At 56.6% G+C, this 70,040-nt stretch overlaps 1 protein-coding gene across 1 annotated transcript; it reads left to right on the forward strand.

The window, feature by feature from the left end:
* Window positions 1-682: 682 nt before the first annotated feature.
* Window positions 683-54,537, forward strand: UMODL1 (uromodulin like 1; the record flags this gene model as incomplete). Its single annotated transcript, XM_081301993.1, has 22 exons — window positions 683-758; window positions 3,400-3,642; window positions 10,173-10,334; window positions 11,701-11,831; window positions 12,692-12,878; window positions 14,448-14,588; window positions 20,894-21,148; window positions 23,919-24,031; window positions 25,420-25,639; window positions 29,188-29,325; window positions 30,498-31,064; window positions 32,417-32,674; window positions 34,490-34,602; window positions 36,926-37,139; window positions 39,249-39,386; window positions 40,302-40,621; window positions 44,365-44,510; window positions 44,987-45,223; window positions 45,416-45,575; window positions 47,170-47,254; window positions 52,200-52,400; window positions 53,273-54,537. The coding sequence occupies 21 exons, from the start codon at window positions 683-685 to the stop codon at window positions 52,379-52,381; spliced, it is 4,086 nt and encodes a 1,361-aa protein (XP_081158119.1). The 3' UTR covers window positions 52,382-52,400; window positions 53,273-54,537.
* Window positions 54,538-70,040: the final 15,503 nt, after the last annotated feature.

The raw sequence follows: 70,040 nt of genomic DNA on the forward strand, positions 1-70,040 counted from the left end.
TGGTAAAACATCTTCATGGTGGGCATTTCCCGATTCTTTAATATTCCATCCTCTGCAATAATTCATTTCCCCCCCACTTGTGGCTGTTCCACGGGTGATTTTCCATTCCAATCACGGGTAGTGAGCGTCTCTGTGAGCACAGCCCAGCGATCCCCAGGAGAAGGGGCTGGTGGGGCTGGTGAAGTCCCACTCATGACTTCTGAGCTGTATTGTGGAGCTGTGTGAAGGGTGCCTTTCTGAGTCTGATGTACCACTTTGATTTGACGCTGTTTTCTCCTGCCAGTTTGCAGTGATAGGGTAAGAGAATACTTTGCACTTGGTGGGGGGACACAGATTTGGGTTTGCAATGCATTTTCTGGGTAACAATGAGATGGAACTCAGCGATGAGACTGGAGATGTTGGCCGCTCACCTTTCCTAAAAGATGCCATCTGCTTGGAGCAAGAATAGTCTGTGACATGCAGGAGCCCCCAGGGAAACAGCGGTAGCAGGCGGGCATTGATGAGCAGGCATAAGGGACTGCTCCCAGCAGATGCTCCCTCTGAAGCCATTGCCATCACCAGCAGCACAGGGGACAGAAGGCCTTTTCTTGGGGCCCAGGCGACGCAGGCCCTTAGTGCCCCTCCAAAGACTCAGACTGCTGCGTTGGAAGCCCTGGGTCCTGCGTGGCCCCTGCCCCCAAGGATGCCCATGACCCTGGGGCTGGCCCTGCTGGCTTTGGCCAGTGCGGTGGGTCTGAGCCAGGCCAGCAGCTTTACAGGTGAGGCATCTGGGCTCAGCGTGGGTGATTCTTGAGGAAGGGGCTCCTTGGGAGAGGGTCTCATAAGGATGGCACCTATGGGGACACCGTGTCTTCTATGAGGGGTGGACCTGCTCCTGGATGGCCAAGCTGCATAAGTAGGGGAGCACCCTGCAAGCTTCCAGAAAGAGGACTCCTTCAGTGCCAGTGTGCCTCTGGGGGTCCCGGGGATCCCTGGGGTTAAAATGTGGATTCAGAGCTGGCAGGGGGCAGGGTGGGGCCGGAAACTGCATTTATGTGGGTGATGAAGGTGTGGTAGATCCTGGGACCCAGTTGGGGACAGCAAGCTCTTAGAGATTATCCTGGACCTCGGGGTATTGAAGTCCTTGGTCATAGGTCAGGACCCAGGAACCAGAGATGTTAGGGCTCGCCCTTCGCCACCCAGCTCCTAAGTGCAGAATTACTGCCATGGAGTGAGGGGTGGGTGAAGGCACTGGCAGGAGCCTCAGGAGACACAGGGTTTGTAGAGCTGCAGGGCTGGGGTGTAGCTCAGGGCAGAGTTCACAATTAGCACACTGGGTTCCATGCCCAGTACCGCAAACAAACAGAAACTCGAGGATTTCTGAAACCACAGATTGCAAGATATTGAGATTCCAAGCTTTAAAATTATTTCCTCTTAAAACTCTCTCGCTCAGTTGGGAGTCTAAAGAGACCCATGCTGTCTCCAAATCAACTACAGCTTCCCTGCAGACAGGAGCGGGCACGTGTGTGTGTGTGTGTGTGTGTGTGTGTGTGTGTGCACGCGCGCGTGCATGGTGAGAGTGAGAGCCTGTGAACGTGTGCGAGTGTGTGCACATGTATGGGCTTGTGTAAGCATGTGCATGTGCACACACATGTGCCGGCTGGAGGGCCCTCCTGGCCATTAGCTGGGACCCATAAAGAGCAGGTGGAACCAGGGGGCTCCCTAAACACCACATACTGTGGCCTCGGTGGACATCTCCCCTTAGTTGAAGGTGAAACCCTCTATAGCCACCTGATGCTGGGCACCTGGGGCTTCGTCCTGCTCAGCATGGCCACCAATTTGAGCCCGGGTTCGTTCTGCCACTCTCTCACCCTCTCCTAGTCATATCTGAGCTTTTGGCCAACCCCCGCCCCACGACCCCAACTTCTCCTGTCCCATCCCATGTCACCAAGGCTCTGTGCTCTCCAGAGCAGACTGGACCTACATTTAGCAGAGGAGCAACCAGGTTGCCCCCGACCCACAGAGTCCCCTGAGGAGGGCGACTGGGATGCAGCATCCCCCAGGAAGGTGGCAGCTTGTCCTCTGTGACTGGAGAGGCTTGTTCTCCGCCCTGGGGCTCCACCCAGAATAAGGCTGCACCCCTTCCATCAGCCAGTCCACGGCTGGCTCTGTCCAGTTTCTTACTGGTTCTCACTATCTGCATGTTTGTGAGTCACCCAAAAGTCCAGGGCAGGTGTCTTCAGAGGTGCCATCCTGGGGTGGGGACAAAGGCAGTTGCTCTTCTTAGGATTATTTCTGCCCCTGTCTATGAGTTCCTCCCAGCAACCCACCACGTTGCTCTTGGAGGGAAATAAGTGGTGGCATTGGCCCTACCTGCAGGCTGTAGTCTAGTGGGGCGGAGAGCTTTAGGCTGAGCATCCGAAGATGTGGCCCCGGCCAGCTACTCCTTCAGCCCATACCTGAGTCCAGCACACAGAGCCCCTGCTGTGTGCTATGGGAATTGAGGGGAGCCCCATCTCCAGTTAGGGTCACCTCTTGAGCTTTTGGGAGTTAGCACCTGAACATATTTTGGAGGAACACAATCCTCCCCAAGCAGCTTCAGTGACATGAGGTGACAGAGGCTCCCTGGGAAGAGAGGAAGCCCCAGGAGCCACCTGAGGGGAGACAATGACAAAGGGGCAGAGGGCTGGCAGATGTCACCTGTGCCTAAGTCTCAAGAACAGAGTACTCATATTGACAAAGGATCAACGGGCGTCACGTAGGAGCCAGGCTCCAGGGCAGAGATGCTCAGGGCCTGACGGGGTCAGCGGGAGGCTCCATCTAGAACAGGGTGACGTGCCCTCCGTCCTCCATGACAATAGTGACAGTTGCAGTGAGCTTCATCATCTGTGCACCTTTCACATGTGGCTACATATTTGTTATTTATCTTATTGGATTTTATTGCACAAAAGTTGTCACTGTCTTCTGCCTGGCCCGAGCAGTCCCCTGGTAGGAGGGAGTCACTGCCTATCCGTGTCCCACATGCCCAGCCTGAGGCTCACGAGTCAGGTGTGCACGAGATTCTACACTGCAGAACCAGAAACATGCAGTAGACAACGGGACGGGACCTCCTGGTTCTGCTCCTTCAGCATCTTCACTGTCGGAGCCCTGGCTGCGGGAGGTGGGAGTGGCCCGGGTGGCGGCTCACTCTAAGGAGGGATTTTTAGCCTGCAGACAGGTGTTGATGCACCATTCCTTTCAGTTTGGTGCAAACCCCATGACTCTCGGTGCACAGAGGCCAAGGCTGTGGTTGGGCAGGTGGCGGGACATGAGCGGCCCTAGTGTGGCGATCCTATCCGCTGGCTGTGGCAGAGGTGGCCATCCATGTAACCCACGTTGATCTGACACTTTGGTCCCACCTCTTTGCCCACTCCCTCATAGAAAAAGGCCTGTCCTTGCTGAGCTACCAGCTGTGCAGCTACCTGGAGACCCGAAGCGTCCCGAGAGTGGAGGCTGTCCAGACTTCCCACGTTGTCCACACATCCTGCGGGGGCTGGATCCCATGGAGGTGGTGCCCCAAGACTGTTTACAGGACACAGTACCTGACGGTGGAGGTCCCCGAGTCCAGGAACGTGACCGACTGCTGCAAGGGCTACGAGCAGCTCGGCCTCTACTGCGTCCTGTGTGAGTCCAGGGTGCAGGGTGGTGGCAGGGGCAGAGAGGGAGTCTCTGGGACTGTCATGTGCCTGCTGTCAGCACTGAACTGTTTAGGTCTTGTGCATTAGGGTCATCTGAAGGGGGTCACAGGCCCCACCCCCAGAGCTCCAAGTCTGTGGGTCATGATGAAAGGCAAGAGTTGGCCTTCCCGGCCTGTTCCCAGGTGGTATAGAGGCTCACCCAGGGCCCAGGAGCTGTAGACCTGCCCGAGCTCGGAGGCTGTGCAGGCTCCTCCCCAGCCGCACAGTCTTCTCCTTTTGAAGGTCATGGTTAGGTGATGTGAGTTCCAGCTCATGTCCTAGCCTGAACCCTATGGTGGGCCGGAGGGCCAGGCCTCCCCCATCACTGCCCAGAGGCCACGTCCTCCTGCCTCCACCCTGCAGTGTGAAGCTGCTGCTGTGAGCAGAGGTGGCTGTTGCCAAGGCGACCAGTGTGGCTGCCAGGGCCACAGTGGGGCCAGGCAGGGTCAGATGACCTCTTCCGGGAGGGAGTGTGAGAGGCAGGGTGCGTGGGTGGTGCTGCTTGCTCTGAGTCAGGATCAGATCAGAGTGAGCCTCCGTACAGTCAGAAGGTCCTCTCCCGCCCTGGGGAGGGCAAGTGGGAAGGGGTGCCGGCTAGGTGTCAGCAGGGCCACCCAGGACATGAGGGCAGCAGCCCAGGGCAGAAAGCACTAGCTGTGGGGGCCCCAAGAAGGGCCCCAAGGGACCAATTCCTGTGGCCCAGGCCAGTATGCCAGCAGGCTGGGAGCCCCCCAGTTCCCCAGTGCAACATCATCAAGGATGGGTGGGGGACACTTCCCCATTGTCCTGTTCAGAGGGCCAGGTGTAGAGAGGGCTGAAGGTTCTGGACTGATGCCTGTTAAACAGGAGCCTGACGAGCGCCACCGCCATCAGCCTCCTCTGCAGAAGAAAGAGGGCCAGCTGACTCAGGGCCAGCACCGGGCAGCGACAGGCTGTCCCTGTCCATTCACTAAGTGATGGGGTCTAAGGAGTCCCTTTGTGCCCAGACCCCAGCCCCATTTCCATGTTCCTGTCTCCAGGGCTCGTGGGCAACTGTGGCCAGCCAGTCCCACCACAGTTGCTCCTGCACCACCTCCCGGGGCTGGGGTCACCTTGCGTTCCCAGCCTGTTGCTGCGAAGGCCTTGTGGCTCAGAGCGTCATGGCATGGAGCTCGTGATCTGGCCATTGAAGGCTGGCACAGGCCTGCCCCGTCCCATCTCAGTGTGACAGCTACACTTCTTCTGACTTGTTATTGCTATCAGGACTAGTGAGGTGACACAGCTGGAGGGAGGGAGGCCGATCCTCAGCCCCTTCCCACCTCCAGCCCTGCCTAGGGCACCTGCGGCTCTGCTCTGCTCCACACGCTAATCCCCATGGAAGAGAAGACTGGCAGCTGGTGGCCCTCCCCACCACCTGCCCCCACCTTCCCTCAGCAAACCAGCATCTAGAAGGGCCTCTTGTGGGGCCTTGGCCCCTTTTAAGAGCATCAGGACCTTTAATTAGGGACTCACCAGGGTGAGGAAGGGTACAGTGTTCTAGTTAGAGAGTCTCAGGTGAGCACAGTGCTGCTCTGGGGAGCTGCAGGTGACCCTGTGGCAGGTGCAGGCAGGGTGAGGCAGGTAAGGGATGGCTGGGGGAGAGGGAGAGACGTGCTGTGAGGCAGGACAATTCATGGTCCCCTTGATTCCTGGAAGTGCTACTCTAGTAGTAGGGGACCCGGAGAGGCAGACAGGACCCTGGAAAGAAAGGAGAGGAAATGGGCATTGGTCAGTGGTGTTGGAGGGTCAGGCCAGATAGGAGATCCTTGCTCCTGTCACTCAGGAATAGCTCTGCCTGGTGTGAACCCAGCCAGAGAGAGGCCAGGGACCTGACCAGGACTGGCAGCTAGTGGGCAGGCTGGGGATGGGGCCCCAAGTCTCTGACCTCACACCATCGTTTTCTGGTTCACCAAGCTGCACTTGCTGTTGGGGAGCATTTGAGGTCAGTGGCCATGTGATGGTGGGAGGGGAACATTTCAGGGCACCAAGGACACTGGGCTCTCCCTCGGGAAGGTCCTGGCTGGTGCCAGGGCTTGTCATATAGCATAACCCATGGGGCCGCCGTGGCTCCCTCTCTCTGTGAGGGACCATCGTAAGCACTGATCTCTACCCAGCTCTTGTTCAAAGGCAGGCCCTGGCGGCCTGAGGCTGCCGGTGGGCACCACATCTACACCATGGATGTGGATGGGCAGCCCAGCCTTGCCCAGCGTTCTGGGTCACTCCATGACTGTTTTGTGAATGCCCATTTGTAGCCACCCATGGTGGGTTGGCCGTGTAGAGCTCGAGCAGCCCAGCCAAGACCCGCAGCTCGGGTTTGCACAGGATGAAGCTGGTGCAGAGCTGGACCCCACGGGTGGACGGTGGGAGGGACAAAGAAGCCCAAAGACATTTTTTCCTCTGGCAAAGCCTCTTGCCCTGGTGCCTTTGCATCAGTACCTTGTCCCCAGGCGGCAGCAAAACGCCACTTTCCCTTTTCTTCTCTTCCCTGGAAGCCGGCATCCAAAAAGTCATCAGCACATGGGACGCGACCTCCCTGAGTGCCTCTTCCACCTGTGGGCCCAGCACTGCTGGGAAATGATAAGTCACACTTTTTGATTTAAACTTTAAAAAAATGGAATAACAAAAATGAATGCACGGCCATTGGCCATTCATCAAAAATGAATGCACAAATAATTTGGAAGCACAGTCAGAAATTACCCCAAAGCCCGCCACCCGAGAATAACCCCAGTTAGATTTCTTCTGGTCTATATCCAGGGAGGGCGTCTTATGGAGGATGGTGGCCCCAGACAGGGATTTCTGAAGAACACCCTCACCCCTGGCCAGGCCGCCCAGGCGTCTTCATGTCAATAAGTATTATCTACTGCCTGACTCAATGGCTCCCGCACACCACCTCCATGGACGTAGCAGTGCTTCTTATGCACTGCTTAACATTTAGTTGTTCCCAATGTTTTTATTATCATAAGTAATGCTGAAAATCATAAGGGACACACACTGTTCCCCACAGAAGGATCACTATCAGGGTATCTCCTGAGAAGTGGGACCAAGCGTCTTGCCAAAGCTCACCATGTCTAGGGACTCCTGGCTTCTGCACGGCTCACTGTATGGGTTCAACACCTGGGCAAGCTCCCCTCCTGGGGCAAGCCAGGGCCCCATTGGGTCAGGAGGCCCCGTAACTCCCATCCCTCCCTGATGATGGCCAGGGCCCTGGAGGAACAAGGCAGGAAAGGATGCTACCACAGGGCAGTGGGCTCCGCAGCCCCTGGGATGTGGCTGCCTGGATGGAAATCGCAGCATCATCTCGCTGAGTCAGGACTACCTGGGCTGCCGGGTGCCCGGTTTCATGGTTTGCCTTGAGTTAGGGAAGGAGAAGGAGATTCTTGACTTCTGACCAAGTTGGAGTCATTGGTGTTTCTCTGATGGCACTGGGTGAGCCACCAGTGGAGGCAGGGAGGGGATTCCCAGTAGTCAAACGGAGGCGCAGAGCCTGGACTGAAATACCGCTGTCTTGATCAGGTGGCCGAGGCTGGAAGCCAGTTTTGGGGGGTGGGCTGTATTTTCTTTAAATTTAAATAAACATGTTAGCTTGGGACAGTTTAAGGTTGATGGAAGTGGGGCAAAGAAGGCACATAGTTCCCTGCCACGCCTCTGAGCTTCCTCGTGTCACTGGGATGGTTTATCCCAGTCGAGGGTCCGGGCATGGGACTCCATGTTTGCCTGGATTGGTCGCCCACCTTGCCTCGCCTCTCTTCTGTCCCAGGAGCCCACCTCACACTCAGCCCTGGCGTCTTTTGTCCTTGAGGCCCTTGCCACTCACCGCAGGGATGAAGCAGGGAGCCGGCTCTCCCTCCTTGGCCTGTGCAGACAGCCATTTCTTTTTTCCTTTTTTTTTAATATTTATTTTTCAGTTTTCGGTGGACACAACATCTTTATTTATTTATTTTTTATGTGGTGCTGAGGATCGAATCCAGTGCCTCGCGCATGCCAGGTGAGCGCGCTACCACTTGAGGCACAACCCCAGCCCCCAGACATTCATTTCTTATGCCCCAGAGCCATGGCTGGCCTGGCCCTCTCTCTGGGACCTGGAGACATTAGTGCAGTCACCTGGATGCCGAGGACACCAAGGTACAGCCAAGGACGACTCAGAAAGCAGGGAGTTACTTCAGCCATTTGAATCCCACAGCAAGAAGCGGCTACAGCAGCTTCCTGGGTACAGAGAGCCAGGTGACCCCCATACATTAAGAGCTTCAGCTGCCCTGCTCTGCCTTGGCAGACACAGCCACCCTCAGAGAGGTGTTCCCAACAGAAGAGAGGAACAGGGTCTTCTGTTCTGTAGAACATCTGTGGGGCCCCAGGAGAATGGGCCTGGGCCACAGCCCCTCGAGGCCTCCCTTAGGCTTGGCCCATCGCCTGCCTCCCACCTTCAGGGGGACAGCCGCAGAGCCTGGTTACCAGTGGGACTCGCAGAGCTTCGCAGCCCTGGAGGGGCTCATGACAGTCCTGTGGGCCACTGGAGAAGACACGCACCTTCTGGTGCCTCCAGGCTTGAGCCGTGTGGGCTGGGGCAGCACTGCAGGGGGCATGGCCCCTGCCCCGGCTGCTGGGTGGGAGGCCGAGCCCCCAGCCTCCTGGCACTGACACTGCCTCTCTCCTGCCTTCTGCTGCCCTCCCGCTGCCCTTTTCCTCCTCGGGCTCCCATCTCAGTTTTACTCCTCCTGGATATGAGACGGTGCCCCCCAGCCTGGCCCACCTTCCGGGCTGGCTGGGGAGGTCTGTCCCGCTGCATGTCCAGCTCTCCTGGACCTCAGTGCGTGCTCCACTGTCTCCCTGCAGCGTCTCCTGGAGCTCAGCCCCTGGGCTCCAGATTCTCCTCTCCTCCCTCTCCTGCTTTCCTGTGGCTGGAACGCCATCTCCCTGGACTCCTGGCCCTTGCTAGGACCCTGAGAAGCCCACCATGGCCGCCCCACCCCATTACTGAGCTCCTGGTCACTAGGATCACCAGTCCTTGCAGGTGGCTCCCTCTGTCCCTGGCCTCACATCACCTGTGTCCCCACAGCAGCTCCCTCCGTCCTGACGATCCCACGTCTGCCAGGAGTGACTCCCAGGCCATGTTCACAGCACACACTGTGCCAACAGGCCCTGGGCTCTGCAGCCACCAGCCTCAGCTGACCCTCACGTTGATGGGGTGGGGTGTGCACTGCTAGGTGCGTCTCCACACAGGTGTCCAGTAACTTGTCAGACTTCACCTGGACAAGGCTGGACTCTGAGGTCCTGGCCACTCTTCCTGCAGCATCCCCAGCTGAGGACCAGAGACAGGTGGGTGCCCAGGTCCACAGCCTTGGAGGCTCCCTGAAGCTCCTCTTTCTCTTGCACCCCACCTTCTGCCCTGTCTGTTGGCACATCCTGGAGATGCTTGTAGCTGATAACTCCAATCTGACTCCTCACCTTCTCTGCCACCTGGCCTCCACATCCCTCCTGAATCATCATGACAGGCTTCCTCCCTTCTGAGGATGCTCCCAAGCAGGCAGAAGGGCCACCACAATGTGGACCAGACCAGCACGTGCCCTGTGCCCCCGGGAAGCAGGAGGACAAAGGGAAGGTGCAGCACACAGGGGCTATTTCACGGTATTGGCCATAAGCGGAGAAGTTGGCTGTTGGATCTCCAGGCACCTCAGGTTTTCGCTAAAGCCAGGCAGCTCCAGCCTCCAGGGCAAACTGAGGGTCACAGGAGATAGGGTACAGAGCAGGCCAGAGTAATTAGAGGGACTGGGGGTACCAATAGTGTCCCCATCATCACTAGATGGCTCAAATCTCCAGGACCCCCACTCATGCACAGGGTCTCTGCCCCCGCTGAGCCTCCTGCCCAGCCACAGACAGACCCTCTGAGGGTCCAACACTCCCTCGCCTCCTGGTGACGGGGCTGGAGTCACTCTACCGGGCTCCATTGGCTTGCCAGACGGAGGCATTGCATCTCCCTCCAGAGCCTTCCCTGACAAACCCCCCCCCCCCCGCCTACCTTATCCCAGGCTCTGCTCCTATGTGACCTTCTGTAGGTTCACTGCAGATTCCGTCCCCCTGGAACACAGTCTCAAGGGTAGATTGTCTGGGGCCACAGCTAGGCCAGGCACTGAGCACCATGCCTGGCCACAGTAAGTGCTCGGTAGATGTTCAGTGGCTGAATGAGCGAGCGAGTGGAGCAATCGGGAGAGGAAGCCATATGGGGTCCTGGAAGAGGGTGTAGAGCCACCGTCCCTGGACCTCCACCAAATCTGCCCTGGCAGCCCTATGGCCAGGCAACGGTAGAACCAACAGGGCTAGAGGTGGTCCCAGGCTCACAGCCTGGAACCTCTGGGAACTATAGGAGGGGCTCAGCTCTGCATGCAGCACCCACAGCTCACCAAGGGCTTTCTTTTTTTTGAGATTCCAGATCCATTAATTGTCTCCGTTCTCCTTTCCCCTTAGCCCTGAATCGGTCTGGGGAGTTTGCATCAAGACCTGGTGTCTGCCCAACAGCAGGGCCACAACTACCCACCTCACAGTGCAGCTCGGACACTGAGTGCCCTGGGCTTCAGAAGTGCTGTCCCTGGTCAGGGGGTCACCACTGTGTGGCTCCCACACCTCACGGTAGGGCTGCTAGGAGGAGGGTCTCACGAGGAGGGGTGGTGGGTAGGCACCTAGCAGCAGCAGCCCCAGTGCAGGCAGGGTGGGCTCCTCCCCAGATCTGTTTGCTGGAGCGCTGGGCAGAGCTGGGCTCTCGGTGCCCTGGAGTGGCGAGGCACTCCTGTCGGGCAGAGACCCAGGTCTCCTGGCAGCTGCAGGTGGGCTCCTGCATGGGAAGCTAGGGCTGGATGCTCAGCAGATGTTTCAGCAACCCAACACCAAGAGCAGGTGCTGACTGGCCACGTCTGCTGGTCTGGAAAGTTCTGTCCTAACCACAGGTTATACCTAGAAGCATGGGTGGGCCAGTGTTCAGAGTTAGGGAAACATGTGAAATAAATGTATATAAGAATCACATAGGATATATAGTCATATGAGTAAGTATATAGCCATAAAGGAATAGTATAAACAGTATCAAGTATTATTAAATACTTTGTGTTCACTATACCATTCAACGATATATTGTGGTATTTATAGTATGGTTTACATACAGTATTATATAGTATATTATGTAATATATAATTATGTATTATGCTGGTTGATATTAATAGTATAAATAGAATCCACAAAATCATGGCCCAGTGTATAATAACCCAATACATCAGTGCAACATTATACTAGCGAGGATGGCAGCATACACTTGCATCCTGCGTCTCTTTTCAAATTCCAGTGCTTTGGCTCCCAGGCCTTCTGACCTGTCAGCCCCTCACAGGTTGGGGCCAGTGGTCTTCATGGCCAACGGGAGGGAGAGGAACTGTGGGCAGGTGATTTAGGGAGGGAGGGGCGGGCAAAGGTTGGCCTCCTGCCTTCTGGCCTTCCGTCTTCACCCTGCCTGTTTAGTCAGCTATTGTGATGCTATGAGTTAAAGACTTGACCAGAATAGCTGCAAAGAAGGAAAAGTTTATTTAGGGGCTCACGGTTTCAGAGGTCTCAGTCCATAGAAGGCCAGCTCCATTCCTTCGGCTTGAGGTGAGCCAGGACACCATGGCAGAAGAGTGGGGCAGAGGGAAGCAACTCACATGATGATCAGAAACAGAGAGAAAGTCTCCACTGGTCAGATACAGACTATATACCCCAAAGACACGCCCCCAATGCCCACCCCCTCCAGCCACACCCACCTGCCTCCAGCCACCGCTCAGATTCCCATCAGGAATCTATTCACTGATTAGTTTAAGGCTCTTGCAACCTAATCATTTCCCCTCTGAACCCTCTTGTATTGTCTTATGTGTGAGCTTTTGGGGGACACCTCACATACAAACCCCAACACCACCCCACAGTGGCCTCTGGTGTCCAGCCCTGCCCTGGTCCTAACTCACTGGCATTCACCCTCCAGATGCAGGTGCAGCTCCAGAGAGGAGCCGGGTGAGCTGGTACAACGTGACCATGCTGGTGAAGGTGGACTTTGAGGACCTGCAGCATGTGGACCCCGGGCTGCAGAACCACACGCGCCTTCTGTGCTCCTTGGTGGGTGGTAGGTGGAGAGGAGCTGAGGGCGGGACAGGGAGGGGGACGTCTCATGAGTGGTTCCCAAATGACTGGCTCTGAACCAGACTGGAATTCTCAGTTTAAAGATACCAGCTTCAAGCTGGGCATCGTGGTGCATGCCTGTAACCCCAATGGCTCGGGAGGCTGAGGCAGGAGGATCACAAGATGAAAGCCAGCCTCAGCAACTTAGTGAGGCCCTAAGTAACTACGTGAGACCTAAATAAAAATAAAATAAAGGGCTGGGGATGTGGCTCAATGGTTAAGTACTCCTGGGTTCAATCCCTGGTACCCAAAACAACAACAACAACAACAACAACAACAAATTACCAGCTTCGGAGAGATACAACCCACCTGCCATCAAAGGTCTATCGAGAAGCAAAAGGCGTCCCACCTTTCTAGGGGCTGGAAGCCCAAAATCAGAGTGTTGGGGATCCGGTTCCCTCTGGGCACTGCAAGGGCTCCAGGCCCCTCCTGGGCTGTGTGGCGTCCTCTCTGTGTTCCTCGGCACCGCCTTCCCTCTGTGTCTGGCTCTGGGCTCAAGTTTCCACTGTTGATGAGGCCACCAGGATTACGGGATGGGGCCTGCCCTGATGAGCTCACCTTCACAAGTGACATCTTCAGCAAAACCATCTCCAGATAAGGGCAAAGTCAGGGGCCAGGGGTGCAAGTTGGAGGGCACCATTCAGCCCACCACCACTGCTGTTGCGAAGGCCGTGAGTCCTGCCGCAGCGCTCTCTGTGGAGCAGAACGGGGGATGTGTGTGCCTGTGGTTCCAGCTCCTCCCACCTCGGGCTCCTTGTCGGGCTGAAGAGGATGTCTCTCTGATGCTCTGATTCCAGGTCACCAGTGCCTTGCAGCTGCTGGACCCCACTGTGCACTACCTGAGCTCAGCCAGACAGGACCCCTCCACCACACTGTCATGGCTGCTGCTGGGTCTGCCTCAGCTGCTGCCGGTGGCCAAGGTCTCCTCTATGCTGAATGACATTGTGAAGCGTGTTTATGAAGTGGTCAGCATCCAGGTGCAAGGTTGGTCTCCTTGCCCTAGTGGCCCAAATACAGGCTACCTAAGGTCAGAGCCAGGCCTGCACACTGGCAGACAGGGATCCCCATGCCCAGTGTGTTCCTCCTGCCGGGGTGGTGGTGGGCGGTGGTGGGTGGTGGTGGGTGGTGGTAGGCGGTGGTGGGTGGTGGGGCCCATCTGAACTCCTTCTGCCTAAGCCAAGGTTAAACTCAGGTCCCAAGCACAGGTTCTGAGACCTTCCCTCCCCTCTCTCCTCCAAGCCTTCCTCCTCCCTGGGAGGCTTCTCCTTCCGTCCAGGGGCCCCCGAGTGCAAAGCCTAGAGCACACTCCAGGAGTGTGCTCCTCCAGTTCTTGGGCTCCTAAGTCTCCCTCTGGCCTCCTTCCCACCTTCGACAAGGACGTCTTTCCCCCAGGAGGCTCTATCAGCAGAATTTGTGCACAGTTGAATTTTCACTTGCTGAGGCCCTCAGCTGTGGCCTTGATTCCAGGATAAATGACAGGGTGCTTTTTAGTTGATGACAGAGGTTGGCAAAGTGTTTTCCTGAAAAGGGACACAGAGTCAATATTTTTGGCCTCGTGGGCCACATGGTCTCTGTCTCAGCTGCCCAGCTCTGGCCCTACAGCATGAGCAGCCGCCATGGCACGGAAGCAAAAGGTGGGGCCAGTCCAACCCTTTCTGAGTTGGTAGCAGGCGGCATGGCCCAGCTGACAGGCCCTGGGCGGGGCTGCTCCCCTCCACGAAGCTTGGTCTGGGACGCTGAAGGTCAGCCTGAAGGAGCCATGAACACTCCGGGGATTGCACTCCCTTTCTTTGCAAGGCACGGATGTTCTTGGAAACCAAGCCAGGCTGGCGCAGGGCCAACGGTCCAAGTGCTGGGGTGTCGTGCCCACGCCCTCAGCTAGTGGTCGCGGGAGCACACCTGGCTAGCAAGTGGTTTACCCCTCGGGGCTGCAAACCTACTGCAGGATGTGGATTTGACTGGGTGGTTTGGGGAGGGTATAAGGAAGCAAGTTTGTTCTAGACTGAAGTGGAACAGTTGTACGACTGGGTAGCTCAGTAAATCTCATCTATGGGATGTGAAGAAACTGCACAAAGCTGAGCTTAGAGGGAAAGACTAATGATTCCATAGTGTGGCCGAGAGGGGGGTCTGTGCTTTGTGGGTGATGTGTGAGCTAATTCCTGTTGGTGCTTAGAGACTCCAGTGAAGGGGCCCAGCTCTGCCTGGCTTTGTCCTAGGCACAGAGCTGCCTTGCCCTGAGGTCAGTGTTCTGGGGGATGGTGTCTGCCTGATGGGAGGATAACAGGGCCACTGTGAGTGCCAGGCCCACTCAGAACATCCAGGGTGGCTCCAGTTTTCTTTCTCATTCAGAAAACTGCCTAGGCACGTGGTTTATTCTGGGGTCCATCATTTCATGACCACTCACTCGTGCTCAGGCCATAGAGGCTGCCCAGGGCGTGAGGTGCCTGGTGAGGGTGTGAAGCCCTGCCTGCAGTGGGCAGCTGGGAGGACACGTGTGGAGCCCCACGGGAGGGCAGAGGTATGTGATGGGCCGTCCTGACCTCTCTTTCTCAGACGTGGACGAGTGCTCCCACGATGGGCTCCATGCCTGCTCTGGAGAGGAGCTGTGTGTGAACGGGGAGGGCTCCTACCAGTGTGTCTGCCCACAGGAGTCCTCAGCCTCAGCTCCGCAGAAGCTGAATGGCACGGGCAAAGGTAAGACGGGGCTCCCCAGATGGCGTGCGCCAGGCTGGGGTCTAGGGGAGGGCTGAACCCTCCCTGTGCTGTCTCACCTGCCCAGGTCTCCTGGCTGTCACTCTCACAATCATTCCTTGATCTAGCAGATGACTGTCCAGTGCCACCCACTGCCCCGTGAAAGGAGCAGGCACCAGCAGGCAGTGGTCGCCCTGGGGAACCTCCCAAGGTTGGCAGGCATGGGCTGGTGTAAGTGGGATGGTCTTGAGTCCCTGGAGAGTGAGGGCATGATGAGACTTAGGCTGGACCACAGGCAAGAGCTGGCACTGACCCTAGCTTTGCCTGGGCAATCTAGGGGCAGAAAGTGTGTTGGGTGCTGGCAGAGACACTGAGAAGGGAAAGCCTGGCTCTGTTCTGTTGGGGACATCGGAGGCTGGGGTGTCCCAGGTGCTGTATATGTGACTGGCTTCTGCCAGCCCAGGGCTTACAGTAAGAAATAACTGTACACAATGGTTCCCCCTTATCCTTGGTTTCACTTTCAAGGGCTTGCATTCACCTGTGATCAGCCACATTCTGAAAATATTAAGCAATTCATAAATTTTAAATTATGAGCCTTTCTGAGTAGCACGATGAGCCATCCATTCCACTCCATCCCACCCAGGACGTGGAGTGCCTCTGTCCTGTGTCTCCACACTGTATGCGCTACCCACCCATGAGTCACTTGGTGGTCCTCTCCGTTCTCAGGCCGCCTGTCACAGTACTGCACTGTTTGTGCTCAAGGGATCCTCATGTAACAGTCGAGTGACATCACAACGCCGATGTCACTCTCCCCCGTTCATCCCATGTGGCACTGTGCCATCTCACATCCTTCCAAGAAGGGCAAATATGATGCAGTCAGACATTTTGATGAGACAGAGAAAACATCCCAGGATTTATCATAGTGTGTTGTTCGGGTGGTTCCATTTTATTAGTTGATTTTACTAAGTTGCTTCTGGAGCAGGAACCCCCTCCTACTGTGCCTGGGCTCCTTTGTCCCTGTCATTCCCTCTCCCTGCGGGCTGGGTGGTCATATCACTCCATACCAGGAGGGACACCAAGTGTCCCTTGGGGTTCAGGAGGGCTGCTTAGAGTGTCCCCTGTAAGAACATGCCACATGTGGCCAAGGCCCTAAGGCCTGGCTGACCTCCTGGTGGCTAGGGAAGGAGGAGCAGAGATGAGCCTGGCTCTGAGATGGGCCCCAGGGCTGCTGGCCAGGGCTGCCGTCCCTGTGAGGAATGACCCGAGGGGCTAAGGGCCTCCGGCCTGACCTTCCCTGGGCTGCATGGCTGGAGGGTGTCCCTGAGACTGTGGCCTGTCTGTTTCTGTCTGAGCCACCGCTCTGCAGTCCTGTAGGGGCCCAGGGTCAGTCCTCTTGAGCTGGAATGTTCTACCCACTGACAGGAGGGAGCGCAGGGGAAGAGGCCTGTGCCCTCTTCATTGCTGGAAGTGTCCTGGTGCAGGGGTGGGCACGACAGTGGTTCTGTGCCACTGCGTTCGTTCTAGTAGCATTGTCAGGCGCTGGCTTCAGGGTGAGGCCCTCACACAGCCCTCAGCTGGGCAGCTACATACCCTGGGGTACAGCCCCTGAAGTAGGTGTGGACGCTGTTGACCCAAATGTTGATATGCAGGGCACAGCTGCATTGGCTGTTTCAATTAAAGGAAATTTGGAGTGGTAGCCAATCCTGGATCTCCAGGTGAAAGGAAGGAAGGAAGGAAGGAAGGAAGGAAGGAAGGAAGGAAGGAAGGAAGGAAGGAAGGAGAGCCGACCAGCCCAACTATGGCAATCAATCACTCCTCCGCCACCGCAGCTCATGACTTTGGGGATCCCATTAGAGCTGCACCCCACACAGATGCACCCCATCTGTGTGGGGAACCGCAGACTCCGCAGACTTCCCGGTTGTGGACCCCAGGTCAAGAATCCCCCCTTTAGTGAGAACACAGGTTGAGATACGGTTATTTTTACTCTGGGCAGTAATCTGGAAAAATATTAGGCTCTATTTACAGTTAGCAATGCCGCCAGCCCAGCTCCGCCGAGCCCGCCAGCGTAGAGCGTTGCCAGAAGGCCGCCAGCCCCGCTTCCCTTCCAACAGGGCAGGACAGACAGCTCCAGCACGTCCAGACCAGAGTCAGGGGAGTTCCAGTCGCGCACTGCTAAGGAATCAGCATGTGTTTTAAATTTAGATGCTAATCTGAATGAGCAATCCCCTGGAATGGCTAAGAGGTACAGTCCTTGGAAAATACAGCACAAATCTCAGATATTTTTCTTGTGAAATTCGTCACTCAATTAATGACACAGGGCAGCTGTATTCTTAAACTTACCAAAACCCGTGAAGAATGGCCACAGTCCACACTTAATGTTCCAGGAGCGGGGTCCCTCTCCCATTGGCCTCCATCCTCAACTGGAGGCCCCCAGCTGTCCAGCTCCCTGAGGAGGGGTCTCCTGAACCTGGGCTTGGCTGGCAGGGGGTCAGTCGCAGCAGCAGCAGAGTTGGTGAGGAGCGGCCGCCCAGGCTTGCCCCAGACAGGCTCTTGGCTCCAGTCAGCTTTCCGTGGCGTGCTCAGGATTTCAGCCCTGATCCATCCCCCCCTGGTTCTGTATTCATGAGGGTCGGGTGCCAGGCGGGCAGGCCCAGGGGGAAGGGAACTGAGTCTGACACACACCATGACAGGCTGTGTCCCAGCACGATTTCCTGAACAGCTGGAGGGTAGGGCTGCTGGGAGCAATGAGAGCCCAGGCCCACAGACAGGAGTCTGAGGTGCCCCACTGAGAGGGGGGTCAGGGCCAGGATATGTCCCCAGCTATGGGGTGGGGAGAGCCCTGCAGCAGGGACCTCACTGCCTGCAGTTGCAGGATCCAGGTTGCCCCTGCCCACGGACCATGCCCGGAGTCAAGGACTGAGTGGTGACATTTGGGGTCACATTTTAAGAAGGAAAAGCTGGAATAAGCAGAGGAGGGTGTCCTGGCTAATGGGGGACCTCAAACCCAGTTCCAGGGGCTTATCCCAGAAGACAGAAGGCCAGGTGCAGAAGGAGTAGCCTTAGGGAGAGCGCAGAAGCGCGTTAGCTCAGGATGTCAGGAGTTGGTCATTTTATAGCAAAATGAGGAACTTTCTCCTGTGTGCTGTGCCAGTCACAGGGCGGCTGCCTCAAACACTGCTGGAAGCAGAGTCAGGAGGTTCCTGAGTGTCCTGTGGCTGCTGTGACAAAGTACCACAAGCTAGGTGGCTTACGCAGCAGGAACGAGGTCTCCCATACTTCTGGAGGCCTGAGGTCCCAACGGGTAGCAGCAGGGCTGGGCAGGGCTGTGCTCCTGGGGAGCGTCTCTGCCTGCCCTCCCACCTTCGCCTGCTGCGGCCAGCATTCCTGTGGTCACGTCGCCAGCCTTCAGGGCCACTGTCTTCAGGTCTTTCTCTGCTCTTCTGACCGTCAAATCTCCCTCGGCCTCTCGTAAGGACACTTGCAGTTGCATTTAGCACCACCCTGGGCAATCCAGGACACTCTCCCCATCTCAAGACCCTCAGCTTAAATCCACCTGCAAAGACCTTTTTCCAGAGAGCCGGCAGTTCCTCAATCATTATGTGGCAACTGTGGCCAATGGCTTAGGAGTCAGCAGGGAACTGTCAAGTCAACAGCTCTGCCACTTAGGGCTTGACCTTTCTGGTCACCTCTGTGAGATGGTGTCACAGAAGAGCCTCTTAGCTGGGATGGTGGCAAGAGGTACATGGGGCACCATGTCTGGCCCAGTGACAGCTTGGACCGAGTGTGGCATGCCTGTGTTGTTCTACCTCACAGGCTTGCAACCGGTGTGAACTCCCAGCTCCATGGCAGTGTCCCTGCACCCCTGGAGGCTGCCTGGGGAGGACCCTTCCTTGTGCCTGTCAGGCATTGCTGTGGCATCACGTAGCTCTCCCTGTGTCTGTGTCAGTGTGGGTGCATAGTAGATGCTCAACAAACCTAGAGCTTCTGAAGCTGCCTCTGTTGCTGGTGGAAAGCATTTGAACAGGGGATATTGCAAGTTTCCCAAGGCAATAAATTGGAGAAGGAGCTGCACAAATATTCAGAGGTAGCATCAGCCTTAGGGGCTGCATTTCTTTGGGTGGGAAGGGATTCTCTTTCTCCTAGTGCTCATTTGCACACAGGAACACAGAAGCTGCCATCTGTGGACGCCTTGAGGTCTCACAGCCTTCAAGGTTCCAGGTTTGCAGCCTCAACCCAACAGTCCAAGAACCCTTGGTTTTTCATTGAAAGACTGAGCGTATGTTATTAGAAGAGGCGCCATGTGCATGGTCTTCCCAGACCTCTTCCCAACACCACCCTCTGAGTCCTTTGCAAATGTTCACGTCATCTTCCTTCCACCCTGCACGGAGACACCCTCAGAAGACACTCTAGGGTGGCCCTCAGTACAGATAGGTCATCTTCTGTTGCATGTCAGTTGTGATTTCCAAGCAGCAACAAGGAGACAGGGACTGTGTGCTGCTGCTCAAGCTTCCAGACTGGCCCTGGGCCCCCACTTTCCCGTTTATCAGGTCTCATGCCGCACCTGGTCCCCCAACCATGTGGAGGAAAAAGTGCTTGGTGCCACCTGTCTTGACTGTACTGTCAGAGTGTGCAGCAGATTTTCAGAAAAGAAGTCGTGGCCCTTCCCCAGTCTCTGAGTGAGACACGTGCTCCCAGGGCACAGACTGACGTGCAGTGCAGTTGCTGGAGGCTGGGCCGGGGCTCCAGGGACCGTGGATCTGGGGGGAGGCCTACACTGTCAGGACCCAGATTGCAGGGAATCAGTCAGGACCCTGCCCTTGGGGAAGCCTGCCCTGCTTCTCCTGCTGCAAAGGAAGACGTCATCAAGGGTGAACCTCAGTGTCTACGTCCGTCGACTTCTGTGACCAAAACGCAGAAAACCACGGGGTGATCCAGTAAAAGAAGAGTCAGGTCTTTTAAAAAATATGCTTCCTGCTTCTAGGAATGTCATGAGGAAGCAGTAAGAGTCTGGGAGGATTCACTGATCCCAGGCACAGGGAAGGAGGCCTCTCAGCCATTTGTACCCACCACTTGGAGGAGGGTCTGTGAGGCTCCCCGAGGGGAAGAACACACACACGGGATTATGAAAGGCAGCCTGGGGCTTGGCTGGAAGGAGGCAGCAGGGCCATGTCACAGGACTATGACGGGGCACTAAGCTTGGTTCTGGGCTTCTTGGCAGCCAAGGAAAAAGGGGAACTGGGTTGTATTGGTTTGTTGTTTTTGTTGAGAAGAAGCGTATGCATGTGTTGGGAAGGACAGAATTTTTTCATGATACTAGAAAGTGTGTATTCTATGAGTCCTTACACAAAGGGCTTTGAGGAATCGCATAGCTTGAAAATTTATTTTCTTTACTATGGTTTTACAAAAAAAATTTTTTCTAAGTGTCCTCATTGATGCTTTTTATAGAACTAAAATTCTGACCTGAAGACACTGCTGCCTGCCTGCAGGCCACCTACTTCAGATGCAGTTCCCACTCCCAGATGGCTGCTGGAGAGCCAGGCTTTTCCCACTCAAAATAGAGCTTTAATTCTAGCTGAGGACCAGAATAGATGTCAGGCGGCACGTTGGCGTTTTGCTCCCTGAAGCTTGGATTTCGATAGGAAAGCACAAAGGGGTATGGAGCAGACTCTGCTGGACCGCTGAGGGCTGTGTCCTGATGGGGCCGTGGTCCAGTGGATGACTGGCTGGAAGCAGAAGTCCTGTGCAAGCCATCAGGCTCAGGGGAGTCCGTGTGGCCTGCAGCCCTGAGTGGGTGGAGGCAGGGTCTTGGCCGCAGCCCTGCAGCCTCGCCGGCAGTGGCCTCAATGAAGATGGTTTCTGTCTGTGCCACAGTCCCCACAGTGCTCTGCCTCCTGGTAACCACCAATTCTGAATCACACTCAAGCCACACGCGCAGAGCCGTGGTGTAGACCGCGAGCACTGGGTCGGGGCCCTCTAGCTTGGCTCAGTGACATGGGGGCTGCGACGTGAACCTCAGGCTGCTGTTTGCTTTCTCCTTCCTTCATCTCAATACCCAGCACCATAAGGCCATCCAGAACTACCTTCCCAAATCCCTGACAGGGCCTGGGCCCTTCGTGGGACGTCTCCAAGGGAGAGGGTTGCTGCCTCTTTTTTGAAGTAACAGGTTTGATTCAAGGTGGGGAAAAATGTCACGGTGGTCCTGCCTTGGCCCACTGGACTTGGCCCTGGGCTGAATGGAGGTGGGGCTTCTTGCTGCAGGGAAGGTGGACCACCCTCCCTGAGGCTTGTGCATACCCATGCTGCCCTAGATTGTCCTCCGATCCGTGACTACGTGGCCCTCAACGTCACCAGCAGCAGTTTCCGGGTGTCCTGGGGTCTGAATTCCACCCAGAACCACACCTTCCACGTCCAGCTCCAGCGGGGTGAGCTGGTGCTCAGACGCGCCTGGACCAGCGACCTGGGCCTGGAGGTGGCTGGGCTGGAGGCCGGGGTGCTGTACGGTGTGAAGACCAGCTACCAGGGCTGCGGGGCCAACATCTCCGCCTGGCTGACCGTCAAGACAGGTAAGGCCAGGCCAGAACTCCAGGTGACCTTGCGGACTTGTCTTGCTATCCCAGTTCCGCAGTCCCCACACATCATGTTGTTCTTCCTGTAATCAGGCCACCAGAGGTCACTGCCTAACTGCAGCCTCCCTGTCCCCCTGAGCTTCCTAGAGCTTGGCAGGCTGCCTCAGGGCCCTCCACAGGCTCCCCTGCTCCCAGCGTGTCTCCTCCAGGGCTCACTCTGACGTCTGAGGGGACGGCCTGGGGCTCTCTGGGGGCCACCTTTGTGGCACATGTGGGGTCATTGAGTGGACAGGCCAAATGCAGTAACATGAGGACGGCAGCCATGGGGAAGCAGGTAGCTGTCCCCACACTCGCTCCCACAGGGCTGTCTACATGTCTTGCCACCATCAGAGCCGAGCTGCACGCTCAAGTCTCCACAACCACATGAGCCCCGCTTCCCATGTGACACACGTGTGCTGACACAGTGCACACCCCTGTGCCAGGAGGCCACTTTCCCCATACCTAGGTGACACCTTCACAGCTAGAACTCAGTGTTGGGAGGTGGCTGGTGTGGCTGTCCAGTCTACCGTGTGGCCTGCCCAGCTCTGGCTGCTCGTCCTTACCCTGGGGGTCACGGTAGCATACAGACCTTGGTCTGGCTAGGTATCAGGGTGGACGCTCTCCCCCAGGCTGGCCTTTGTGGCTGTGGGTTGTGAGGTGAGGAGTGCATCCGAGACATTCTACTCCTGTGTCCCATGTGTGTGCCCTCAGCCTGGAGCAATGGGGGCCCCAGGCTGGGGGTCAGGCTCAGAGCATGGTGAGCACTGAAATGACTTCATAAGGAGCCTGCTGGGGTCTGTCCAGTGCACAGAGATCCACGCAGCGACAGCAGCTATGACTGTGGGTGAAGGAGCGGCCCTGATGACTCGGCCTACGCCCCTGATGAACAGATTCAGGGCCGACCCCATGCAAAATCATCCCAGCACACAGGGTGGGCACCCAGAGGCCCCCAAACCCCAGCATGCAAAGCCTTGACTTGGCGCAGAGTCTCCAGTTTTCCAGGACCCCCCCTCCATAGCTCCAGGGACAAGGGGAGGGGCCTCTCTTTTCCCTGGAGGAAACCGAGGCCTGGGAGATGGTCACTGACCAGGGAATCTTTTCGTATCCATCTGTTATTCACACTCCTTCCAGTTCACCTGGGATGCGCCACCCATGGCTGCCCTCTGTGATGCAGAGCTCTCTCCACTGGGGCAGATAGTAGGAATTTGCAGCTCCACCCACCACCCCAGGCCCTCATGAAAAAATATCTATGTGCCCATGCTAGGGAATGGTAATTCAGAAGGTTCTAGAAGACTTCTGAAGAGTCAGCCTCTTCCACTCTCCAGCCTTGATTTCTTTCTTTCTTTATGTTACAAAATGCCTTTTGTCAGTAGAGGACTTCTAGAGTGCTCTCTTTGCTTAACGTTGCATTTCCAATGTGGCCTCTATGCCATCTGCATGTTGGGTGGGTGAGACTGCAGCAGCGGTCACCCAGAGCCTCTGGATGCAATCTGGCTTCCAAGGCCCTGGGGAAGCTGAACATCCTCAGGGCTCAGCAACTGCATCTTGTGATGATGACCAGGCAGAGGTAGGAGGGGCTCGCGTCAAGGCCCAAAAGCCAGGGCCAAGCATGGGGTCTCTTGCTAAGATGGGGGGCCCAGCCTGGAAATATCTGGGGTTTCACATTCTGGGTTTCAGTTACCTGCAATCAACTGTGGTGTAAAAATATGAAAGGGGAAAATTCTACAAATAATTTGCAAATGTTGAATAACTTCTATTACAGCATGTTGTTATAATTCTATTTTATTATTAGTCATTGTTCCAGTTCTTTCTGTGCCTGATTTGTAGCCTAAAGTTTATCCTAGGAGTGTGTGTGTGTGTGTGTGTGTGTGTGTGTGTGTGTGTGCGCGCTTCGGGGGTGCACTGGGCCTCCTGGGAGGTCTTGTTTGGGTCAGGGGTCTGTTCACATCCTTGGTGAACTTTGCGTGCCCTCAATCCTGGTGTGCACAGGTGATGGACAGCGTGATGACCTCATTGGCCCTAAAGCTTGCTAACCGAGCTGAGCCAGGGCGGGGTCAGCTAGCTGCTGTCCACACTCAGCAGCACTCAGAGAGGCAGCAGGGCCTGTTTCCGATGCTCCTGACCGTTTGACTGTGCACGTGTCAGTTTTACTCTCATGATGAAAGTGACATGAGTCACCCTGTCCCATCTGGAGTATTTTTCCCAGCATCAGAGTAACAGCAACCTTTATTGCTGATGATAGTTTGCACAGGACAGAGGCAGGGCTCTCAGCACTGAAACCGGGAAGATTCCAGCAACCAGGGCCAATTTGTCACCCTAATTTTGGGGGCCTGGGTGGGGATGCAGCAAAGAACCTGGTTGGGTCTTGTGGTTCTGAAGAGGCAAAGGGAAGCAGCAGCCCCCTGGGGAAGGATAGTTGAAGGGGCCTTCCTACCCCACAGGTGCTGGTTGACCAGTTCCTGTTGGAGTGGTCTGTGGGGTTTGCACCTGGCTCCTCAGTGTTCCTATCCTGGCCATAAGTGTGGCTTAAGTTAATCAGTCCTTTCACTCCATTGCAGATATAAACATGATAAATAAAATTTCCCAATTTGAGCTCAATCTAAGGTTCATGCCTTGATCTATTTAAAAATAATCTTTCCTCATCAAAAAATAGACTTTCTATAAAACTGACAGAGAAGCAGGTGACTTTGAATCCCAGGATTTCAGCTATTCTGCATCTCTGTCTCAGATGCCCAGGTTTTTGGACTTACAATAAGGATCGTGAACTGCAACCTGACGGAGCAGCTACTCAACTGTAGCAGCGTGGAACACAGGGACTTCTCCCGACAGCTGCTGCAAGAGGTAAACCCAGCTGTGGTCCCAGACTCCTCACCTTGTGTCCTCTGGGCAAGGACTACCCATGGGAGGGCATTATGCCCAGCTCCTCCCCTGTGGTCATGGCAAAATCACATGTCACTGCAGCCTTAGGCAGGCAAACCCAAATCACACAGTAATGGCTGACTGCACCCAACCCTGTCCCTGAACAATCTGTCTTCAGAATCTGTGCTTTGATTGCAAGGTCTACACCACTTGAACACACAGCTGGATCCGCTGTTGAAGCATCTGCTTGGGAACCTGTCTTTCTGCAATGGTGTAGCTTCACCAGGGAAGCATTTACCAATCATCTCAGCATCCCTTCCTCCTTGTGGCTAACAGGAGATGTCCAGTGCGCAGCCTGGGAGTCAAAGCCAATGTTAAATACTATCTATCCATAGATGTTTAGCTGGAGAGGAAGTGGCTTACTAAATCACCAAGAATTATGAAAGGACTGAGCTTTTACCTTTCTTGTGAATGAATAGGCTGCTGCCACAGTGTCATAAAAGACAAGAGATCGCTGGGTCAGAGACAGAGCCCTTGTCATTCCCAGAACTGCAAGTGCCTGAGCATGATGTTGGGCCCTTTTGGCTCTGTTGGGTGGACAGGTGGATGGATGATGCCCATAGAGGGGGTCCAGGTCACAGCTGAGGAACCCCACATTTGGGGAACCCAAATCTTTTATAATAGGCTGCATGCAAAAATGCCTAAGCCTTTCTTCAGAAGGAGATGTTATCTTTGTTATACTGGACAGTAAACAGAGGGAGCCACCATTACTGTCTCCCAAGGCTGCTCATAATAAAGACAGTCTGGAACAAAAGGGCCTCTGTTTGTAGGATGTGTGGAAATGCAAGAGCCTCACAGGATGTTGCTTCCCAGCATGCGTCTGCAGGGGGAAATTAGCTTTTGAGGTTCTTAGAAAACTCTTTTCCAATGTTAATTTCTTTGAGCTCACAGGAACTGAGTGGCAGAAGGTAGGAGGTAAGACTGGTGTCTTCTTTGATAGAACATAGGTGTCCCTGAGCCCTTGGCTCTGTCTGTGTATTTTCTGGAGATACAGCCCAGTAATGAGGGGAACAGCTCCAAATAGCCATGGAGACTGTTCCTTGGTATTCTTCTCTGTCAATCGATCAGTCCCTCAATAAATCCAACAGTCTATCTGACTCTCACCCACATATACAAATTACCTGCATGCCCAACTTCAGAACATCCAGAGTGGATGGTTCATCTGATGCTGCAGGTCTGGAAGCTTGACTGTAGAGGTCACTCTGGGTTCTCCAACAAGACCAGGTCAGGCTCGACTGACTCAGGGAAAAACACGATTTGAGAGGTGTCTCTGCTGCCCTGTCTGAGCCCCGTCGCCTCTTCTTGGCTAGGTCGAGAACTCCTTCCCACCAGCAGTTTGTGACCTTTACCGACGTGGGAAGCTGAGGATGCAGATGGCGTCTCTCCAGGTGGGGAGCGTGGTGGTGAAGCTGAGGCTCACAGTGCAAGACCCTGAGTTTCCAGTGGGTGTCTCCACTCTGGCTCCCCTGCTTCAGCTTCTGCCTTCAAGCACAGTGTTCCAGATCGACCAGCAGGGGACGGCTGTGCAAGGTACGCATGGGACTGTGCCGCCAGGATGTCCCTCTAGTGTGGTTGTGGTCTAGGAGACTTTATTTTGAGTCAATCTTTCTTTATCCAAAAGGAAATAAAGTAAAGGAAAGCAAATTTTTATCTTTTTTTCTCCATAAGAACCAGGGGCTGGGCCAGGCCCCCCAATCTGCACCCCACTCCTCATGGCTCCAGGTAGGAGGAGGTGCCCGGGGAAGGCACTCTGAGACAGGGCTTATTCCCTCTGGATGGTGCCTCTTGTTAATTGCAGGCCCAGAATATTGAGGAAAATGGGGCCGGGGGTCCACCTGGGGGCAGGGAATGGGCATTCCCTGTGTCTGGTCAGGGCCCGCGTTGCAGGTGTCTGTGGAAGTTTACTCGTGGGCCTATTTGATTAGCTCACATGCCATTTCATTTTACTGATGTTGCCTTGAAGCAAGAGAGACAGACACACAGAAAAAGTGTCATAAAGAGAGATGAAGACAGACAGAGACATAGAGCCTCAGAGAGAGAGAGAGAGACAAAGATAGTGGTAGAGACAGAGAGAGACAGAGACGGGGAGAGACGAAGACATAGACATGGAGCCAGTGACATAGAGACTGGAAGTGGAGGCAGATACAGAGACACAGTCAGAGACACACAGAGAGACAGGGCAGAGACAGGGCGTTGACTGTGAGGCCAGCTTTGCTGTTTCCCAGCAGGGCCTGGCTTTGACCCACAGTGGGACACAGTCTCTGCACCCTGGGCCTCAGCTGGGCATCAACCATGGAATGGTATCCCCCGGTGGCGCTGGGCCTAGGAGGAGCAACATTACCCCCCTGAGCTCAGTGGTGTGCTGGCAGCCCCAACTTTCCCCTGCCCAGGAGTGCAGGGGGCCATGGCACATGTACTTGAAGCCACTCCTGGTGTCCCGTGCTTAGTCTGGGGGTCACTCGGTTCACTTGGTGCCCTCAGATATGGATGTGCTGCAGGGTCCTGCCTGGCTGGGCTGTGGGCTGAGGGCCAGCAGGAGCAGGAGTCCCGTAGCAGGGTTCTCAGTGCATGCCCTGCCCCTCCCTGAGACCAAACCTTCAGCTGATCCAGCCCTGCCTCCCCTGACTTAGGCACCAGGGCCAGGCTACTCCAGATCTTGGTCAAATGGACCTGGAGTGTGAGGGACATAGTGGTCTGAACCATGCCCCCAGGAGTCATGGCTATTGGAACTTCAGAATGTGACCTTGTTTAGAATAATTGTTCACAGACGGCATTAAGGCAAGGAGCTCAGAATAAGACCATCCTGAGGTGAGATTTAGGGTGGGCCCTAAATTCAAGAACAAGTGTCCTCAAAAGAGACAGAAAGCAGAAACCCACGCAGGCCGGGAGGAGGCCATGGGAGGACGAAGGCTGGAGGGCGTCCCCCGGTGAGGGGGACTCCTGGAGCCAGGAGAAGCTGTGCCAGGCAGCAGGAGGGTCCCCCAAAGCTCAGGGTCAGCTTGGCCTCCAGAATGTGGAGATGAACTGGAGCTGCCCAGTTGGTGATTGCTGTTATGTCGGCCACAGGACACAGGTGGGAAGAAGACGGGCCTTGTGCTTCTGATATCCCCTAAGTCAGTAGAGAGTGCCCCCCAACTGTTCCCTAGAAGTTCCAGAAGCCCCTGGACGTTGCTAAGTGCCCATGACAGCAGGCTGCTGAGCCAGCATTTCCTGCTGAGGGGTCACTGTGGGGTGTCCCCCTCAGTTGTCTCTTTGGTCTATGGATGACGAGGCCGCAGGCTGTCTTTGTCAGGGGAGGTGGCCCTGCCTTGGACAGAGTCTTCTGACTCAGGAACCAGTGGCTTCCCTGGACACAGGAGCAGCAGAACAACTAGAGGACACAGTCTCCTCCCCAGGGAGGCCAGAGCCCACTGTGGAGGTCGGTATCCCCACCCTGAGAGAGCCCCACCTCAGGCCAGGAGAGGCACAGACTGCCTTCTGAGACAAGACCTGGCACTCCTGGGAGGAAGGAACGGTGTCTGCTCAGGTTCATCAGGAAGTAATCCTGGTGGAGTGGCCAGAACGTTCCAGGTCATTTTGGAGCACTTGCTGCCTGTGGGTCGGCGTGTCCCAATCCTGACCCTGGAGGCTGACAGGAGCGTACGTGGGGCCATTAGATGTCAGGACCTCTTCTTTGCCCTTAGCCTGTCCGTCCTGAGTCTGCCACGTCCTGGGCAGGGCGATGGAGGGGAGCAGAGTGCTGCCCCTGCTCGGGCTCCTGCCCCGTCCTCACCTGCCCAGCCCACGGGTGCAGAGCCCCCACAGCACCTTCTGCAGCACACCTGCCTTCTCCTCTGTGCCCGGAGCCGGCTGGCCTGGCTTCTGTATGAGACTGAGTAACCCTGCCCACGTGTTGCTCTGGGCTTCCTGTGAGCCACCAGCAGCGGGCAGCCGTGCTAGGTGAGTCACTGCACACTAAACATAGATCCAGGTGCTTGGTGGTCTGTCTGGACTGGGCCTCCGCTCCCCTCCACGGCCTGCTCCCATCCAGCCTGGCTCCGCCCCCAGCCTGGTGGCTCAGGACAGTAGCACTTCAGGTAGGCATGTGGCTGTGGCAGTACCGTGAAGGCAAAGCCACCCAGAAGGCCACATGTAAGTGGTCTGTAGCTGCGCAGCAGGTAACCACCTGGCTGACCTCTGTGAAGACAGCATGAGGCAGACCTGAGACACCGCAGCTGGGCATCCCCAGCCGCACAGCTGCCAGGACCAAACAGTGCCTTTTCTTGGCTTCAGCCCCTGCCAAGTGGGAGCTCTGGCAGGTTGGGCTGGGTCGTTGCATTCCTGGGAAACTCCACCTGCAGCTTGATAAGCATGCACAGACACGGGGCAGCCTGGCCCTCCCTGGCCTCTGCTCAGCCCACCTCCACCCCGGGGGCACCGCATACTTCCTGGTCTGGCTGCCCTTCTAGTAGAGCTGGCTCCTCTCAGAGCCCTCCCTGGCCAGCAGGCCCCATCCCCAGCTGACCTCTCAGCCCAGAGTTTCCCTGTGGGCAGTGACCCACAGAGAGGCTTCTGGACTGAAGGACAGACTTGCAGGGTCATGGGGAAACTACCCTTGACCCCAGCTCTTCCTGGCCACAAATCCAGGTGAGGGTTTGCTCCTTAAGATCTCCTTCGTGCCCGTCTGGGCTTGTGTTAAAGAGCACGGGACCAGCACGTTCTTCACTAGAGCAGGTGGAAGATGGGGTGGCAGCCCCCAGGGTGGAAAGGAGGAGGTGGGAGAAAGAGGAAGGATCCCAAAGGGATATCTAAGAGCAATACATTCACACCTACCTGAAAGAGCCACCATCCCCTGACCCCTCCCCAGAAAGCCAGCCCAGGTGAAGGCCAGCAAGGCGTCCATCTGTCGGTCTGCTCGTCAGGTTGGAGGTCAGGCTTCCAGGAGGGGCTCTTGCTCCTGGGTGCTGGACTCCGTGGTGTTTGGCCGACTCTGCCTCTCCCCCAGGAGAACAGTCCGGAAGTGTCTGGCCCGTGTCCTCCTGTTTTCTGGGCCTCTCTGGCCCTCTTCTCACTGGCTCTGTCTTTTCTGTCCCCGGCAGACTGGGACGAGTGTGCAGACAGCTCGGAGCACGACTGCTCCCCCGCCGCCGACTGCATTAACCTCGAGGGCTCCTACACCTGCCAGTGCCGCACAACCAGGGACGCCAACCCCTCCCGGGCTGGCCGGGCCTGTGAGGGTGCGTGTCCCCAGCCCCGCTCTGGGACCTGGGGGAGGAGGGCAAGCTGTGCAAGTGTCCATGGGAATGTTTTCATTTTCTTTTAAAAACCAGAAGAAAGAGAATAATATGATGCTAAATATATACAACAACAAATTCAGCCTGTTCTGTTCACTTTTATGCCAGTGTAGTTGTAAAATTTAATTTTAATAGATTGTTTTAAAGGAAGGGGTGCAGGAATCCACCAGTCACCATGAGCCCCTGGGAAGGCAGAATCTTTTCTGGGAGGCCTCAGACTGGAGAGGGAGTAGAAGCCCAGGTGAGCTGGATGAAGGCCCGTGGGGCCTCTGAGCCCTGCTCCTCCACCTCTCGGCCCCAAGTCTTGGACAGGGACCACCAGAGTGCTGCTCAGGGAGCAGGGGGAGCCACCTGCAGACTTTAGATGCTGTGGTGACTTGCCACGTCTGCCCTGCACAAGGGTGTGGGCAGTGGAGGGGCCAGCCACGCCTGACATCCATGCTGAGGCCTGTGTGGCAGGAAGGAGGAGTGGGAAAGATCCCGCATTTTTAGTAGACTTGGGACACCAGGCTCTGGCTTGGTCACCTGAACACACATGGGCTGCCAAGTTCCCACTGGGGTCTCCATCCTCAGACAACTCACCACAGGCAGGGGGCTCCAGGGGGGCAGGAATGGGGGTGGAGCCAGGTCTGGCCAGGGGAAGCTCTCCTGGGACATTCAGTGCCCATCCTGCCTTCTGAGATGTCCACTGCTTGTCTCCCACTTCTCTTACTTATCTAATGTGGACATTAGAGTTGAGAGCAACTAGCACCAAGTCCCACTCTGAGTATAAACTGGGGAAACTGTCCCGTTCCCCTGGGGGTCCAGAGCCCTGGGGGTCCATCTGAGGCCTGTGAGCACTAGGCCCTGCCTCCGGCCCTGGGTCTGCAGCCCCCAGGTGGGTTCCTGTCTGCTTTGGGGGGTCTCAGCTTCCTCTTTATAGGCAGAAAGCCCCATCTTGCTGACATGGCCCATTAAACGCCATAGAGCCAGCCTGTGTCCCTTTGGGGTCCCTGGGGAGGCAGGGCAGTCCTGTTGGATGGCCGTGTCTTCCCACAGAGAGGACTCGGGTTGTGGGAGGAACGGGGGGCTTTGCTCAGATGTTCCTGGTGTCAGATGGCGGATGTGTCTTGCAGGTGATGTGGTGAGTCCCACGGGAGATGAACTATCTGCAGCAACAGGAGTGACAGCCTCAGCCCTCGGCACAGGAACAACCACCCTGTCCCTCAGACCCAGGCATCCAGGGGACACCCTGGCAGCAAGCCAGGCCCAGACCCCAAGACCCCCACCCAGGAGAGGGGGCAGTGGCACAATCGGGAACAACAGGAACAGCACAGGGCAAGGTCTGGAGAAGGAGGCGCCCAGTATGGCCCTGGGCCTGGGGACCAGCCAAGGGAGCACCAGCGTGGTGGCCAGCACGTCTTCCTTCAGGGGTCCTGGGCCAACCCATGTCTCCCCTCAGGGGGACACGGACAGCCCACTGGACCCCCCTGGACAGTTACGGGGGAGCCCCACCATGGATCCACTCTTCTGGCCTGTGCCTGCAGAGGACCCCACGGGCTACAGTGTGTGGCACACCAACCTTCCCACTCAAAAGACATCACTGAACGCCACAAGACTGCAGAACAGGGACCCTGGACCTTCCCCCTGGTTAGACCTGGTGTCGACCCCCATTCCTGCCCCCCTGGAGCCCCCTGCCTGTGGTGAGTTGTCTGAGAATGGAGACCTCAGTGGGAACTTGGCAGCTCATGTGTGTTCAGGTGACCAAGCCAGAGCCTGGTGTCCCAAGTCTGGCTAAAAATGCTGGGCCATCTCTCTCATCTTGTGCAGGAGGAGACCCAGGCCCAGAGCAGTGGGACCTCAGTGGTAGTGTCTGGTCTAGTTAGGAAGAGAGAGGCCCCCCATCTCCAGCCTTCCCCTCTCCTCTCCTCCACCTGAGGCCCCCGGTGTGCAGCAGCGGGGGCAGAAGTCAGCCGGGGAAAGAGCCTCTGCAGCGTGTGTAGCCCTCCAATTGCTGGAGCGACCCTGAGTGTTGGGTGCCAGCAGTACCACCATCCCCAGTGTTCTGCTCCCGGGCTGGCTAGAGCCCTCAGTGTGTTATAGCACACCACACTCTGCACCCCGGCTTTCCTTCACCCCACACTGTGTGTGCCCCAGTCCTGTGGAGCCTCCTAGCAGTTCTGCACCCCCAGCTCTTCCTCACCTGGCCATGCTGAGCCCCAGCTCTCCCATACCCCCAGCTGCCTGTACCACCCACCAGCTGTGCTACCCCCCACCCCCCCACCCCCGCCGCCAGCAGATCCACACTGTGAGTAGAGGGTTTAGTCATCACAAAGCCAGGGGACAGCCCAGGAGAGAAGTTGCTCCCTGCAGTGAATATGCCTGGGTGGTGACAGCCCCCCAGAGGCTGCACTGGCATCTGCATGGTGGGTGTGCAGAGCTGGTTCAGCCCTGGACCCCAGCAACCGGGACTAACTGCCGAGTGTGAGCTCTGCCAGGTGTTTCCTCCGCTCCTGGTGGAGCTCACTCTCAAGCTCACGTGGGCCAGGATTGTCCCATCAGGAGCCACAGGCTCCCTGTTGGAGCAGCTCTCAAGGTCAGCAATGCCTCCAGGGAGGTCCACCTGGGCTCAGGTGTGGGCAGCCTTGCTGAGGAGCTGTCCAGCACCTACTGAAGAGGCCTCATTGGGGCAGTTACAGACCAAGGGCTGTGGCTGAACCTGGCTCTAGAACAGAGCGGAGCCAGGACTGTTTCCTATCATCCCGGGGGGCAGGGGTGCAGTTTTAGGGAGCCAGGCTAGGAGGCCCTGTGAGGACACCCCAAGGGGTGCTGGGGTGGTGCTGGGACGGACAGCACTCCCCCTGCTGGCTCTCAGGGGACAAGCGTCAAGCATGGAGAAGAGGAGAAGCCCCTGGCCTACAGCAGGTGCTCCACAGATATTCAGAGAAGGACCGTACGAGGTCGGAGACGGGACTTGGTTCTCGGCGTCGGGAGGTCCTCCTCTCTAAGAACACCTGGATTGATTCCACTCTGGCCTTTATATTCCACTTCCCAGCCCCTGTCCCTATCGAGAGGGTCACGGTCTCCAATGTGACCAGCACCAGCTTCCACCTGGCGTGGGTGGCGAACCTTACCTTGCACCCCACCTTCCGGCTCTCCCTGGCCTCCCCACGGAGCCCTGCCGTGGGCCTGGAGACCCGAGGCACAAGCATGACTGTGTCAGGGCTGGAGCCTGGCACCCTGCACCTGGTGGAGATCGTGGCCAAAGTGTGTGGGGAAGACGGTGCCCGAGCACACCTGAAAGTGAGGACAGGTAAGGGCTTCAGATCGCCTGTCGCCAGGTGTTTTCACCAAGGCACGTCATCGTCGGGGGAGTGGGCCCAGCCCTCACCATTTGTCCTAAAGGGAGGGTCAGAAAAGGGTGAAGCAATGGCAGGAGCCCAAGGCTGGCGAGAGCCCGGTGGACTAGTGGGCCATTGGGTTTCCACGTCCCTCTCATTCCACTCAGTCAGCAGGACAGGAGTGGCACCTCAGGGGCAGTTGGCCTGACCGTGGCAGGGAGGTGGCTCTGCAGAACGTGCCCAGTGCTGCCCATCTGTGCCCTCTGGTACATAGCAGGGAAGTGCTCATGGTGCTGGTCTGTCCCCTCCCTCGACTCTGCGCTTGGCTTTCGGAGAGGTGCCAGTCACCTACCAGTGGTCCCCAGAGCCCAGTGCCACAGGCGGAGGGATGGGGATAGAACTGAGTTGTGCCCAGCATGGAATCCAACACGCGGGAGCAGGTCCCTATCCATAACCACACAGTCAGATGACCTTCTTCTCTGTTCCTCATTAGCCTGTCACCTGGATATTTTCGGAGCATGTGACTCACCTGTGTGAAACCGCAGGTAGTCCTCACGTATCAGAGAGCTTCCCAAGCATTGATGCGGGGTCTCCAGGGTGGGGGTCCCATCTTTGGGGGTGCTAGAGATGACCTACTACGGTGCAATTAGAACAGCTTAGCACTTTTTTTGGTCTAATTCAAAACGCTAATCAGCCTTGGGCTGGGAAGTGAGAGAGCAGCGTGGTTTGCAATGGTGCTAATTGTGGGAGTTCATGGCCAGCAGGAGAGGGAGGTCAGTGTTGGTTGGATGGCCAGGCAGGGTGTCCTCTGAGTCCGAGAGCTGAAGCTGGGTCTGTAAGGTTCTCCCTTTCTCTGGAGGGACAAAATGTACATGGGCCTGTGACCCCGTGCCTGAGGCTGGGTCTACATCCGTTTTCACCGTGTCCCTGTCCTGCGCCTGATGGCTTTCAGATCAGCTTGCATATGCCACCTGTCACAGCTCAGGATTCATGGCCTTCAGGTGCAGTGACAGCCATGGCCCCAGGACATGGGGCTTGGGGTTCATCCAGGAATGTGCAGCTGGACAGCTTTGTGGTGTGTATAAAGACCGAGAAGCTCTCAGGGGACATACTTTAAGCCCCCAAGAGGAGAAGCTTGTCCTTCTCTCTCACAGCCCATTCACCCTGGCGTGTAGCGAGTGCTTCACAAGTATGTGGTGATGGCCTGAACAAGGAAAGCCAGGATGCCTCTGGACAGTGCTCCTGGGCACAGTCATGTCCGGTGTACTCCTAGAAGGCCCATGGAGGGCAGAGATTCAGATGGCACCACAGTGGGACTGCCACACACCCTGGAGCCAAAGGGCTGTGAGGGGAGGGGACACTGACCCAACCAGACCTCGGCTCCCTGCCATGGAGCAGGCTGTCATCAGAGGCGTAGCAGAGCCCTGTGTCCTGGTTCCCTGGGACACCAGTCTACAGAGTAGCCCTGGCCTAATTATTTGCTGGAGTCTCCCTTTGCTCTCAAAGCTGTCCTGGCTTGCAGGTGACAGCCCTGAGGGAGACAGCTGTGCAGGAAGAGTGGCAGGGCTGAGCTGGTTCTGCAGCCCCGGGAGGCTCTCCCCTTGTCCCACGTACTCTGGAGCCCCGTGGGCTGTGTCTGCAGTGTCGGGCTGGTTCTTTCTTTGTGGAGCGCAGCTTGGCCTTGGCTTGATGTTCTGGCCAACATGGAAATATGGCCACGAGACGGAAATGACAGTCTGTGACCTGCAGCATTGCTGTTCCAAATATGTCTTTTCTCCATCCTGCAGCCGCCCAGAAACTCAGTGGCAAAGTCAGACTAGCAAACGTCAGGTTTTCAGAATCCTTGTGCAATTCAAACAGCACGGAGCACCAGCGCTTCCTGGAGCTCTTCTTCAGAAGGGTGAGTGGGCGGCAGGCCCTTCTGTCCTTTTGGGAGGCCAAGGGCGCTCCAGCCTCATCCAACCAGGAATCAGACTTGCAGGGGACCTTTTATATGAAGGTGGCTGGGACTATAAGCTTTGGCATGGCTCTGGTGTCCACCAGACCAGCACAGGCCCATCTGGAGAAGGGAGACACACTTTGTCCCCTGCACACCTTGGTTTCACACGGTTTGCTATTCATTGTAAGACCCTGTGTAGCAGAACGGCCCTCCCCTGCTTAAAAAGAGCCACACAAACCAAAAACTTTAAAAATTGAGATCTATTTCACATACTTAAAATTCACATTTGAAAGCGCACACCTTAACTATATTTGCAAGATTACACAGCCATCACGACTATCTAATTCCACATCATTTTAACATCCTTAAGAGAAATGCTTTACCATTGTGAGTCACTCCCCTCTGCCTCCCCCTGCCTCTGGACACCAGTCCTGGGCTTTCGGTCTCTGTACTTCCTGTTCTGGACTCTCTTGGAATGGAAGCTCACAACCTGTGGCGTCTGTGTCTGCTCCTTCCCCTTAGCGCCACGTCTCCAAGGTTCATTCTTGGAACTCCTTTCTGTGGCTATATTGTCCCATTGCATGGAAGGACCACATCCTGTTTGTGCAGACACCACGTGGTAGACCTTGGCTGGCTTCCACGTCTTGCCTGTTATGACTAATGCTGCTATGGCGCTAGGTCACCTGCATTTACAAAAATTATGTCTCCTACCCTTTCTTGTGCTTCACCCCTGCCACCCCCAGAGTGTTCTTTTTTAAGGGCATATTGTTCCCACTTAGCAAGGGGAGAGATCTCCATAGTTTTGGTTAGGGTTACGTTGGTTTGAAGGGATGGTGCAGGCGCTCACCCTCTCCACCCGTTTCCTCCCCCTAGTGGCAATTGGATCGGAATAGAGCGGGGTTGGCAGCGCCACCCAGTGGTGGGTGTGACAGGTGATTTGGTTCAACCCCTCAGCACCCCAGCTGGTCATGAGTGCTGCTGCCTCTGGGAGCTGGCCCTGTGGAGCTGTGGGGACCTGGGGTCCTGCCTCCGCTATTCTGGGATTCCAGCTCCTGTGGTGGCGCCATGGTGAGCGTCACCACCTCCTCTAGGTACAGGGGTAGTTATAGACACTGACCTTCCAGGTGGCCTGGTGGCCCAAGGAGGGACAGGCAGCCACCTCTCCACCCTAGGTTTCTTGGTTAATCTTTCCCCCTTAAACTATTTCCTTCTTTGCTTGTGTTTGAGGATAATTGTTTTGTTTTTTAAATCTGGAATCTCAGGATAGCAAACAATTGTATGACAAGATGTATGCAGAACATGGAAACCATGGGTAAAAGACTCATCATCCTCTCCTGGGAGGGCCTGAGATCCGTTTGGCGTGGTCACAATGACTCAGGACTAAGCAGACCTCCCCACGGAAGCCAGGGGCCCGAAGAAGCCCACTGTTACATCCATATCGATAGTGACAACAGCTATTTGGGCCACCAGGCAGATGTGGGGACGGGCTTTCTGGGGGAGTTGGCCTCTGACAGGTGACAGTGAATTTGCATCTTGGGTGGCTTGGAGGTGGGGGAGTGAAGCCATGAGCTGGTGTCTTGGGCTCCTGCACCTCATGGTTCTCCGAGGACGGTCCCCGGGGTGCTTCTCCAGAGGCTGACACTCCATGAACTACTAAAGCATATTGTGAGGCTGTGTGTCTCTCTGGGCATTTTGACCATGGTGAGCTGGAATGGGAGAACACAGAGTGTGACATGCAATTTCACCTAAAATAATGGAACGTAGAGGCAGCTTTTCAGAGGCGGAGACTGCAGGTCCTACTGGGAATGTTGGAGATGCGCCCGCTCGGGGAGAATGATAAGAAATGATAAGCTGTGGGCTCATGGGGAGGGAGAAGGAGGGGGAGGCATCCCACAGTGTCAGGAGCAGAAGGTTGGTGGCTCCTATGACCTCTCACTCAGGCTCCTGCTCTCTGTGTCTCTGAGCTGAGTTGTAGGTTTTTGTGTCACCTTGAACCCCCATGTTACAGGCAGGGTCCTCTCCTGTGTTCCTGCTCTGTGCTTGACCTGTCTGCCGGGTCTGGGGGAGTAGCAGGACCCTTCTCAGTATCACAGACTCTCCCAGGTGTTCGGGCTGGCTTGGGGACTTGCAGACAGGAAAGGAGCGCAGAACCAACCTGTGGCCTTGACGGTTTTGCTGTGAGCTGGCCGTGCAGCCGGGCAGGACCCCAGCAGGAGCTGCTCTTAGGACCAGTGACTCATGTCCTCAGCAGGCCACTTTTCTCACATGGCTTTTAAATCTCAAGGTGAGGGACCCCTTGCCAGCCACCCTGCGTCAGCACATGGACTCCGGCGGGATCCGAGTGGACGTCACGAGCATTGCCAACGGCAGCGTGGTGGTGGAGTTTGATTTGCTGGTGACCGTGGACCTGGATGTCAGGGAGGTGTCTGTGGCGTTCCTCTGTGCCCTACAGAACGCGTCTCTGCTGGAAGCGAGCAGGGACAGTGCCTCCATATGGGGTAGGTGAAGGCTAGGCACCGTGGGACCTCCCCCAGGTTCAGAACTGGGGCAGCAAGAGCCCGGCTGCTGCCTTTGGTTTGGGGGGATGTGCCCATGAGCCTCCTCTGTGGTCTTTCCGCCAAACCAGGTGGGAGTGTGGGATAGATGGGCCCCTCCTCATCTCTCTCAATGCCTCCATGACTGCTAAGGCTCAAGGGTTGGAAACATCCTCAGGTGAGCCTGCAGAGACCCAGGGATGTGCTACCTTCAGCAGTCGCTCTGCCCTGCCCCTGCTGCCCATTTTGGTGGACGAAGGGAGATGCGTCCCTCTGTGCAAGCCAGATTCCTCCCAGGCAGTCTCCCAGAAGATCCGAGTGGGGGCAGGGGGCAAGAAGAGCAGAGAGAAGAGACAAGAGGTTCTTTCCTCAGATCATGCCTGAGAAGAAATGATAAGCTGGGGGCGGGGGTTCATGCCTATAATCCTGTGGCTCTGGAGGCTGAGGTTCAAAGCCAGCCTCAGCAATTTAGCGAGGTCCTAAAGCAACTCAGCAATATCTTATCAAATATCGGATAAATAAAATATAAAAAACGGCTGGGGATGTGGCTCAGTGGTTAAGCTCCCCTGAGCTCAATCTCTGGTACCAAAAAAAAAAAAAAAAAAGAGAGAGATATTAAATGGCTATGAGTTACATGTATGAAAAATTGAAGACTTCTTAATTGAGGATTAATATTTTCTGACTTTTTGGAATGAGAAGAATTTACCAAAGAAAATTGGATTTCCAGAAAAGAGGCTGAAATCCTTGACTACATAAATACACAATTCTTTTTCCTAAGGTGCTGGGGGTTGAACCCAGGGCCTTGTGTGTGCTGAGCCAGGGTGTATCAGTGAGTCATGCCCCAGCCCTGAAGACCCAAATCTTCTACATCAGAAAAAATAAAGGCACCATTATAAAGCGAGCAAAATATGTTCAGTAATCTGATGAGGAATAATATCCTAAGTTCAGAGAGATCACACAGGTAGACGATAAATAGCAAGAACCCTGTAGATAGGTGCACCAGGGTCCCAGAGAGAAAATAGAGAAGAAGACGCAAGCGACTGACAAAGAGGGTCACCTTCAATGACACGTAAAGAATCTTCATGATGTAATGTGTGAGTTCCAATGAAGGCGCCATGAGCAGGGGTGAGGGGTGGCTGGGGGTGGAATTTGCTCCCCCTTCTCAGAAATCAGTCAGCTGTAGACACCAAGTGAGGGTCCCTCCACCTTGGCGTCAGAGCATCACTTCTAGGACTCTCAGGGCTCAGTTGGGACCATGTTTTTGATGTTTTTTTGGTGCTGGGGATTGAACTCAGGGCCTTGTGCATGTGAGGCAAGCCCTCTACCAACTGGGCCAGGTCCCCAGCCCTCATTTTTTTTTACAACATATTCATCTTCAGGGTCACTTTAAAAGCAGTCCTGGGGTAGGAAGTGTACTAAATCATGTCCCTGGCATATGCCGCTGTCCATGGTGAAAACGAGGCTTGCTGGGGTGGAAGGTGCTGGAAGGACAGGGGAAGGAAAGAGGCGGAATATGCTTGGTGTCGGTGGAGGCTGCGACCCAGGGCCTCTCCCAGGCCAGGCAAGTGCTCTACCACTGGGCTGCGCGGGGCCTGGAGTCTGTCTTAAGAGACCAGGTGGAAATAAGCCAGCTCGCAGAATTGGGGGCGCTGGGTTTTGTGCTCGGCTTTCCTGTTTCCCCCATCTTCTGCAGCAGGCCTGCTGCTGACTACCTAAGTGGCCAAGTGTGAGGAGGAAGGGCAGGAGGCACAGGCCTGGGGCGCGGGGAGATCGGGGGCCTGGCGGCTGGCTCTCTCCAGAGGTTGGGGGATGACCCTGCCTTGCTGGCACCCTCCCCCTTGCATGGCAGCCTCTGCAGACGCCCCGACAGCAGCTCCCCACCACCCCAGCAGCCCGTGCCCTCCAGAGCTGGCCACATGCACATGGTGTGCTCTCCTGGGGTCGTTTCAGTTTTGCCTCTGAGGACCTGCTCTCCCCTCGGGGCCGTGGTGAGCCATCAGCCTGGCGATGCCTCTTCTACGGCCACCCGCGGGCCCCACGATGTTTCCTGTTCTGTTCTCTAAACTCTTGCAGATTATGACGAGTGTGAGAGGCAGGAGGATGATTGTGTGCCGGGGACATCCTGCCGGAACACCCTTGGGTCTTTCACCTGCAGCTGCCAGGGAGGCGCCCCGGACTTCCACGTGGAATACTCTGGAAGACCTTGTGAAGGTGACAGTGTCATGACCCCCTTTCCAGAACACCGTCCCATAATCTGTTCTTTCAAGGACTCTCATGAGTGGGCTTGTTGTCCTGGGGCGAGTTTCCTGTGTGCACGTGGGGTGTGTGTGCAACATGCTCTGCTTGGGGTAGAAGCAGGAGGCACAGAGACCGAGTTGTCTCCGACCAGAGCCTGCTCAGGGAGGGCTTGCGGAAGAGAGTCTTGGGGCTGGTCTTAAGGAGCAGCTAAGGAGGCACATGACAAGGAGGGCAGCGTGGCAGGGTGTGTTGGGGGATCACTGAGCAAGAGAGGCTGTTGAAGGTGGCTGCAGGATGAGGTGCTGGGGTGTGTGGGGGGCTGCTGGAGAAGCCACAGCAGTTTGCTCCACATCCCGGGGGAGAAGCTGCAGAGTACCAGGTGAGCCCCACCAAGGTGAAGGAAGATGGCCCCCAGGCCAGCAGGAGCCAGCAGGGCTGGGAAGGAGGCTATGAGGCCGCTGAGTGGAGCCTGGGGCCTGGGGTCCACTGAGAACGATACATGCCTCGGAGGCCCGACGTGATTCCTGGTTCTCATGGGTGTTCCAGTGGAGTGTTTGGGGCAAGAGGGAATCCAGGCAGGGGTGAGGGGCATGGGGTCCTGAAGGGAGGTTTCAGGGCCCAATAGTGGCCAGCCTCCAGCCTCCGGGGACAGGTGACTTTCCCTGCCACAGGCTTGGCACATCCCTGCATTATCCCCTGAGATCCCCAGCCAAGGCGCCCCTTGTGCCAAGTGCAAAGCTGGCTGGCACAGCGTGCCGTGTGCCACTGTGACTCAGCTGGCTGTTCCCTGTGTGGCTGCTGCAGGGTGTAGTGACTCCCCAGCTGTCTGCCCACCCAGGTCAGCCCCACAGAAGCCCGCCCTTTCTCTTGGTCTCCTTGTGTCTGCAGGAAGCTCTCCTGGCAACTTGACCCAGGCCCCCAGCCCAGAGCAGCTCCCCACACCAGCAGGGACCAGGGCTGCGCTCAGGACAGGTGACAGGCCCACCCCCCAGGACCTGCGCCCGCGGCTGAACCTGACGGGTGCAGTCAGGGTGCTCTGCGAGATTGAGAAGGTGGCCATCGCCATCCAGAGACGCTTCCTACAGCAGGAGGCCATCCCTGAGTCCTCCCTGTACCTGGGACAGCCTTCCTGCAACGTGAGCAGCAGCAACAGCACCCATGTGCTCCTGGTGGCCGGCTGGGGAGAGTGCGGGACCCTTGTGCAAAGTGTAAGTTCTGACATGGAATGCACACTTGGGTGCAGGGTCTGTGAGTCAGCGGGTCCTCAATATGGGGAGGGTTGGCGTCTGGTCTGGGGGGGGGGGGCCAGGCAAGACCCTGGCTGCTGAGCTGTCTGACTCTAAGCAAGGGAACCCAGCAATGGAGGTCAGGATCAGCCCAGCCTGCACCAAAGAAAAAGGAAGGAGATGTGAGCTCCATCCTGCAGGGTTCTGGTGCAAAGGGCCTGGGGTCCATCTGAGTCAGGGTTCAGAGAGTTGTCCCACTGCAGGCAGGAGGGAGAGGCAGGAGTAGAAGAGGCAGGACAGCCAGGTGTCATGTGGGAATGTGAGTGTGGACAAGTGCCCGTGGGTCTGAATACACCTATGTATATGTGTGAGTTTATAAGAGTGTACATATGCACACAGTGAATGTGCCTATGCACATGCACAGATACACGTGTGCACGCATGTGCATGTGTGCAAATATGCCTGTGTATATGTGTGAGCATACAAGCGCATGAGTGTGCACATACAGTGAACACACCTATGCATGAATATACACATGTTTCAAGCATGTGCACGTGTAAGAATATGCCTGTGCATGTGTGTTTGTGTACATGAGTGCACATGTGTGTGCATACATGTGAATATGCTACACATATGAATGAACATCCCTGTGTGCAGGTATGTGCACGTGTGTGGGTGAGCCTGTGTGTAGTGGGAACATTCACGAGTGTACATGTGCAGATGTACACATATGAATGTGCCTATGGACATGTATGAATGAGTGTATGTGTATTAGTCAGATTTCTGTCACTGTGACAAAATACATGAGATAAATCAACTTAAAAGAGGAAAGGATTACTTTGACTCACGGTTTTGGAGGTTTCAGTTTGTGGCTGGCCCCTGTTCTTGGGCGTGTGGCAAGGCAGAACACTATGGCGGGGGCGCGTGGTGGGGCAAAGCTGCCTCGTGGCAGCTGGGAAGCAAAGGAAGAGAGAGGAAGGGGCTGGGTGCTAACACCTCCTTGGAGGGCATGCCCCACGTTCTGCCTGGGGGCCCACCTCCTCAAGGTCCCACCCCTTCAGGTGGCACCGTGGGCTGGCACCAGGCCTTCAACACATGGACGTTCCAATCCAAAATGTAGCAAAGTGTGCAGGCACTGACTGTGTGTGTGAGAGTGTGTGCATGTGTGTGGTTGTGTTTGATACATCTGTGGGTATGCACAGGTGTGCCTGTGTGTGAGTGGCTGAATGTGTGTGTGTCCGAACACATCCATGTGTGAGCATGTATCTGTGTGCATGTATGTAAATCTGCATAGCTGTGTATGTGTGTGTGCAAATGTGCATGTGTGTGAATGTAGGAGTGTGTTTTGTGTGTGGGTTTGTGCATTACATGCATGTAAACATCACAAGTGTGCAAGTCTGTAGTGCATGGCTGTATGTGTCAAGGGTGTGGGTAAATGTGTGCATGAATCTGAGCATGAATGGGAAGATAGGTGTAGGTGGGTCCATGTATAATTATGTGTGGGTGAGTTGAACATGTCAGAGTGTGTTGCTAACATGAGTGTGTGGTTTGTGTGTGGATGTATCTGTACACATGTATGAGTGTGAGCGTGGGCAAGCAAGCTGAACTTGTCAGTGAGTGTGTGTGTATATGGGTGAGTGTGCATGTCCACTGTGTGGGTGGGGCTGTGGTGGCATTTGTCAGAGTGACTCCGTCAGAGGAAATTGGCTCCAGGTCTTCCGGGGACCTGAAGGCTCTGGACTGGGACGTGGTCTGGGAAAGTGTCCTCCTGGGCTGCAGACCTTCGAGTCCCTGTGCATGTTGCCCCTCGGGTGACTCTGGGCCAGGAGGTCCTGGGGTCCACGTGGGCACCTGGGCCCAGGTCCTGCTTCCTGGAAGGCGGTCTCCATGTCCACGTGTGCCCCACTCTCTCCCTCTTCTCCCCGTTTCAACACGAAGCCTGCTTGGGGAAGGGCTGGGTCCTCCTGAGTCCAACCGAGGGCCAAGCCCCAGGCATGAGGTTGTCCCCTGGTGGAATGTGTCATCTGTGGCAGGATCTTGGCCACTCAGAGAAGATGCAGTGGTGCAGGGACCCTCTCGGGTGGGCTGGGGTACAGGGCCATGCCTAAGCCCTGTGGAGGGCCACCGTCTTCATTGGGAGCCTGTGTTGGCTTTGGGTGGGAAAGGGGCCTCTGCAGGGAGGGCACTGGACAAGGGGAGCCCTTTGGGAAGGGTCTCCTCTTAGAGAGGGAAGGCCCAGGTAGTCCCATGGGGTGAGGGGAGGTGGCCGCGATGGCATTAAGGAGACAGAAAACTCTCAGGGGAGTTCAGCTGTGGTTCAGACCAGCGGCTGCTGGGCCTGGCTGGCAGCATGCTCGGCAGGGTGGACTGCCCCGCAGGCCTGGGACGGCCGTGTGAGGGGTGGGACGGAGGGGACGGTCAGCAGGGGTGCGGCAGCTGATGGAGGAGCTGAGGGCTGTAAGGATGTCCTTGCCAGGGAAGACGAGAGATGGCAGTTTGACATCAGGGCAGGAACCCAGGGTCCTGGCTTTGTCCTTGGAGGCCTGGAAAGCAAAGTAATGCAAGGTCTTGTTTCCTAGAAGAAAGGGTGGGGAGGGCCACATGCCCTGATCCTCCCAACACCTGAGCAGAGTGGGTGGCGCAGGTGCACAATGACGCTTAGTCCCCTGACTCTGGGCCCAGGAGTGTTAGCCGGTTTAGGGCTGAGGTTGGTGGCTCAGCAGGTCTGTGGGTCCAGTGAGGTGGACCCTGGAGGCCGGGCGGGGACAAAGACAGGAGAGGTAGACTCAAGGGACAACGTGGTGGTGGGTGTGGAGCGGGCTGGAGGGGCAGGAAGGCGCGGTCAGCCAGGAGAGTGGAGGCCACTGCAGAGTGCGCGTTGTATGCAGGCTCGGTGTCTGTCCAGCACAACTGTGTTCTCCAAGCCCCCGGTCAGGAGCCACCTGCAGGATCCCAGTGGCTGCAGAGACCACCCCCCACGCCCCCTCCAGCCCTCAACTCACACACTCAAGAAGACTCATCTAGGGGGCCTCGGAGGGAGGCGGGCAGCAGCCTCAGCCTCAGGGCCGCTGAGGGGAGCCCGGCAGCTCTCGGCAGCCCCGTCCTGAGCCAGGACTCTGCGTCCTGTGAGCGGGGGGCCCTGGCAGATGGCAGCCGGGTTCTCAGGCCCAAGGTAGCACTGGCCACAGAGCAGGCATTAAGGTGCCACCAGCAGAGGCCTGCGTCCACCATGGTGTGTGGGTGTGCTTTATATGCCAGCTGGTGCCCCCCAAGTCAGTGTCTCCTACAGGGACAGTGGAGGGGCCTGGAGATGGAGGCCTGAGTTCTCAGTCGGCTGAGCACCTGGTGTGACAGCTGCATTCAGCAGGTTCAGGGCCTGCTGAGGAAGGGAAATCCACCACCCCTGCCTGCTCCAAGCTCAGGACCTCTCAAGAGGTTTTGAGGGTTTTCAGGAGCCAAGCTTTCCCTGGGGACTTCTCTGCACCAATGCAAAGGACTGTGTGCCGTTGGTGGGTTGTGCCTCCTTCTGGGGGGACGAGGCTGGAGGCAGAAGCCAAGGCTTCCTGCTCTCTTTGGCAATCTACATCAGGAAACGGTCATCAGGGGTTTTACACTTTTGGGGGTAAGCTTTAAAAAGAACCCCCAGCACCCAGAGCCAAGGCCTACAGCTCAGTCAGGAGTTTTCTGGACCCTGGGAGCTCACTTACGTCCCTGTTTGTACCCAGAATGTGACAAACACTGTAGTGAGGACCATGCTGAGGAATGACCTGTCCCCAGAGGGAATCATCCACCACCTGAAGATCCTCAGCCCCATCCACTGTGCCTTCCAGAATGACCTCCTGACTTCCTTGGGCTACGCCCCAGAGTGGGGGTGAGTGTCAGGCCGCTCTGGCCACTCCACAGCGCCAGCTCCTCCCTAGCACCTTGATCTTAGGGGTCTTTATGGTTTCAACCATTTGAGACCCTTCTTTGAGGTTGACTATATAAATAAACAGTGGCTGGGGCCGGACTAATACTGTCAGCTTCCCCAATCCTGTCTCAGTCCAATTTAGGATTGACCAGAGGAGCTAAGTATGCACCCCTCGTCAAGCAGCAAGGAGGCCCAGCCTCCCTGAGGCACCCCTGGGGCTCCATTCCTGTGAGGCTCTCTGCCCGCTGCCCCTGCCCAGGAGTCTCTGCCAACACAGGTGGGGGGCTGACCCAGGTGGCCAATCTGTGCCCACAGCCCCCATCTGCTCTACTGAGGGGTTCTTATCGATTTCCACACTTCTTTGGAGTTGCTTTTGGAGGCGGCATGGGTCAAGGGTGTGGCAGAAGGACCTTCCTGAGTGCCGCTCCCTCCTGCAGCGTTCACACCATCCTCGAGGACCTCCACGGCGCTGGGAATTTTGTCACCGAAATGCAGCTGTTCACCGGAGATTCTCCCATCCCTCCAAACCACAGTGTGTCCGCCAGCGAAGACATCACCGTCGAGGTGGGGCTCTGCAGACAGAACAGCAAGCTCAAGGTGGTCCTCACGGAGTGCTGGGCCACCCCCTCCAGCAACGCCCGGGACCCCGTCACTTTCAGCTTCATCAACAACAGGTAGGGCTCAGGGGGTGCTGCACCCGCTGCCCGCCTGGCCTGTCACCTGCTGGGGACTCCTGGAATTCCCAGGCCAACACTGATGTAACCTGGTTCAGAGGACCTGGTGACTCCCACAGACACAGTCACGAGGGAGCCACCTGAGAGGCCAGCAGGGCCTGCGTGTGCTGAGACGCCCCGTTTCCCCCCCAGCTGCCCCGTCCCCAACACCTACACCAGTGTGATCGAGAACGGCAACTCCAGCAAGGCCCAGTTTAAGCTGAGAATCTTCTCCTTCATCAATAACTCCGTGGTCTACCTGCACTGCAGGCTGCGTGTCTGCGTGGAGTCCCCCAGAGCCACGTGCAAGATAGTAAGTGTCTGTGCTCCTTGACTCACAGTTGGCACAAGTTCGAATTGTTATGAGGAAGCAGCTCTGTTAATAAGAGCTGGGGCTCAGGGCATCTGACTGGGGACACAGGGCTCTGCAGGCTGGTATTGGAAGGAGGCAGTGCAGCGGAGGCCCAGGGAGAGCTGGGGCACCTCGGGTGTGTGGCTGGCTGGACAACCTTGAGGCTGTGCTGTTCACTAGCTGTCCCAGCAGCCCAAGCCCCTCCCCCAGGTGGCCAGCTGGACACTTAGGCGCAGAAGTGCTACTGAGCCTGGTGTGGACTCTCAACATCGACGAACATTACCAAATATCAGACGCGGTGGTCGATTTTTCCTTCCCTGTGCCCAACATTCTCGCAGGGAGTGTGAATAGCTTTACGTCTCCCTTCCTCACACCATTGAATTCGAAAGGTGCTCTGCAATCCTGAGTTTCAGAGCTGTTCTCTAGACCAGTCATAGGCAAAGTGACCCACGTGTGGTCACGCGCTGTCTGAGGAGGAGCCGGCTCTGCGGGCCTTTTGTTCAGACGATGTGCGCGTCTCTCCTCTGGAGGATGTGCTTGCTCCTGGGCTCCACCCATGCCTGTTGGCAGGTCGTGGATAAGAGAAGAAGCACCATGTGGCCAACTGAGTTAGTGCCACCTTTTCTCAAACAGTAGACTGTCCTACAGCGAACAGACGATTCCCTGTGACAGGTGCTGAGGGGTACACTCATGTGCCCACCTGGACCATTCGGTCCTCAAAAGACATGAGAAGGTCACAGCCACAAGTTTCCCTCAGCAGGAAGTGCCAGTCCTGTGCTCTGTGTGGTCTGACCTTGACACAGGTCTCTCCTAGCTCCTCAGAACGGGCATCCATTCATTTCCAGGGGTGCTGTAACAGGGTGCCACAAACAGGACAGAGGACGAATCAGAAGCCCCCGTCTCAGCTGAGGTCAGAAGGTGTTGGCAGGCCTGCTCCCTCGTGGGGCCGAGAGGGAGCTCTGCCCAGGCCCTCCCAGCCTCAGCCTTTCCTTGGCCTGGAGACGTGGTTCTACCTCTGTGTGTGTCTGTCTCTGTGTCCAGGTGTCCCCTTTTTATAAGGACACCAGCCATACAGGATTAGAGCCCTATGAGCCACTTGAACCTGAGAAGGTCTCAGTGACATGCGCTGGGCTTAGGAGTCAGAGCTTTTGGAGGACACAGAGCCACCCATGGCAGGCAGAGTGAGCTGACTGCCCAAGGCCCCAGCGCAGGCACCTGTTTGTAAGGCAGAGGCACTAAGAGGAGCCATGGCAGCAGCAGCCTTTGGAGGAGGCACAGGGCACTCAGCCTCCCCTGAGGCGTGGTCACTTTGGTGGGAAGGTCCAAGGGCCAGGGTCCTCCACCTCCCTGGTTGGTGTGCTCTGCTCCTCCTGTCCCAGGCACGTCCCACTATCTGGTCTCCCGCTGCTCCCATGCCCCGTCTAGACTTACCCACCAGTGACCTGATGACCCAGAGGACAGAACTCTCCCAGATGACCGCCCGCCCTGAGAGGGAGTTAATCCCCATGGTGTTGCGCCACTAATTTTGACCTTTTCTCCTTTAAACAAACAACAGAGCTGCAATGACTTCCGGTCACCGAGAAGCAGTAGAGGCTCTGCAGTGCAGCAGATGTCCTGGGGGCCCCTCGTTCGGGCACAAGGTGAGTCCACAGGAAAAGACCCCATTAACCAGCAGGGAGCTCAGGGGGCAACTGCTTCCAAACGCGGGGCTTTGAGTCTCCTAACAGACCCGTGGTCACAGAAACAGCGGTGGCTGAGCTCGTCCTTGGGTCCCTGTGAGCCAGCAGGATGGCGCTCTACGCGTCACGAGCATCTGGGGAGACGGAGCTCGGAGTCAGACACCGCTGAACAGGGCTGCTTTCAGCTGGCCCTGGGGAGCCAGGGAGGTTTTCTGACCTGGGTAGATACGGTGGGTGAAGGGGAAGGGGCTCAAGGGGGAGGCTGTAAACAGGTGGTGTCCAATTCTTTATGTGTGTGAAAAAGCTGTTTTATTCAGAAGATGCAAAAAAAGAAGCCCAGTGTTTCCGTTCTCCCTCAGCATAAACCTTCCTCAGCCAATTACATTTCACGTAGTCTCAGAATCTGGTTTTCAGGAAAATGAGTTCTTTTTTAATGTGATCTATCAGATCTTTTTTTGGGGGGTGGTTTACTGGGGTTTGAACTCAGGGGCATCTGACCTCTGAGCCACATTCCAGCCCTGTTTTGTATTTAGAGACAGGGTCTCACTGACTTGCTTAGCGCCTTGCTTTTGCTGAGGATGGCTTTGAACTCGAAAACCTCCTGCCTCAGCTGCTGGGATTACAGGCGTGGGCTAATGCACCAGCTTGATCAGATTGTTTTGAAAAAGTAATGGTTTTGTGGTTTGAAGACATTTGACAGAAACCGCCAGATGTCCCCAACTTTCTTCTCTTCCCTTCCATAGTGAGAGAGCTCAGGTGGTAGCTGACTCACAACTCCCGGGAGGGAATCTGGTTCCCAGCCTCCCCGGCAGCTAGGTGTGTCCATAGGAGTGAGTTCTGGCCAGTGACAGGCCCAGGGACAGTGGTGGCAACTTCAGGGACACCCTCCTTAAAAACTAGTATGAAACTAGTAACTAGTATGAAAAATTTTGGACTTGGAATTAATAGAACTGAGTATGATTGTTAGGCTATGATGTATGAGTTGGGAAGTCTTATGGAAATTACTAAATCTCCTGAATCCCATCTGTCCATCAACCTATCATCTATCTACCCATCCATCCATCCATCTATTCATCCATCCACTGATCCATCCATCCACTCATCCATCCACTCATACATACATACATCCACTCATCCATCCATCCACTCATCCATCCACTCATCCATCCATCCACCCATACATACATACATCCACTCATCCATCCATCCACTCATCCATCCACTCATTCATCCATCTATCCATCCATCCACTCACCCATCCACTCACCCATCCACTCACCCATCCACTCATCCATCCACTCATCTATCCACTCATCCATCCATCCATTATCCATCCATCCACTCATCCATCCACTCGTTCATCCATTTATCATCCATCCACTCATCCATCCACTCATCCAACCACTCATCCATCCATCCACTCATCCACCCACTCATCCGTCCACTCATCCATCCACCTATCATCCATCCACTCATCCATCCACTCATCCAACCACTCATCCATCCATCCACTCATCCACCCACTCATCCGTCCACTCATCCATCCATCCATCCACTCATCTGTCCATCCATCCACTCATCCATCCATCCACACATTTACTATTTCATCCATCTACTATGTGCAGGCCCTCTGCTTTTCCTTTGTAAGATGGACGTTGTAGTGAACTGTCCTGTTTCATCAGGACATTGTGGGTGTCCCATGGGGCTATAGGAGAAGCAAACCTTTGTGTGAGGCTGATTTGTGGACTTCCTGACTTTGGCCCTTGGTGATGGGCATGCTGAGCCCCATTTTCCTCACCTGTGCACTGGGAATAATAACAACTCCCACTTCACACCGAGACTGGCTGTCTAAGTTGCTGGACAGCGGTAGCTGTCGCCATTCATAACTGGGAAGCAGGGCACTGGCACATCCAGCACAGAGAGTGTAACAGGTCAGCTCAAAAACGAGGTCTCAGTCGGTCCATTTTGCTCATCGTTCTTGCTCTTTGCAGTCTTAGTTTCCCTTTGGTTAATAACTGTCACAGGACATACAGAAAATAATTTAAGCAGAATCCCGCAGCAGTGGGGACTTTGCCACCCAGCAACAGTGCATGTAGCGGCAGCACCATGGGGGCCTGCAGGGGTGAAGAGAGCCCAGAGGCCAGACGGCTTCCGGAACCTTCCTCCGTCTCTGCCTTCACCATCACCTCCACTGCTGGGGAGAGGCGAGACCGGCCTCCTGATGGGGGCTGCCCTCTGCTGCACCTCTTGGGCCACCGCTGCTCTCTGCTCCCAAGGAGCTGGGCTGGCTCCTTAGCAGGTCCACTCCACTCTGGCCCTTCTTGTGTCCTGGGTTGCTGGAACAATCTCCACTCCCGGGTATGGGGGCCTTAAAACAACCGAAATCCTCTCTCAGTGCCGGGCCAGAGGTCTGGAGCCACAGCGCCAGCAGGGCTGCCCCGAGACCGGCAGAGGCGCAGCTGCTGCCCGTTCCTTGGCTGGCCTTAGTCTTCACGTGTCCTTCTCCCTGTGTCTCTGACTCCACGTGGCCATCCTCTCAGCAGAACGCTCCCAGGATGGGGCTGGGCCGCCAATCCCAGTGTCCTCGCCTTCCCTCGTCACATCTTACCTGCAGACCAGCTCACTCCGCGGCACTGGGACTCGGAGGTGTCTTGTGGTGGCACAGTTCAGCACATGGCACAGGGTAGTGACCGTGTAAGGAAGAATCCATTCTGTCCTTCCCTAGGTGTGTGCTACCCACAAATAATCCCTCACCATCAGAATTTTTGGAAATCGTGATGGCCATTGCTTTAGTAGATGGCCGACCTGTTTCACACTCGCTGGAGGTGGTGGACAGAGTAGGAGACTGATGGTCACAGCATGCACACACAGCCCAGTGGGAGGTCTGGAACAATCACTGAGGCTGCTCAGAAGTGAGGAGGCTGGGCCTCCCCAGGCTGAGGAGGACTCTGAGCTCTGGGAGAGGCCTGTCCCTCCTGGGCCTGCTCGGGAAGGTGATAGGACGGTCTTTGGCACTTCCCCTCTCTGTCCCTTTTACAAAAGCCCTAGTAGTTCTGTGTCTTTGCAGTTACTTGAGTTCCTCATGCACCCTGCACTGACACACGCTCTGCCTGCATGACCCACGTGCCGCTGAAGAGGTGAGGACAGGACACACTGCCGAAGCATGTGCCAGATTGGGATAGACATTCCTAAGGGCTGGCTCTCCCCTTCTAACGTACCCTGCATGGACCCAGAGCCCTTCTTCCTGGGCTGTGTCACCAGGGGCAGCCTGGCCTGAGGACCCCACTCTGAGCAGCCTGACTTAGCGGGTCAGTCAGGAATATTTGGGTGCAGGCAACAGAAACCCAGCTGGGGAGTGGAGTGGAACAGGGGCTACTGTTGGGCAGACACTCTAGGCTGGCTCTGGCCCCACAGCTTTGCAGTACCCGTCTCCTTCTGTCCTGGTCTCCAGCATCCTTGGTGCATGTGGCCCCCTTATACCAGCAAGAGGAGTCCCCACTCCTGGCCCAAGAGGAAGGAGGCGCCCACTCTAGTGCCCCTGGCGTCTGCATGTAGGGCCAGCTCTGCAGTTGTCCAGGGAAACGGCTGGCCAGGGCCTGGGAGCCTGGGGGTCCTTGGGAGCTCAGGGCCCAGGCAGGGGGCAGGAGGTCCCAGAGTGTTCCTGTTCCTGGGGGTATGGCTGTCATTTGCAGGTGGCTCGCTGTCCGGGGACCCCAGAGGGAGCCCTAGCAGCTCAGTGGGACAACTCTGCCGACAGCAACATACCCCACTGTGCAGTAGGAGCCCCAGAGCAGCAACCACTTTGGGCAACTGCCCCAAGATCACCACTGGTGGGAGATGGGATGGTGAGCGCCCCTGGTCTCCCAGAGGGCTCATCCCCAGCCACGCCATCCAGCTGTGCTGCGGGGGCACCCCGGCAGGGTTGGGGGAATGTGGCCACGGCTGTGACCCTGCTCTGGGCACCTCTGACTCATGGCGTGCCCACGGGCTGGGTCACCTCGTGGTGGTGGTCAGGTCTGTCCCTGGGGTGCTGGAGTGGCTGAGGGCTGGCAGAAGCTGGCATTTTTCTCAGGCAGTGTGGCAAAGTCCACAGAGCACCGATCAGTGGTACTGACGTCACAGTGCGGTGGCATGTGGTGCCTTTACCACGCGGTATAGCCACCTCCTCTCGGGTTTCAACCCAGCTCCACCCTGAAGCCAACTCCTTGCCCACCAGCTGTCTCTCTGCTCCCTTGCTCAGGGCCCTGGCTTTCTGCCTGTGGTCTGGTCTGTTCCAGAGAGTTCCTGTGGACGGGCGGTGTGACGTGTGGCCCTGGCCTGTCACTCGTGTGATGTGTTCTACTTCATCTCTGCTGTAGCGAGTCAGCTTCCCCTCTCCATGCTGTGTTCCCTTGTGGGGATGGACCACCCTGGCCCACCATTCATGTGCTGAGGGACACGAGGGCTCTTTCTGCTTTGTGGCTACTGTGACTAGTGCCACTGCAAACTTGGGCGTCTGAGCACCCTGAGTGTGTGTTCTCCCCTCCTGGAGGAGGCAGGTGTGTGAGAGGCTGCACCTCTCCTCTGGCCTGGCGGATCCAGGCAGGCCCAGCGCAGGCCGGCCAGCTCCGCCCTCTCAGCCAGGGCATGTCCAGGAGGCTGGACTGGCTGAGCTGTGCTCACTGCACTCACAGGCTTTGGACCCGCCTGGTCGTGTGTGGCAGCTCATGGCACCCGCAGGCCTCACCTCTGCCAGCTTCGGCTCCATCAAACCCAGGTCATGGTTTGAGAAGTGGCGGACACGGGCAGCACTTGCCGTTCGGGCCGCGCTGGACACACCTTCACCTCCCAGCAGTGCTCAGTGCTGGGCCACAGGAGCCTCCTCCGGGCCTGGCGGTCTCTCACCCGTGCCTGTCTCACCCCACAGGTGCCTCTCCAGGTACAAAGCCAGGCCTGGGGACCGGCCACGTCGTTCTTATCGTGGTGGCCTGCTTTGTCATGGTGGCGGGGGCTGCAGCCTTTCTGATCATGCACTACCAGAAATTGACTGGAAAATACAGCTTCAGCACCCAGGCGGACAACTTCAGCTACCAGGTGTTCTCTGAATAGGAGGCCCGCCGACCTGCAGGTGGGTGTGGAGTAAGGCACCCACAGCCGTGTCCTGCCCCCATCACCCTGGTGACGACCACATAGGCCTGGCAGTGGGAAGGTCTGTGCAGGTCCCATTTGGGGCTCCCTGAGGAGACACACCTTCTCCTCCTGGAAAAGCAACCTTCAGTGGCCAGGGAGAGGACATGGACTATGACATCAATGATGGGCTGCACTGATGGCGCATCACTGCCCCCAAGAGTCCAGAGGCAGCACCATGCTGCGTGGTGAGAGCAGCCCCAGGCGCCAGCCCCAAAACCCAGTGCTGCCATTCCCCTGCTGGGCCGCCTGGGGCAAGCTCCCACGCCTCTCTGTGCCTCATTTTCCTCCTCTGTAAAGGAGTGGGGTGAGTCCAGTCACACCAGGAGCTTGAGAATTGAAAGGGAAACAGCCCAGGGCCTTCCCCAGGGTGGGTCGGGCGCACCCCAGGCCTACCAGGAACTGTTCTCAGAGACCAGGCTTTGTGCAGGGATGGGTCCCTGTGTGACCCTTGCTGTGGGACACTGGTGACTTAAACATTCAGAGCGTTGAGGAGAGGATGCCTTTCTGGTCTGTCACATGGACCTCCTGGGCAGGATCTGGACACCGCTCCACAGAGCACAGCATCGGCAGGCAGCCTGCGCACCCCTGCCTCGTGCTGGGGCCGCCTGAGGGCACCTACAATGCCGAAAGCAGCAGCCAGCCGGGCAGAGGGTGTTCACTGAGTTCTTTAGGGAATAATGATCTCAACAGCTTGGACATTTTCAAAAGAATATTTCACCTGCGGTGGGTGGTGTGGAGCCTGCCGGCTCCGGGGCCCTGTAAACTCCTTCCCCGCATGCAAGCTGACCAGTGTCCCCCTTCCCCACGCAGGTCACCGTACGTCAAGCATTAGCAGGCGTGTACTCCGTGGGGTGCTCTGGGCCAGCGTTAGGACGAGCCCCGACATGATGACGGCCGGCCCTTCCGCCCCCAGGAGGCTGTCCTGCTGGAGATGTGGGCAGAGCGCTGGGAGAGCCCTGGCCCTCAAGCCCAGCCCAGACACCACCCCTCCATCGCCCAAGCCACCTGCACATCCCGAGCCCTCCTGGGTCCTCACCGTCCAAGTGACCCTGGCTCACTGAAGCCAGTGGCCAGCATGCTGTCAATCACAGGGCTCCTCACATTTCACAGACACTTGACAGTCCTGGCGAAGCTCTTTTACAAACAGCTCCATCCTTTAAACGCATTGCTCATGCTCTTTTTAATAGCTGTATACACACTCTAACATTTCTTCTGCCTTCTTAGCAGGTCATTTTTATTTACAAAACAGTAACGCAGAAGGTACTCTATTAATATGAAAATTGTCCTAGTGAGTAAAAACGATGTTACATACACACACGTACACACACCACTCTTTTATGTTTGCAACGTGCTCCTAGCCATGTTCTCATGTAATCCACCCTGGGGGAGGGGGAGGTATGCCTGTTACACTAGGAGGAGGCAGAGAAGGGGTAGATAGGTGTGCACTTAGAGTATAAGATGCATAAAGAAGGAAATGGGTCTAGAATGTAAGTATATTCTTCTAGGTTTTCCCCTTGACCCTCTGCTAAGAGACACTGCTTTCCCCCTTATTTGAAACAAAGTAGAATTGGCTGGAAGGCTAACATCTAGAAGTTCCGTGTTTTCCTTCCATGAACTTAGAATGATAACAGGGTCTTTGATTTCAATTCTTGACAGTAATTTTGTCAAATATAATCAACTCTCACTCCTACACAATACTTGGGAAAGGAGCCTTTGGATTTACTGGGTATTCTCAGAATAAGAGGAACAGTCAGTAACTAACGGGTGTGGATGACCGTTTGAGCAAGCAGGATACATTGCCTCAACGCTGAGACCTGAGTGTCGGGTGTGCTGGCTTCTCCGTCTCAGCTCACGTGCTCTGACGGCCGGCCTCCTGGGCAGACCAGGAGCACAACTCTGGTTCTGGCAGGTTCTGGCATGACCACAGACCTTGCCATTTGCTTTTCTTGGGAAAGAGCGTGGAAGCCAGGTATTGAGCTCTGTGACTGGCTGGATTTCAGATAAAGTAGTTGGCATATTATTTTAAAACCCCATCCTTCATCTTCAGTTTTTACTCAATTTCAATAAACAGGCTACTTCCATTTGTTTGTGTTTTCTGTAATAGTGAAAACTCCATCTCCCCTCTTCTTACTTCCCACACTCAAGTCTCTGACAAGTTCTTCCTGAGCAGTCATGTTGCAGGGACAGACAGGCAGGACACCAAGACAGCAGGAGACAGTTTTATTTGGCTGCAGCCAGGTCCAGAGGGCACAGCTTTTGCTGTAATCCATCAATCCCCCTGAACCCCAAGTTCAGGGAGTTTCAGAGTTTTATGCCCAGCATGTAAGGGGAGGGGCTCAGAAGCTCACAGTCTGCAGAAGTTCACATAAATCAGCTTTTTCTCTTACTGTTCTGGGCAAGTTAACCCTTCAAGTACCACACCTGAGAAGGGGAGAGCTTCTTCTCCCCTCTCTTTCCTTCCCTGCCAGCTGTTACCATGGAGCCCAACTGTAACTTATCTTAGAAATGTTGACATCTCTGTGAAGCCCAGCTCAAGGCCAGAGCCTTGTTTGCACAGTTCTACAAACTACTATACTGGATACATGTTTGTGAAAAGCTAGTAAGGGGTGTCCAGCACCTGGAGTGCAGGTATCTTCCAGGCCAGTGGCCAAGTAAACAGGGCAACATGAAAACAGGAAGTTTATCTACATTGAGCTCTTTTGCAGAGACTCTTTTGCTGACAGTCCTAAAATCAGCCATGGTGAAGATTTCTGGAGAGGCCCAGTTAAGACTTATTTTTGAGGAGGAGGGGGTGCCACTAGAGTCACAGTGTCCCAGGCCCTGAGCTCAGTGTTCTGGACAAAATAGTGAGAGCAAGACTGAGCCCTGCCCTCAAAGAACACAGGAGAAGGGAGACGCTCCACCAGCAGCTGATGGGAGCCCTGGGAGGAGCTGAGAGGTGAGGGCAGGGTGCGGTGGGGTGTCCCTATCTGGTCCATCCACTCATCCATCAAATGATCACCCATCTTCTGTCCATCCAACCATCCCCCATCCATCTATCTTGTTCAACTGTCCATGTATGTGCCCGTCATCCAGCAGTAACAGGTGTCTCTAATCCTGGGGCCAACCACCCACCACTCACCCACCTACTTATCTTTCCATCCACCTGCTTGTCCATCCATCCATCCATCCGTCCATCCATCTTTTTGTTCTACTGTCCACATGTGCCCATCCCCAAGCATTAAGAGGTGTCTCTGCTCCTGCGACCATCCACCACCCACTCACCCACCTACTTGTCTTTTCTCCACCTGCTTGTCTATCCATCTATCCATGTTTCTCTCCACCCACCCACTCATCCATCTAGCTAACCAAGGAATGCTTACTACGTCTTGTTCTTACACTGACATCAGGAAGAAAAGAAGAATGACATGAAGTCCTCGCTCCCAAGTGTTCACATCCAGCAGAAGAAACCCCACTGTAACCACGACATGCAGTAAAGCCAGGGAGGCCCCCGCAGGTGGGAGGAAGGGGAATAGGGAAATGCTCATGTGCTCAGGTGGCTTCCACACGGGAGGGTCTGGGACCATCGAGTCACTGATGTGCTGCAGGGATATTCTCAGCTTGTGCATTGCGTTTAGCTTAAAGCCTCCGGTTTAAGACTCTGCTGGCATGGCTCAAGGGACCCAGTCCAGAGAGCGCTGAAACAGAAGGAGGAGGAAGGTTGAGTGTCTCTGATGCAGACGTCACCCTGGGTTGTGCAATGAAACGCCATGAGACCAAACTTCAGGGCCTTGGAGACTCCCCAGATGATGCCCTCCCAGAGTGAGTGGCCCTGGGGCCACCCCATAACAGAGTGGAGATCGTGTGGGACCATGCAGATATCTTCATACTCCACCCTGTGCTAATTCCTTGGGTATGAGCATTCTCCCTTAATGGCTGAGGACTCAGAGATGTTATGGTTCACACATGAAGTGTCCCCAAAAAGTTCCCGTGTGAGACAACGCAAGAAAGTTTAGAGGTGAAAAGATTGCATTATGAGAGTCTTACCTAATCAGCACATTAATCGCTGATAGGATTAACTGGGAGGTAGCTGTAGGCAGGTGGGGTCCCTGGGGGTGGACCTTGGGGTGTATATATTGTCCCTGGTGAGGAGTTCTCCCTCTGCTTCCTGGTGCCATGTCCTGAGCTGCTGTCCTCCTCCACCTTCCCATTTCTAGGGAAGGGCAGCCTGGTGAAGTACCAAGATTTCCTGTCCCTGTCCCCCTCTGCCCTGGTGTCCTGCCTCATCTTGGACTGAGATCTCGGAAACCATGATCCCCAAATAAACTTCCTCGTCTAGAATTGTCCTTGTCGGTCTGTTGATCACAGAGGTGAGAGAACCGACTCAAACAGCACTTTCCCCCACACAGGACTCTGGTGGGAGTGGGATATCCGGCAACCCCCTGAGGTCATGAATCCTTGCTATCCCTCTGGCCCGAGGGAAGGGAAGGAGGCCCTCTGTGGATATTACAGTGCAGAGTACCCCTGAGGTGTGGAGGTGGTCCTCAGGCTCCCTGAGGCTGGGGGTCTTTTCCTGCTGGGTTCTGTGTCCCTGGACGTCCTGACCCTCAGACACCACCTGGGGCCCAAGATCTCAGGCTGTGACCCACTGGGGTGGCCAAGGGTCTGATGGAGATGGAGTGTGATGGAGGTGGAGTCTTATGGAGGTGAAAGTTCTGATGGGGTAGAGGGTCTGATGGCAGAGGTTCTGCTGGAGGTGAAGGCCCCACAGAGGTGGAGAATCACTGGAACCTTCCGCTGTCCTCTGGCAATGGCGGCAACTCTCCATGATGGCCACTAGATGGAGCCCTAAGCCAGGGTCTGCATCAGGGCTGCAGGGTCCCTTTGTTTCTGTAGCAACCACAGCCGGGGGTTTCTCCTTTTTAGCCTGGTTTGAGCCTCTTGTCTGAATCTGACATTGTTCCTCAGGCCTGCTCGGTGCTGGGCTTTGTCTCTGCTGGGTGGAGCCTGGGAGGCCTATCAACAGCTGAGAAGGCCACGCTGGACTTTGAGGGTACAACTGAGCCACGGTGAGTGACCAGGAGCGCATGCCTGGGCAGTGCCAGTGGACTCTGCTCTCCCACCTGGTTTCCAAGCGAAGGAACCTCTTCCCTCCCCATTTCTAGGAAAGGGCAGCCTGGCGAAGTTCCAAGATTTCCTGTCCCTGTCACTAGGTGACAGACCTGGCCAGGGTGTTCCTTCACCTCATGCTCTGAAAAGAGAAGTCTGCTCCTCCAGGCAGAGGGACATTATTAAAGATGCCACAGCAGGAACACAGAGGCTGGCCCCGGGGGCCTTGGTGCAGATCAGCCCAGAACCTGCCCTTGTTCCAGCACCCTTGCTGCTGGGGGGCTATTACAGGGCTGGGGTCTTCTGGGAAACTGAGGCAGCGCAAAGATCCCCTTTAAGCCCCAGTTCTTGTGACCAAGTCAGAAAAATCAAAGATATGTCACTCAGAGTGACAGGCATGTGTTTACCAAAGGGGTAGGAAAAGGGAGCGGGGACACTCTCCAGAGAGGAGAGGGATGGCATGCCCCTCCTGCACTCCAGTTTTATTGGGGATCCCAAAGAAGGTTCCAGAGAGTCCTGCCCAGGTCCACCTCTTGACTTTTGACTGACAGCAGCATGACATCAGGCCTTCAAGTCCCCATTGCCATGGCAACTCTAGGCCACTTTGGCCCACGCCGACTGGTTCTGACTGAATTCTTAACCACACATTCTTACAGATTTTGTGTTGGAAGGAACTATCCTTGTCTCCCTGAGCTCCGGGTCTGACCTGTGGAAAGGGTCACAGTAGTGGACACAGGAGCTGTCACCACCCTCGTCAGAGCGTCAGGCCATCAGGAGCTTGTTGGGGTGACACTGTGGTGCCAGTCCAGCCTCCTAGTGCAGGCTGAGCTTACTGTCTGGCAGCCCTGCCCTTCCCCGGACATCAGCCTGGCCTTGTCCCCTGCTTACCTGCCCTAGAGGAGGCCAGGTGGAACAGCCCTGTGAGGAAGGCCTGGGGATGGCCTGACTGTAGGCGGAGCCCAGTCCTCAGCAGAAGCCTCACCCCCAGTCAGAGGGCACATGGGGGCACTGCACTGGAGGGGTGTCCTACAGAAAGTGTCCAGGCCGCCCCACCTGGTAAAGAGCCAACAGCAGAGTTTCTGGGGCAGGCAGGTGTCAGGGACCCTGTTCAGAGGCAGCGCAGTCAGCTGCCAGGTCTGCAGCTGGGATTGGCGAGTGAGACCCAGCCTTGGCGTGGGCATAGGCAAGATTTCTAGCGCTAACATCTGGTGTCCTTCCGTGTGTGCTGGGCAGCTCACACACACCGCACATGGAGGTGCGGCCTCATGTGACCCCACCCCTCAGCCAGAGAGACAGCAGAGGAAAGGAGCTACCAGGTGTATTGGTCAGGGCTCTCTAGAGGGACAGAACCCACCCGAAGTATGATTATAGCAGGGGGACTTATTAGGTTGGCTCCCACGATCAGAAGCTGGACAGTCCAGAGTGGCCGTCTGCAGGCTGGAGAGCTGGAGGAACCAGTAGCTGCACAGGCCAAGAGGCTGAAGCCCTGCCACAGTCTGGCTGGGCACAAATCACGAGCCACTCAAGCAGGAACAAACTTTATTCCCGAACTCCACCAGCACACTCCACACACGCTCCCGGGGAACCTCTCTCCAACGCCACCCACGCGGCTCCCCCAGGCACACACCACACCAACCGGATATCCCTCCTCTGGACCTTCCCCAACCAAAGCAAACCCTCCAGGAATCCCCAAGAGAACTCCAAAGGACAGGTTACAGTCAGCAGCTGAAATGCTCACAGGGAGGAGGCCAGGAGAGACTCGGCCTCCAGTCCCTCTCTAGTGGGGCCCTCAGATAGCACTTGATTGTCCCAGCAGTGACGTGTGACAACCCAGAGGGAGCATTGCCAGGCAAGCCCAGGTTTACTCTAGAGGCCAGCTTCTCAGACCCCAAACACCAAAGAGGCCCAAAGCCTCAGGCATTCAAAACCACTTTTGATCCCATCAATCCTGTTGTCAGGCTCACCACCTGCGGTGGCTGGACCCAGTGTCCAAACAAGCTCTTATCAGGCTTGGAGGTCAAGTCCAGGACCCTGCAGGAGCCAGTCCTTTAGAGGGGCAGGGTTTGAGCACCTCACCTCTCTGAGTGAACCCTTTATTGCACAGAGGTCATGAGGCCAGGCCGCGGGGAGCCAGAGCTCCCAGGAACGTCCCTCTGCTAAATTTCCATAAGGACATGTCCTGGCTGCGGGAGGCCAGTCCATTCTGTTTCCAGTTCTGCTTCTCCTTTCAGGGCAGGAAAATCACCCCCACCCAGATGCCTAGGCAGAGCTGGACTGAGGGTCAAGGGTGGCCTGGGCTCAGGATTCCCATGACCTCTGACTATCCAGAAGCAATGAGCGCCGGCAGAGAGGCCAGGGCCCTCAGCTGCCCCAGACGTCCACCCACCTGTCACTCCAGCCACCTCATATTCACGCCTCTCTGACTCATAAATATTGTTTTTGGAGAATCATAAATTGCCCTCAGCTTACAAAAACAAACATGCTGGGTAACCCTGGTGACGGCTCTGGGCTGAGCCGATCTCAGGGGACGCAGGGGATTCATCCGCCCTCCAGGGCTTGAGCAGTGGGGGACTCCATCAGAGGAACCCTCAGGCTCTGCAGGCTGGAATTCCTGGGCCCTCTGGGGACAGGTCTGTCCCCATTTCACAGCCTCTTGAGCCCCCAAACCACAGTAGACTGCAGTTACCAGGCCCAGGCTGGTCTCCCAAGGCAGGGCCTTCAGGACCCCTGGAGTCTGGGCAGGTGAGCCAGGGCTTCCTTTCCCAAGGCCAGCTACACCTCCTTGGGTTTCTGTGTCACAAACTTGGTGCTATAGGGCCCCAGCACTGTAGGTCTCCAGACAACCCAGGCTTCTCTCCATGGAGTTCACAATGAGAGGTGGTGGGGTGGGGAGAAAAACGGGGAGAGAGGGGGAGAGGAGGGAGGAGGAGAGGGGGGAGAGGGAGAAGATGGGGAGAGAGGGAGGGGGAGAGGGTGAGGGGGAGAGGGAGGGGTGGAGAGGGGGAAGATGGGAAGAGGGGGAGGGGGGAAAAGGGGACAGGAGACAGAGGGAGAGAGGAGAGTGGAGTGGGGGGGAGAGGAGAAGGCAAGAGGAGGAAGGGGGAGAGGGAGAGGGGGAGGGGAAAGGGGTGAGTGGGAAATGGGGAGAGTGGAAAAGGGGGAGAGAAGGAGAGGGGGAGGGGGGCAGGGTGGGGAGAGAGGGAGGGGGAGGGGGAGAGGGGGAGGGGAGAGAGGAGAGTGGGAAAGGGAGAGGGAGGGAGAGAGGGAGAGGGAGATGGGGAGGGAGAGTGCAGGAGACGGCACAGTAGCACAAACTCTCAGAACACCCAAAAGGAGAGAAAATGTGACCACTGTGCAGACTCTTAGGGAAATCACCCTGACCCTAGGACACACCTCCTACAGGTGTGGGACCTGCCTGGGCCGCACTCTGTACAGTCACTGGTTGGTGCTGCCCAGGCCTGTTCAGGGTAGTACTGGTCACAGAGCAGGAGTGGACACTCACGTCCCCATCAAGGCGAGAGGCTGTCTGAAACCTCGGCCCTGTGTCAGGAGACCGGGAGGGGGAACTGGTGGGCCAAGAAGCCACCAGACCTGGAATTCCACAGACCCAACCCCTAGATGGCTCACGGTGTATGTGCAAATATCCCAAAATAAGAAAAAATCCCAAATCCAAAAGCAATGCTGGTCCCCAGCACTTCAGATAAGGGATAATCAACCTGCAGTACTAAAAGCAATCGTTGAAGATTCTTGGAAAACCTAGCAGCGAGCTCTCATCCTGTTTCCTGTAGGGTTTGATCCTCACCCAATGGAATCCAGAAAGTTCTATGGTCCCAGTGATCAGATGGAGGAGGAGGCAAGAAGCTGGGCAGTGGGAGACCAGGACTCCTGGAGGCTGAGGGAGACAGGCAGCCTGCCAGCTGCCCCCGGTGTGGGCTGTCCAGGCCTCCCATTAGAGCCCCTGGTTGGTGGCTGGGGACTGGGAACGAGGTGGGCACCAGGAGGCCTGGAGAATACTACCTGGTGAAGTCCAGGGAGGGTCTGCCCTCCACTGTCCTGGAGGCATTCAACAGTCGCCATGGAGACGGCACTGGGCGCCCTGCCTCACCTGCGGCAGCTGAGAGAGGCTCCCTTCCTGGTTTCGCAGGGTTGGGGCAGGACGCCAGGCCACACTGTGGCCCATGCAGGCTCCCTGGTCTGGGGAGTCAGAACAGTCCAGTCATGACATAGGGGACCTCGTGGAGGACCGTGGGCTCACTGTCCACTCCGTCACCAACCTTCACAAGCATCAGCATCATGGAAGGGAGTGGGGTGGGGTGGGAGGGCTTGTCAGGCCGATGCTGGGACCAGTTGCTGGGGTTCTGAACCAGAGGTGGCCCTTGTCCTTTCAGAGGCTTGGGGAGTGCTGCCTGCAAAGCCACAGTCCTCTGCAGGTTTCACCTTGGAGGTGGAGCCTAGTGCCCTGGTGACTGAGATGGCCTGATCACGCGGCCAAGGGCGAGGGTCAGGCAGTGGGCCGGGGCCGGGATGTCAGAACCAAGGTGGAGCTGCTGTCCGCCCAAGGGAAAAGCAGACAGAGCCTGACGCATTCTTACTTCTGATTTCCTGACAGGGACTACCAGAGCCACCAGCCTGCATGGAGGCCACCACAGCCTCCCAAGGACGTCTGCCCAGCCTCTGCCTGCTCAGCAGTAGATGGACTCCACGCTTGGTATCGGTCACTGTGGCCCAGGAGCACGGTTCAAGACATCTGCTGCCGGCTCTTCATTTTTGTCTTGGAAAACGTCCCCCTGCCTGGACCTCTTGAGGGCACTCATAGTTCACATAGCCCACGGGTTCCCACGCCAGTCCCTGCTAGTCCCCAATAAATATTCTGTGGGGAATCTCTCTCTCTCTTTTTATTTTTTTAAGATTGACAAAGTAAGTATTTGTTGAACATCTGCTGTGTCCAAAGCAAAGACTGCATTCTAGGGAGAAAATGGGAACAAGACAGCCCTGTGGCCGAGGCTCCTGGACCAGGAGGAGGAGAGGCAGGAAGCCTGCACTCGCCCGGGGAAAGCTGCCCAGGAGGAGTACCAAGGGGCATCGGGCCCCGGCCTGCCCCAGGTGCCCAGTGCCAGCAGCAGGGACAACCTGACAGCAGCCCCTCTGCTCTGTCGGATCTTCCCTCTGTGCCTGGACCTGGTCCCTGCCACCTCCGCAGGCATCCAGGACACTCTGAGGAATGGCGACTCCCCCGGCACCCTGTCCTTCAGGCCCCACAAGACGCGGGGGCTACGGTCGAGGGGGTTTTGCTCCTCTTTTCTCAGTGAGCCTCTGTGACCGGTCCCTGGCCCCTGCCATTCTGGGTGACATTCATGAGCACACCCAAGCCCTGGCCAGCGTGATCCAGCAGTGGGACCCAGGCGCTCACCGCCAGCCCTGGGCTCTCCACACAGCTTCCCTCTGCCACAGGGCCCTCCTCTCCCCGGGAAGCCACCCACCTGACCTGCTGGCGGCAGAGCGGCCTCCAGCTCCTCACTCGCCGGGCCTGGGCTCATCTCCACCCACTGGAATCTGTGGGGATGCCCCTTAGACTGGAGCAGCAGATCAGGGAGGTCAGCTCAGGAGGGAGAGGGAGCCCCGAGGGGGCCCCGAGGGCACGGGAAGAAGGGAGCCTGAGACACCTGTGGTGGCACCCCTGGCCAGCTCTGCCCTCAGCCTGCCCTGCTGGCCTGGTCTGTGGGTTTCTCTGGACTCCCAGGCCCGGGATGGGGACTAGGGGATGAGGACTGGAGGTGAAGTTATGTGGCAGGGGTGGTCCTTGGTTTCTGCTCTTTATCCCCCACTTGATGACCAGTTTCCTTGTCCTTGCCCAGCTTGGGCCCTGTGGCAGTGGTACCACCTGCCTCCCCCACCTGGCCCAGACCAGGACACAGGTGAGGCAGAGGCAGGCCCTGGAGCCTCCTCCTAGAACCTGTGCGTGCCTCCGCCTGGCAACCGCCATGCTCTCCTGCTGCCTGCAGTCCTGCTGTGGCCGGGAAAGAGCCTTGTGGGCAGGGACCACACCCCAACATAGCCTTCCTTCCCCAAGTCACTGGAGGACAAAGGCAAACACACAAACACCAGGGCCCTGCTGGCGCGGGTCCATGGTGCAGGCAGGAATCAGCGGCTCCGCAGGCCGTATCTGTGGGACACAATGCACAGAGGTCCACGCCAGCCATGAGGCTGGCTTCAGTCCCTGCTGTTTCTGGGAAAGAGCCCCTGGTCCTCCCGGAGCCGCTGGCTTACCCAGGCCTCTGCCTGTGCCTCACGGCTCGCTGTCACGCCCCTGTGAGCCCTTTTCGATCTCATTTGGTCCTCAGGGTGATCTGATGGAGTGATTCTGCTGAGCTGTTTCCAAGAGGCAGGAACAGAGGGGCATGGGGTGGGGTGGCCCAGGTCCCAGTGGCACCTTCAGAGCCTGCTCCAAGCCGGGGGAGTTCAGGACGTGAGCAGGGCGGGCTGGGGACCAGCTTCCCTGGCTGCCACTGAAGACAGCACCCTGAGGACTAGACGCAGCGCTCACACATGGCCTTCAACCTCTGGGGTCAGCATCCCACTCGGTCTCCCTGGCCACCGTCCAGGTGTCCCTGGGCTGAGCCTCCTGCAGGCACAGGAATTGGGCTCCTGGCTTTCCCCACTTCTCCAGGCCACCCTCACTTGGTTCCCGGCCCCGTCCTCACCTTCAAAGTCAGAGGGAGCGGCCTCCTTTCTGCCTCCCTGTCCACATTTAGGGGTGCTGGTGATACTTTGGGCCACCAGGATGGCCTAGGACAGCTCCCTAAGCCACTGTCAGCTGACGGACTGTTCATGTTCCTTCTGCACCTGAATTTCCCAGGCCACAGCCCTCGAGCTCCAAGATCAGGACACAGAAAGGGCTTTGGCAGGGGGTGATGTACTCAGGTCAGTGCCCTCGGTGGCCTTTCACTCTGTAATGACCCCCAGGCCCAAGTCTGGCGGCAGGGTTTGCTGGAACCAGCTCACATGGGCTCGTTTAGTAACAGCTCTTGCAAAAGATTAGACAAAAGTTCATAAATTATATTAAAGCAAAGGGAATGATTTCCAATTGCCTCTGCTCTCAGGGTCACCCTGCTCTGTGCCAGCTGGAGTCCTAAGGGTTTGTCACGGGCATCTGGCCCCCCTCCCCTTGCCTTCAGCTACATCATATTGACAGCTCAAGGTCGGATGACCTAGGAATATTTACACCACAGAAATCAGGACGAGCTGCCCATGGAGGCTTGACTGATGGCTTAGGGAGGGTCAGGACTCAGGAAGTGAGGGTGAAGACATCTGGTCGGGGCCCTTCCGCCTGAGAGCGCCTGCGCCTGCTCGGGTTCTGTGGTGAGCAGCCGGGCACACTCTCGGGCCACTGTGGAATGGCAACTGCAGCTTGACCACAAACTCAGAGTTTGGCAAAAATCAATGGGAGCATTCTGTGTGAATCCGCTGGTTCTATGAATGTGTGAGAAATGCCATCAAATATTTTATTTTATCATTTGTAAATTGCATGCTTCCTTTATATCAATGAAAATCAGAGCAGCCTGATGAACGTCTGTGGTCTGCACATCTTTTCTGCAGAGCAGGCTGTTGAACGCTGACCAGCACCCTACCCCTCACTCGGGTGCTTCAGCCTCCATGCCCTTGCCTTGCCCAACCACTGCCATGCTCCAGCACCCCCTCTGCACACACACTTGCTCCTGCCCACCCTGCCCACCCTCCCCCACACCCAGCCGTTGCCTCTTGTCCTTCAGGCCTGGACAGATCTTCCCAGGAGGCTATCCTGGCACCAGGGTGGGTCAGTGCCCGTCTGTGCTCTTGGCTGGTCACATGCTGCAGGGATCACGTTCTCCTCTGTCCTTATCTCTGGGCCGGCTGCCTCCAGGCTGAGACTTGTCCTTTGAGGCCCCCAGTCTAGCCCAAGGCACAGAGTAGGTACACAATCTCCATACTCCATGGGATGGCAGAATATTCCTGTAAGCAGCAGAATACGGCCTTTGAGTTTCCCAGGACACAGAAATAAAAGGGGCTGAGAAAACACTGAATTCTGTGAGGTCCTGACAAGCAAGTCTTCTGAGCACACGGCAGGGGCAGCTGGGACGCCATTGTCACCTCCCTGTGTCTGCAGGAGGGCCCCTTGGACTCCTGCTTCAGGGCAGCAGCTGCCTGGCACCAGGACAAGTTTCTCTCTGCAGGTCCATGGGTGTGGCGACAGGACTGGGAGGTCGGAGTGTCCCCAGGGGGACCCCGGGAGCTGGGATCCTGCTGCCAGTTCTGCTGGAGGATCAGCAGAACAGGCAGTGAATTGGGAGGCAGCCTCCTGGGGAGGCCTCGCACAGGCAGCCCCAGTGTGGAGGCCGGGTGGGCTGCCCGCCCAAGACAAGGCTTGGCCTTCCCATCATGGGATTATGGGAGGGAGGGCTGAAGGAGAGGTCAGATGGGACCCAGAGATGCCAGTCAGGCAGCAGTGCAGGGCAGGGCCGGCCGCACCCTCCTACAGCAGTGCTGGGAAGGCCTCCCTGTGCATAGTCTCCCAAGGTCGCTTGAAGGCACCCTTAGGATGATGCAGGCTAAGGTCTGACTGAGGTCTGAAGTCTGCATACCTGGCCAATGTCAGTGTCAGGAGTTCCAGGCCCTGGAACTCCCACAAAACACTTCCTGACCATGTCTACACTATTGGGCCATTTGTAAGTTCCCCATCTGCAGTTCCCGGGCCCAGGCTGCCTCTAACTCCCCCTGTGCTGCTGCTCGCCCCCTCCAGAGCCCTGGAGGCCCCTCTCTTGCCCCTGCCTGTACCAGGTAGTGGCACCCATCTTCGCCTGTTCTCCTGCCCCTTGTGGTTTTAAAGAAGTGGAGACAGGCTGGGACAGAGTGCAGCTGGTCCCTTGTGTACACTCATAGTGGGCACAGTGGGGAGAGGGCAGGAGGGCCACAGAGCATCTGCTAGCTTCCCCCCAGACACTCTCTGAACAGGCTGCCAGGCTGTGACACGCCTGCTCTGCCCTGGTTCCAGGGCCAGACTGGGGCAAGGGCTGAGTGCAGGGTGACTCTCAATGACTCCCAGGTCTTGACTTTCTCAGCAACTTCAAGTCACTGCATGTGCCCCAGGAAATCCCAGTGGCCCAGGGCAGGAAGGGGGGAAAGGTAGAGGAACCCCCCTCCCGGCAGCTAGCCCCTGCTCAGTGCTCTCCAGAGGCTGGAGAATTCACCAGGACCCTCCCTCACATCTCTTCTGGGTCAGCGGGGCCATGAGGACTCCCATCTCCTAAGTCTGGAGAAATCCAGGACGATAAACTCCAGGCAGGGCTGTCCTGGCGTGGCTGGGGGGTGGGGGGGGAGCTTCCCAGACTGGCCCGGGAATCGGTAACTTCATTAAAAGGACTTCCAGAGAGAAGGGATGGGCAGGAGGCGGTGACTCACAGGCAAGGGGACCCGAGTGCCAGCTGCTCCACCTTGGCCAGTTCCGTGTTTAATATCCACGCAGACACACGCATGCATACGCAGAGACACGCAGACAGAAGCAGCCACAGACACGCCCCTCAGGACCAGCACCTGGGCAGCAGAGGCCACTGCCCTCCTTCAGCAGTGCCCCCATTTGCACAGTCACTGCTGAAGCTGCCCCTTTGTTAGCCCCACTCCAGCTGTCTCTGGGGGAGGCTCAATCACCCTGGTTTATTCTTCAGATGAGGAAACAGCGCCCAGCAGACTCCCTGGGGAGAGGGGGAAGACACCGAGCAGGAGGGGGCAGGGGTCCTGCAGCCCAGAGGAAAGGGTGGAGGGGAGGAGACTCAGGGTTCCCCAGTGCAGAGGAGGTGGGAGGGCGAGCGGATGGCAGCAGAGCCGTCAGCAGGGGTGAGGCTGAGCAGGAGGAGCAGCCCCGGGTCTGCAGTGCACTAGCGAGGCTCCTGCTGGGCGGGCACAGGGGGCTGGCAGGTATGAAGGGCAGGAGCCAGGGCGAATTGCCTCCAGGGAACTTGGTGGCAAAAGGTCAAGTGACGCTGGCTGCTGCAGAGGCGCCTGGTTTAATGGACCGATCCTGCTCTAGCCTTGAGCCAGATGAGCAGGTTCCCAGCCTGCAGTCTGGACAGGGAGGAGAGGGCAGGTGGGGCCCACGTGGGCACTGACAGCTCAGTGACAGCCGCAGTGGGTGGAGGACGGAGATGAGCAGAGGGGGGCAGCGCTTGGGTTCCATGGGAGGGTGGACACGGTTGCAGAGCAAGAGACAGGTCACCTACTCAGGACAGCAGGAGAGGCCGGGGGCCTGAGATTGTGGTGGGAGTTAGTGATCCAGAGCCCAGTGGCCTTCGGCCATGAAACACTTCTTATTCTGAGGTGACTGTAGAGCCACTGGTAGCTGTAAGCAGGTAGGACCCAGGCCCCAGTGGCCGCTCTCAGCTGGGCTCTCCCAGCCCTCCCCTGCCTTCCTGCAGGTGGCCATGCCGCCCAGCTTCTTGCCCCTAACCTCTCAGCCATTTTGCCCTAATTGGAACACCTGACCACCGGCCTACAGACTGCCAGGGTGAATCCTCCGCCTGCCCCTGCCTGGCACCAGGGCGGAGTTGGTGATCAGCCAAGTTCATCAGGGGCCTTTGGTTGCAAGCAACAGGATGTGGGTCTGGCTGAGAATCCAAGAGGGCAGCAAACGGAGAATTCAGCTGGGCACAACTGAAGAGCCACATCCAACAGGGGCTGTTTCCAGGCACCCTGGGGACCCAGGCAGCAGGGTTTCTATAGGTCACTGCAGGAGGCTCCAGAAGTTTCACCCAAACCTACGTCTCCCTGCTGAGGTACCCATTGGCCTGGCCTGTGTCCAAGCCGAGGGGGCAGATTCCTTGATTGACGGTCCTGAAAAACTCATGCCATGGTCGAAGCCAGTCCTGCAGTCAGGCAGCTGTTGACCAAAGGAAGGAGAGAGGGACATGGGCCCCAAGATCTTAGTTGATCACAAAAACCATAGCTGGAAGCAGGGCCCAGAGGTTGCAGGACACTCACGTGGAACCTTTGGGTTGGCCACAGGGCCTTTGAGTGTGCAGGATTCTGGTGTGCAGCTGTCTGCTGCCATTGTGGTTAAGTGGAGAGTCGAAGTCAGTCACAGAGAACACAGAGCCCTTGCTACCTGGGACCATATTTAAAATTAAATCTGCTTGAGTGTGTAGCTGGCTGTCTAGAGCTGCGTCACTTGTTCACCAGGAGTCTCCCCATGAGAGCCTCCTTACCCCAAGATGGCTCTCTTTACGTGGCTCCTCACCTGGAGACGGTGCTTGTTCTGCTCACTTGTGCTGAGAAACTGTGTTCACTCCTTTTCTGATCATCACAGGAAACTGGGCCTACCTACCGCCTTCTTCCCTTCAGCCTGCGGACCGTCTTGCTCTCACAACCTGAACAGCAATGCAGGAGGAGGGCCTTAGATTTTCCTTCAACAAGAGACACGTCTGTTTTCCTTAACAGAAGAACATGCAGTAAATCTGTATGATGGTCAGGGCTAATGTGAAACGCAGTGGGAGACTTTTGGTTTAAAAATGGTGGCAGGGCCCACAAGGAACAGGAGGGACGAGAACAGCAACGTGACTCCATCTCTCCTAAAGTGAGCTCCCTGAGACCTCAAGTCAGAAGGGCAGCAGCAGGGACAGTGGTCCTGGGCAAGGGCCTGGGAAGGAACAGGGACAGACCCACAGCTGCACATCAGGAGAGGCCTCGGAGGGACAGAGCGCTAAGGCAGGGTCTCGTGCCAGGGAAGACGGAGTCCACGTGCAGACAGAGGGAGCCCCCTGGCCAGCGGCCACCATCACTGCCAACGTGCTGAGGCAGCAACCAGCAAGGAGGGAGGCTGATTCCGGCTCATGACTCCAGAGGTCCAGTCTGTGGTCGGGGACTCAGTGCTTTTGGGCCTCCAGTGGGGGAGCAGTGGCAGAGCAAGCTGCCCACCTCATGGCCAGGAAACAAGGGACCAGTGGGAAGGGGCTGGGGTCAGGAGTCTCCCTCAAAGGCACCACCTAGGGACCACGTCCCACCTCCTTGAGGCTCCGCCTTCCCACTGGACAAAGCTGGGGGACCAAACCTTTAACATAGGAGCCTTTGGGGGACACTGAGAATGAGTCCCCACTTCTCTGAGAAGTGAGGACGGGGAGCTGTGGGCATTACCTGGCAAGCCACAGTACCAGGAGCCAGTGCTGTGGAGCTGTGTTACAGGAAGACAGAGCAGGACACCAGCCAGGAGAGCCAAGACTGGACAGGCCACCTGCTGTGCACAGGAAACCGTGGGTCGTGGGTCGAAAACCATCCTGCACCTGTCCAGAAACCCCAGGACTGAGAAGGCTGACCCTGAGGATGGGCAGAGGGCGGAGCTCCAAGCAGAAGTGCCCCCACTGCAGCTCCTGGGTGCCAAGGCAGGGTCCCGTGCCAGGGTAGACAGAGTCCATGTTCCTACCCAATGCTGGCTTCGAGGTGTGGGAGACAGAGTGAGGTCTGTGCAGGA

Source organism: Spermophilus citellus, assembly GCF_964194105.1.
Source record: "Spermophilus citellus genome assembly, chromosome: 7".
Classification (NCBI taxonomy): domain Eukaryota; kingdom Metazoa; phylum Chordata; class Mammalia; order Rodentia; family Sciuridae; genus Spermophilus; species Spermophilus citellus.